The 67,733-nt window shown below is 38.7% G+C and overlaps 3 protein-coding genes across 3 annotated transcripts; 2 read left to right on the top strand and 1 right to left on the bottom strand.

The window, feature by feature from the left end:
- Nucleotides 1-11,261: 11,261 nt before the first annotated feature.
- Nucleotides 11,262-12,657, top strand: LOC109216384. The gene is made up of 3 exons (XM_019380534.1): nucleotides 11,262-12,146; nucleotides 12,210-12,260; nucleotides 12,349-12,657. The coding sequence occupies exons 1-3, from the start codon at nucleotides 11,262-11,264 to the stop codon at nucleotides 12,655-12,657; spliced, it is 1,245 nt and encodes a 414-aa protein (XP_019236079.1).
- Nucleotides 12,658-37,940: 25,283 nt separating this feature from the next.
- Nucleotides 37,941-39,599, top strand: LOC109216386 (alpha-monoglucosyldiacylglycerol synthase). Its single transcript, XM_019380536.1, has one exon. It carries the CDS (start codon nucleotides 38,071-38,073, stop codon nucleotides 39,508-39,510), a length of 1,440 nt encoding a protein of 479 aa, XP_019236081.1. The 5' UTR covers nucleotides 37,941-38,070; the 3' UTR covers nucleotides 39,511-39,599.
- A 9,932-nt stretch (nucleotides 39,600-49,531) lies between these two features.
- LOC109216385 (protein NUCLEAR FUSION DEFECTIVE 4-like) lies at nucleotides 49,532-55,104 on the bottom strand. The gene is made up of 3 exons (XM_019380535.1): nucleotides 54,620-55,104; nucleotides 50,484-51,421; nucleotides 49,532-50,212 (listed from the first exon to the last, which is right to left on the bottom strand). Exons 1-3 carry the CDS (start codon nucleotides 54,926-54,928, stop codon nucleotides 49,735-49,737), a joined length of 1,725 nt encoding a protein of 574 aa, XP_019236080.1. The 5' UTR covers nucleotides 54,929-55,104; the 3' UTR covers nucleotides 49,532-49,734.
- Nucleotides 55,105-67,733: the final 12,629 nt, after the last annotated feature.

Below are 67,733 nucleotides of genomic sequence, written 5' to 3'. Positions count from 1 at the left end.
CAACAACCACACTTCTGCTATAAACAATAAGATGAAGGAGAAGAAGTAAGAGGCTCGTGATGATTTCTTTAATTTATGGCCAAACCAAGTTACTAAAATAGTAGATGGATTTACAGAAACCCAACTTAAGAATAAAATGTTCACTATTCCTTAACCACTCGATATATAATCAAATTGGTATATAACATAATCTATGAAATATTGAGCACAATTTAATAAAGAAGTAAGATGTTAATGAATTCTAAGCATACCATGAGAAGATAGAATATTTTAACTAACACTATGCATTCGTTGCGCTTGTGGTACTCGTTCATAGTCACTGTTGGCATCAGGGACCTGATTAATGTTAGCAAGTTATATAACATTAATTCATAAGATCAAAATTTGTGAAAAATATCTTAATTTTTGGAAGTTGAGTTACCTGTTCAGTGGAGAACCGATTGATATTCTGCGATGATAACTCATTAGGAGCAATTTTGCACATGAACTGTTTAGTTGGTCTGCTTTATGAACTGTTACGTTTAAGTAGAAGTACTGAGAAGCTACTAATAGCTGCCACCTTTTTATCATTTGTTAGCTCCGTACGATCAAATATAATGGGGAATATAGGTAATGTTACTAAATATGTGTATGTCTAGAAAAGGACAAATTGCAAGTAGCGCCGCAAGGTGCCGTGCGCATGGGGCGAAGCTCAGTACATGTCGATTGCCATCGGTTGTTGCGGGCAACATCGGGAGGCGACATCGCTCGTGGCGGCTGATGGCTTTTGGCAACAGAACGGCAAAGCACCGTGCAAGTAGCGCCGCAAGGTGCCATGCGCATGGGGCGAAGCTTAGTAAGTTGCCGATTGCCATCGGTTGTTGCGGGTTGTGTCTGGCACCGCTCGTGGCAGCTGATGGCTTTTGACAACGAACGGCGGAGCGTCGTGCAAGTAGCGCCGCAAGGTGCCGTGCGCATGGGGCGAAGCTCAGTACATGTCGATTGCCATCGGTTGTTGCGGGCAACATCGGGAGGCGACATCGCTCGTGGCGGCTGATGGCTTTTGGCAACAGAACAGCAAAGCACCGTGCAAGTAGCGCCGCAAGGTGCCATGCGCATGGGGCGAAGCTTAGTAAGTTGCCGATTGCCATCGGTTGTTGCGGGTTGTGTCTGGCACCGCTCGTGGCAGCTGATGGCTTTTGACAACGAACGGCAGAGCGTCGTGCAAGTAGCGCCGCAAGGTGCCGTGCGCATGGGGCGAAGCTCAGTACATGTCGATTGCCATCGGTTGTTGCGGGCAACATCGGGAGGCGACATCGCTCGTGGCGGCTGATGGCTTTTGGCAACAGAACGGCAAAGCACCGTGCAAGTAGCGCCGCAAGGTGCCATGCGCATGGGGCGAAGCTCGGTAAATTGGCCTATTGCCGATTCGGTTGTTGTGGGTTGTGTCTAGGCGACTTGGCTCGAACCCCTTAGTCGTGCTTTAGCGGGTCTGTCTTCGGCTTGCACGTTGCGATNAAGTAGCGCCGCAAGGTGCCCAGTGCGCAGTGGGCGAAGCTTAGTATTACCGATTGCCATCGGTTGTTGCGGGTTGTGTCTGGCACCGCTCGTGGCAGCTGATGGCTTTTGACAACGAACGGCGGAGCGTCGTGCATACGTACATACTGTAGAAGTCATATTAAAAGTGATACCATTAACAGGTAACGAACGAAATATTGGATTGCTATACAAGTTGAAGGGCAATAGAAGATAATAGATAGCCAGCATAATAATATTTAAAAAAATTATATTCTGGAACCCAGTAATGTAAAGACTAAAGTATAAGACAACTTGGTCCATAGAGTAACCATCGATCTAATTATTATTTACAAATTTTCCAACTTTCAGAATCTTCTTTTGAAGTTCTGTTCTCAATCAATTAATTTCGTCAACCTATTTTTGACACAATGAAGAAAGATTTACACCCAAACCAAATATAGCAATTTCTAACTATAATTACTGTCCCTTATAAAAGGGCCCTTTTTAAAAGGGTGTGTCGACCAAAGCTACTCTGCAGGGACGAAGATTGAAGCAAAGTTCACCACTACTAAAATTGATGAACAAAAATTCAATTCACAAGGTGTAAAAACAACCATTAACTAACAATTTCTAACCACAACCAAAACATATCAAATTTGTATATTTCTCCGCACCAAACTATGATATTTATTTGGAGCAAGAAGAGACATAGAAGAAATAGAACAATGATTTAAAAAAGTATTTTTTGAAATATATTACCTGGGGTTGGTGGCGCTATGGTGAGGATCGGCGATAGGCGGCGACTCCGCGATAGGGCAGCAACACTGAAAATTTTACAGGGGATGAGAGATTTTAATTGTTTGAAGTATTTCTTTTTTAAGTTTCTCCAACTTAGACGGAAACAATTGAAGGGAATGGGTTATTTTAGTCTAAAATTTTGGAGGGGAATAATAAAGTAATAAAAGTCTACTTTTAATTGTGGCTATTTTATTTTTATTGCCACTAAAAAGGTATGTAATAGCGTCTGATGCTTATTTGCCGCTAATATTTTTGTTTACAAAACTATTTAGCGGCCATTCTTTTATTGCCGCTAATTAAATGCCACTAAAAGGCTCTTTTGTAGTAGTGATTTAGGCAGCTGTCATGAGGTATTACGAAACATGGGGATAATGGAGACCAATGAGGTTGACTTTGCGGCATTTCATTTGTCAGGTTCCACCAAGAGATGGTGGAGGGATTATATGTTGACCAGACCAGCTGAGTCGCCTGCTCTTACTTGGGACCAGTTCTCTCAGTTATTTCTTGAGAAGTTCTGTCTTATCACCCAGAGAGAGGACTATCAGAGGCAGTTCGAGCGCCTGCAGCAGGATTCTATGACTGTCACTCAGTACGAGACTCGATTTGTGGATCTGGCCTGTCATGCAGTTCTTCTGCTTCCTACCGAGAGAGAGAGAGGGCAGGGAGGTTTATTGAGGGACTTGCTCAACCTATCAGATTGTAGATGGTTAAGGAGACTGGGAGTGAGATTTCTTTTCAGGCGGCTGCCAATGTCGCCAGGTGAGTCGAGATGGTTCTATCCCAAGGAGGAGGTCAGGGATCTGACAAGGGACCTCGTCATTCAGGTGGTCTTAGTGGTGCCTCGTCTGGAGGCAACGGTACCTTTGGTAGGGGCCATCCTCCCAGACCGTATCATTCAACGCTTCAGACATCCCATAGTGCTTCAGGGAGTCGTGGTCATTATATGCCTCATTTATACTGCCAGCTCCTATCAGTGCACCTCCTATTCAAAGTTATTACCGTGGTCAGCCAGCCCGTTTGGGTCAGTCTTAGTTCCAGCAGCCACAGTACCAGGATGGATGTCTTGAGTGTGGTGGTTATGGGTATATTAGGAGGACTTTTCGGGCGGCATGCCACAGCAGAGTTCTCGTGCCATGATACCGGCACTGGTTGCATCACCGCCGGCTCAGCTAGCCAGAGGTAGGGGTCAGAGAGCCAGAGGTAGAGGTCAGGCCGCTAGAGGTGGAGGTTAGGCCATTAGAGGTGGAGGCCAGGCCGCTAGAGGTGGAGGCCAGCCAGCAGGAGGTCGTCTTAGAGATATGGTTCAGAGTGGTGGGGCCCAGTTCCGTGTTATTCTTTTCCAGCCAGGCTGGAGGCTGATTCGTCTGATGCGGCTATCACAGGTACGATTTCAGTTTGCAGTAGAGATGCCTCAGTTTTATTTGATCCGGGTTCTACATATTCATACGTGTCATCCTATTTTGCTTCATATTTGGTTGTACCTCGTGATTCTTTGAGTGCTCCTGTATATGTGTCCACCCTTGTAGGTGATTCTATTGTAATAGATCGTGTCTATCGTTCGTGTGTGGTTACTATTGGAGGTCTTGAGACTAGTGTAGATCTTCTGCTTCTTGATACGGTTGACTTCGATATCATTTTGGGTATGGATTGGTTATCACCTTATCATGCTATATTGGACTGTCACGCCAAGACAGTGACCTTAGCCTTGCCGGGGTTGCCTCGATTAGAGTAGAGGGGGCCCCCTGGCCATTCTACCAGCAGGATTATCTCTTATATGAAGGCTCGATACATGGTCGAGAAGGGGTATCTAGCTTATTTGGCTTATGTCCGTGATTCTAGTGCGGAGGTTCCTTCTATGAATTTTGTCACAATCCAAAGCGATGGGCTGCGACGGGTGCCCGAGTCCTACCTGTTGAACACCCATAAGCATGCGTCTAAGATATAAACCTGAATAACATCTGCTGGGTTACGAGAATAACATGCATGAAGGAAACCTGCCCAAAAGGCATATGTACATATACATGCGAAATATATAAGGCGAGCCGATAAGGCTGCTATAGACAACTACCCAACTATACATGACTGTCTACAGACCTCTAATAGAAATACAACTGTACAAAGATGGGAATGAGCCACGTCATACCCATATATATACAAGCATATCATACAAAACTCAAAACGCAGCTCCCGACTCAAGTGGAGCNTCGCTGATCAAGGATCCTAAGAAGGGGGACCGTCGGATTGCCTACCTGCACCAGCGGGCATAAAATGCAGGCCCCGGGAAATAGGGAGTCAATACAAATAATGTAATGAGTATGTAAGGCATGAAAATCAATACATAAAAGACATAGATGAAACATGGAATAAAGAAATCCATCTGTAAGTCTGAATAACTTTATAAATTTTGAAACATTTATAATGTCATGCACATGCATATGAATGTCGTGTCATGCATAGGTATAGGTTTACATAACATCATCAAGCCTCTGAGGGCATCCCATCATATCGTCTCAGCCACTTTGGGCAACATCATCAACATATACCAATTGATCAGGTGGTGGTCGTATATAACGTCGTAACCTTTTTCCATATCCCATATACATACATACATACATACATACATACATATATATATATATATATATATATATATATATATATATATATATATATATATATATATATATATATATATATATATATATATATATATATTGTATATATATATATATACAATATGCATATATAACGCCATCTGTCATGGGTCAATGTACATGTATAAATAAATGAAATGCATGAATATATGTTAATAATTTCAACATTTCTTTCGGATAAACTTTATCAACTGCGTATTATTTTGAGACCCATGAACAGAAGATATAATGATACGTCACATGGGGAATCAAGAACATAGAGACCCCTAGTATTTCTATGAATAGAGTCGTTTATGAAAGCAGTGCATTTGCTCGTTTCTTTTGTATCATTTGGATCATGCCAAAACGAAAGAAGGGATAGCCTTAACATACCTAGAGTAAGAAAAAATCCGTATGATATTCTTGGAAAAGGTTGCACACTTGCACCGCACTCCTTTAGAACTGCAAATTTTTACGTTGTTAAGCTTCTAATAATTCTCGTTGGATTTTGGTTGAAGAAATCTCGTTGTTAATGAAGTGTTTAGAATCTGAAATTTGTTGAAATTTTTATAAGAATGGCTAACGTTCTATTTTGTAGTTCTTTTTAATTATCAATTCATGGCTAAGTTCTAATTGTAGGAATGACTAATATATTCTGACTGTAGGGATTGTATACCAAATATAAGGAATGAAGTGTCCTTTAATTATTAACTTGGTTGCCACCTAATCAAAATGACTAAGGAGTCATTTGCTTAAGGCGTGGCTTGCTTCCACGTGGGGGTGGGGGTGAGAAATTTTAATCTTTATCCACTTATTCGGTAATTAGGTAATGTCCCGTTACCCGATAATTAACCAATTACCCGCATAATTAAGAATTGTCTCAAATTACTTAAAATTCTACTCATTTTTAATATACTTTATATATTATAATATCACAGTCATATGGTACCTTGTATGGTACTAGTCCATAAATATCGGGTATTATAGCTCGGAACGTATTTTATCCCAAATCGACAACCTTCAACGAAACTCATTTTCTTTAATTCGTGTACCCTTTATCCTTCATGGCACTTACTTATCGCTTGTTATAAATAGCATAAATATGCTAACCTCAAGATAATCTCATCCCCGAGTCTATGTCAATTAATTGAAGACGAAACTTTAACGTACGAAAACGCGAGATGTAACAGATTTTGTGTCCGTTGTTCTTGAGTTTCCCGAGGTGTTTACTGCAAACCTGCCGGGGATGCCACCCGACAGAGATATTGACTTTTGTATTGATTTTGGCTCGGGCACTCAGCCCATTTATATTCCGCCATACCGCTTGGCCCCGCCAGAGTTGAAAGAATTGAATGAGCAGTTGCAAGACTTGCTTGATAAGGGCTTTATTAGACCTAGTGTCTTGCCCTGGTGTGCGCCTGTGTTGTTTGTGAAGAAAAAAGATGGATCGACGAGGAAGTGCCTAGATTATCAGCAGTTGATCAAAGTCAAGTATCCATTGCCGAGGATTGATGACTTATTTGACCAGCTTCAGGGTGCCAAGGTGTTTTCAAAGATCGACTTGAGGTCTGGCTACCATCAGTTGAGGATTAGGGCATCCGATTTCCCTAAGACAGCTTTTCAAACTCGTTATGGGCATTATGAGTTTCTAGTGATGTCATTTGGGCTGACAAATGCCCCAACAACATTCATGGATTTGATGAACCGGGTGTTCAAAGCCTATCTGGATTCCTTTGTGATTGTTTTTATTAATGATATCTTGATCTACTCCCGCAGTCGAGAGGATCATGAGCAACATCTTCGGATAGTTCTCCACACTCTATGAGACGGCCAATTATATGCTAAGTTTTCTAAATACGAGTTTTGGTTGAGTTCAGTTGCTTTCTTGGGTCACGTTGTATCAGCAGAGGGTATTCAGCTGGATCCTAAGAAGATTGAGGCAGTCAAGGACTAGCCTAGACCCACATCAGCTATAGAAATTCGGAGTTTCTTGGGATTGGCGGGTTATTACCGTAGGTTTGTGGAGGGGTTCTCATCTATAGTAGCCTCAATGAATAGATTTACCCAAAAGGGTGCCCCGTTTAGATGGTCGGACGAGTGTGAGGCGAGCTTTCAGAAGCTCAAGACTGCTTTGACTACGGCGCCAGTGTTGGGTCCACAGGATCAGGGCCTTATACAGTATATTATGATGCATCTCGTATTGAACTTGGTGCGATATTGATGCAGGGTGGCAAGGTTATTTCATATGCTTCGCGGCAGCTGAAGGTTCACGAGAAGAATTACCATGTTCACGACTTGGAGTTGGAAACCATTGTTCATGCGCTGAAGATTTGGAGGCACTATCTTTATGGCGTGTCGTGTGAGGTGTTCACGGATCATTAGAGTTTTATGTATTTGTTCAAGAAAAAGGAGCTCAATTTGAGGCAGAGGAGGTGGTTAGAGCTATTGAAAGACTATGATACACCATCTCGTATCATCCGGGGAAGGCCAATATGGTGGCCGATGCTTTGAGTAGGAAGTCAGCTAGTATGGATAGCCTTGCGTACATTCTAGTCGGTGAGAGACCACTTGCATTAGATGTTTAGGCTTTGGCCAATCAGTTCATGAGGTTGGATGTTTCTGAGGCCAGTCGTGTTCTAGCTTGTACGGTTGCTCGGTCTTCATTGTTTGAGCGCATCAGGGAGCGGCAGTATGATGACCCTCATTTGCTTGTCCTTAGGGACACAGTGCGACACGGAGATGACAAGAAGGTTACGGTTGGAGATGATGGAGTTTTGAGGATGCAGGGTCGTGTTTGTGTGCCTAATGTAGATGGACTTTGTGAGTTGATTCTAGAGGAGGCCCACAGTTCCCGGTATTCTATTCATTCGGGTGACGCCAAGATGTATCAGGACTTGCAGCAACATTACTGGTGGAGGATAATGAAGAAAGATATAGTGGCATATGTGGCTCAATGTCTAAATTGTCCGCAAGTAAAGTACGAGCATCAGAGACCTGGTGGTTTGCTTCAGAAGATAGAGATTCTTGAGCGCAAGTGGGAGCTTATCACTATGGATTTCGTTGTTGGACTCCTACGGACTCAAAGGAAGTTCGATGCAGTTTGGGTTGTTGTGGATAGACTGACCAAGTTAGTGCATTTCATTCCTGTGGCAGTTTCCTATTCTTCAGAGCAGTTGGCAGATATTTATATCCGCGAGATGGTTCGTCTTCATGGTGTGCCCGTCTATCATTTCTGATTGAGGTACGCAATTTACCTCGCATTTCTGGAGGGTAGTACATCGTGAGTTGGGCATGCAGGTTGAGTTGAGCACAACATTTCACCCTCAGACGGACGGACAGTCTGAGCGCACTATTCAGATATTGGAGGACATGCTTCACACGTGTGTTATTGACTTTGGAGGCTCTTGGGATCAGTTCTTGCCACTTGCAGAGTTTGCCTACAACAACAGCTACCAGTCGAGCATTCAGATGCCCCCTATGAGACATTATATGGTAGACGGTGTCGATCACCTATTGGATGGTTTGAGCCGGAGGAGGCTCGGTTATTGGGTACAGATTCGGTACAAAATGCCTTGGATAAGGTTAACACAGCTCATTCCACGTAGAAGAGTTATGCCGACCGTAAGGTCCGTGATGTTGCATTCATGGTCGGAGAGAGAGTGTTGCTCCGTGTATCACCCATGAAGGGTGTAATGAGATTTGGAAAGAAGGGCAAGTTGAGCCCTAGATACATCGGGCCTTTTGAGATTATTGATCGAGTGGGAGAGGTGGCTTACAGACTTGCGTTGCCACCTGGTTTATCAACTGTCCACCCAGTATTCCATGTGTCCATGCTTCAGAAGTATCATGGCAATCCATCTCATGTGTTAGACTTCAACACTGTCCAGTTGGACAAGGATTCGACCTACTAGGAGGAGCCGGTATGTATTCTAGACCCGCAGGTTCGTCAGTTGAGATTGAAGAGTTATCCTTCAGTTCGAGTGCAGTGGATAGGTCAGCCTGTTGAGGCAGCTACATGGGAGTCCGAGTCCTATATGCGGAGTAGATACCCCCAACTTTTTCCCAGCTCAGGAAATTTTTCTATGTCCGTTCGAGGACGAACGATTGTTTTAGAGTGGAGAATGTGATGACCCGATAGGTCATCTTAATATATAAAACAAAATTTTATGTTCGGAGGCCTTTAAAACCTCATTTCATCCCTCCTCAATTTGTGTGTGCAGTCCGGGCGTGTTTCCGGCAAGCTTTTGTGTTGAATGTTGATAAAAATGCGAATTTTTGATTAAAAACTTTATTTTAGTTTACTTTGGTCAACATGTTTAGGTAAACGGACACATATTTGTGTTTTGATAGTCCCGGTGGGTCCGTATCAAAATATGGGACCTGGGCGTATGCCCGAAATCGGAATCGAAATCGGAGGTCCCTAGCTCGAGTTATGAATTTTTGATGAAAATTGTAAGTCTAAAATTTAAAGGTTTCTAAGAAATTGTTAATGTTTGATCTTGTTGGTATCCGGTCCGTATTTTGGTACCGGAGCCCGCTACAGGTTCAATATAATTTTGGCGAAATGGCCTCCTGGCCACTCAAACTTGTAGCGCTTTTAAAAGCCGATACATAAACTTTTCTCTTTCCCATTTAAACACTCAAACTCCTGAAACCTATAACTAATAAACACAATTTGTCCTTGACCCTAAGCGCGTGTATTACACATTCGCTAACGTGTCCATCCAGTCAGCAAATGACCAATGAGACCGGTACACGTCAATGGCGCCAAATTAAACCCAATCGATTGGGGTCCCCCTCTTATAATCAGTACACCGACATACCCTTCCCCACTTTTCGTCTCTTTTCCTCTCTCTAACCATCCCTCCCCTCTTAAACCTAGGTTTAGCAATGGCTGATTAACCTGGTCATGTCCTTCCAAAATAATCTTAATCACTCCAAAACCTAACGATTGGGGTCCCCCCTCTTTTAATGAAAAGCTGATCGAGATTCGTTTGAGCTTTCGATTTCAGTCACGTTAGTCTCTGAAGGTTAGTTTGTTTCTTTTGATGTCGTTCTCATCTTTCTCTTCTAATTTGTTGTGAAATAATGTGGGTAATGTTTGATAGTGAAAGCTATCTATGTCTGCATGCATAATTTTTCATCTGATATAGTGGAAGCCATTTCGCCTTTTGGGATTTTATATTTGGGGAAACACTGGAATATTCACTCTTTTAGGATTTTTTTGTCTTTTTCATGACTGATCTGACATTTGGGGTTAAAAAATTAGGGCTTTTGTCTGCATGCACAAATGATGGGATTTTATATTAGGGTTTTGGGGAAAACAGTCGTATGTTCACTTTATTTTAGGGGTTTGTCTTTTTCATGAGTGATATGGCATTTAGGGTTAAAAAATTAGGTCTTTTTTGAATATCAAAATATCCTTGTCTCCCATTTTGTTAAAGTTTATGTCTTTTTAGGGCTAAAGTGTATCTGACTTGTCCCCCCTTTTTATAGGTTTCAATGGTTGTCTATGTGAAATTATAGTTTCATCATCTAGGGTGGTTAGTAGCTAACCCAATTGTGAGGTATGTAAATGGTCAAACTTGGCCAGTTTTTCTTCAAGCTGACATTGATGAATTACATATAATTCAATTTCATGATTGGGCTAAGGATATGGGGTACTTAACAGTAGATAAATATGCATGTAAAATTAACCAAAAAGGAGAATTTAGATTTCTGGAATGTGATGCTGATGTGTTAGCTTTCTGTCAAGACCTTAAGGATGGGGATATTGATTTCTGTGTATATATGTCACACAATTAATACACCATGTATTGATTTGGACCTAGATGAAATGTTAAGTAGTGGTGGTTTAAATGTGGATCCCACTAATGTTCAGCCACATGGGCAAACAAGTGATGTTAATGCTAGGGCAACACACTCACCTAACAATGATATAAATAGGGGTGATAACACTCATGGGAAGGGTAAAGAGAGGGCTGCTGAAAGTTCTGAAAGTTCTTCTGAAACAGAAGAGTCTAGTGAAAATGAAGGTGACTTCTATACCTTTCATTTAGCAACTGATTTTGAGGGTGATGCTGAGGGTGATGAGCTAAGTACTGAGAGTGATAAAGATTATAAGGCTTTTTCTGTAGATGATGATGATGATACAGATGAGTCATTATATGGTTCGATGAGGATATTGTTGGAGAGACAAGTGACCTAGAACCTGAAGTTGTTGCTGCTAGACAAGCTAAAGTGAATGCAAAGAGTAGTAAATTAAGATCTTCTAAAGTTAATACTGATGAGATACCTAGTGGACCTTTAGGTATAGACCCTAGTTTTGAAGACATGTATAAAGATAGGGGATCCAAATATGCTGGAAAGTTGGGAGGGGATGAACAATATCTGGACAGTTCAGATCCAGGTAGTGAGGATACAGATAATGAAGTAGATGAAGAAGATGGGGTGCATAACCCTCAACCAAGAAGATACAGCAGTAGGGTATACTTTGATCCTGCTTGTAAGAAAATTTGTTTCCAGTTGGAAATGGTGTTTGAAAATGTGAAACAGTTCAAATCTGCTTTGCAAGATTATGCTGTACAAAGAAGAGTTCAAATTAAGTTGAGGCCTAATGAGCAACATAGAGTTAGGGCAACATGTGTGAACTCAACAAGATGTAGATGGCATATTTTGGGAAGCTTGGAGGGACACACAGGGAATTTCATTGTCAAGAGCTACTATCCTGTTCATAAGTGTTTTAGAGCAACCAGAAACAAGATGGCTAATACAGCATGGGTAGCTAAACATTTCAAGGACAAGATTATCAACCAACTTGACATTAAGCTTAGGCAGTTGCAGGATTTGATTAGGATAAAGTATGGTGTGTATGTGGGAAAATCCATATGTGCTAGGGCTAAACATCAGGTCATGGGTCAGTATCTTGGTGATTACAAGAAGGAGTTTGCTAGAATATATGATTATGCTGACCAGTTGAGGTCTACAAATCCTGGCAGCACTGTTATTGTGAAGACCTCCAAGGAGACAATACCTGGTAAGGAGGTGTTTGTGGGTATCTATATTTGTCTACATGCTTGCAAAGTTGGTTGGTTGGAAGGGTGTAGAAATGTTATTGGCTTTGATGGAGCATTTCTGAAGGGTGTGTGTAAGGGTGAGCTACTATCATGCATTGCTAAAGATGGTAACAACCAAATGTACCCTGTTGCCTGGGCAGTGGTGGAAAAGGAGACAAAGCACACATGGTAATGGTTTTTTAGGTGCCTGATGCATGATCTGCAGCTTACTGAATCCCAAGGTGAGGGGGTGACCATCATTTCTGATATGCAGAAGGTATATACTACACCCTTGTTCTTCCATTAATTACTTGGATACTTTATATATGTTTCTGATATTCTAATTGTTTTTTTTGTTGCTTAAGGGACTTGTTGCATCTGTTTCTGAGTTGTTACCAAATGTTGAGCACAGAATGTGTGCAAGACACATATGGAGCAACTGGAAACAAAAGTGGAAAGGAGAGGAAAGAAGGAAGAAGTTTTGGGCCTGTGCAAGGGCTTCATTTGAAGCATATTTGAAGGCTAAGATAGATGAGCTGGCAGAATTAGGTGATAGTAAGATCATTGAGGAGTTGCTGAGATACCCAAAACAATGTTGGTGTAGAGCATTATTCAAAGATTGGAGTAAATATGATTCTGTGGAGAAAAACATGTGTGAGACCTTTAACAGTTAGATCTTGTCTGCTAGGCACAAGTCTATCATAACCATGTTAGAAGAGATTAGAGTGAAGGTGATGGAGAGGATGACTACCATGAGAGAATTTGCAACAAGGTGGATTTCTGATGTATCTCCTATGGCAATGGGGTACATAGAGGAACAATCTGAATATGCTGTTAAGCATGAATTTAAATGGAATGGGGATACTGGGTATGAGATACAACATGGGGTTTACAAACATATTGTTGACTTCTCCAACAATACATGCACATGTAGATCATGGCAGCTCAAAGGAATACCATGCTCCCATGCAATATGTGCAATGTTTTTTAAGAAATTTGAGGCTGCTGACTATGTAGCCCACTGGTACAAGAAAGAAACATACCTGAAGGCTTTTAGTTGTTACATACAGCCAGTAACCAACATAGAGATATGGCCATCAGCACAGAATCCAACTGTTGAGCCTCCTATGATTACCAAGATGCCTGGTAGACCTAAGAAAAACAGAAAAAGAGCTCAAGATGAACCTAAGAAGAAGTTTGGTAAGAGATCAAGGAAAGGGACACCAATGACATGCTCTAATTGTAAGACAGTAGGCATAACAAGAAGGGGTGTCCTATCCTGGTAATGTATCGAATTTGTGTCTGATTTTGGAAATTTCTATATGTCATTTTCTATATCTCATTTTTAATTTTGGAAATTTTAGAAAGGACAAGGATCTGGAACAACAGGAACCGGTAATGCTGGTGCTACTCAACCATCACAGGCTGCTCAAACAACAACTCAACAATCAGGTCCTACAAGTGATTTTGGAACTACCAGGGCCACAAATACTCAACCATCAGCTGTTGCAAGTGCATCTGTAAGTATTCATTTTAGTTAATTTAGTTAATCTGTATTAGGACCAAATTTTTTAAAATTACAAGATAATACTTTATCTTACATCAGGATACTGGAAGTGTGAGATCAAGAACTTCTGAGGATATTATAGCTAGTGTTAGAGGAAGCCAAGAGGTAGTGGACTTCGAGGAAGACCAAGAACTATTGGATTTGGTATATTGTTTAGTGAAACAGGAACAGTGATAGAAAGGGTAAGATCATTAAGGATTTGAATTTTTATTTATATATTAGTAGTTTGGGTACTAATTTGGCTTCCTATGCAGTGTGGATCAAGAGATAGGGTACATTCTTCTCCTACAAATGTAGTGGATGCTGGGCAGACCAATATCGATCTTGGATACAGTGCACCTGGACTAAGGTGGCAAGGAAGAAATGCTATATCACAAAGGCAACTTCAATAACAGTTGAGGAGAAGACAAACTCAAGCAAGCCTTAGCCAACCTCAAGCCCATTCTTCATCTCAGCCAAGCCAGACTCATGTCCAAACTTGAGCCACTCTCAGCAAAACATCAACCAATCTCAACCTTGAAGATGACTGAATATTTGTTTTTGTGATAACTTAAGTCTGTTAGTTGCAGAACTTAATTTGTAGGTTAACTTAAGTCTGTTTAAGTATGACTTTTCTTTTCGAACAATGTTCAAACTATTTCTGCTACTAGACAGCAATTCGTGCTAATTTTGTCAACCAAGAAGGCTGATCGAACTTGGTTGTTTATATATGTGTGCTTGTTTATGTTAAAATTGCTTTTTATTCCACAAAAAAGACATCATTCATTCTGTCATTATCATTGTACATAGGGTTATGAAGTTAGTGCTAACTACACTAAGAAGAAAATTACAATTATTAGTGCTACTACAACAACTAAAGTTACAATGATCTTGACCCTCTTCCTATGCTGTAGTCGATCTCTCTCTTTAATTCTTGATAACAACCCTGAAATCACCTGTTTATAGTGATCTGGATGAGGTGGGTCATACCACCTAAAAAAGTTACAAGAATTGACTCGACCATAGTTTGAGCACCCATAAAACCTCCTTCCTGGATTTGTTGGCTTCCAAGTGATGCAAATATGAGCTTCAACTCCACAATGACAAAATACAGGACTTTGATACGTTATCACAATCTGGAAAAAGAAAAAAAAAACTAAAGAAAGCTTCAGATTTTAAGAAATAGGCGAAATGAAGCTTCAAATGCATATAATAGAGGGATAATGTGTATCCAATTGAAAGAATAAGACCCCACTTAAATAGGCCCTATTTTTGACCGTTGGGCGTTGGGAAGGGGGTCTCACACGCTCCTAAAAGTCGTGACATTCACGCAGGGGGCTGACTAGGACCAACTGACGCCATATGGGATGGGTCAGCGGTCAATTGTGTTTATTAGTTAAAGGTTTCAGGAGTTTGAGTGTTTAAATGGGAAAGAGAAAAGTTTATGTATCGGCTTTTAAAAGCGCTACAAGTTTGAGTGGCCAGGAAGCCATTTCGCCTATAATTTTTAAGACATGTTTGTGAAATTTGGTAAGAAACGGAGTTGGTTTGACGTGATTCGGACATTCGATTGAGAAAATAGAAATTTCAGAGTGTTCTTAAGAATTTCATTTGATTTGGTGCTAAATTCGTAGTTCTAGGTGTTATTTTTGCGATTTGATCGTGCGAGCAAGTTCGTATGATGTTTTTAGACTTGTGTGCATGTTTGGTTTGAAGCCTCGAGGGCTCGGGCAAGTTTCAGATAGTCTATGGAGTGATTTGAACTTGGAAAATTTGCTGGTGTAACTGAGGGTGTTGCAGGCCTCTGCGAGATGAGGCATCGCAATTGCAACCTCTGTGGGGTTCGCATTTGCGAGCTTCTCATCGCAAATGCGAAGAGAATCTGGGCCATACAGTCTTCGCAATTGCGAAGAATTCTTCGCATTTGCGAATAAAGCCGGGAGGGGCAGTGATTGCAAACGCGATCTTTTTGTCGCATTTGCGGAGATTCACGTTCGCAATTGCGAACTTATCTTCGCAATTGCGAAGGCAACAGAGATGTGAAGGACCTCGCATTTGCGATGGTCCCCTTGCATTTGTGAGCTTCGCAATTGCGAAGCTCAGGTCGCAAATGTGTCATCTACAGCTGTGTAAAACCTAACTTAGACGGGATTTTCGCTCCTTTCTCGAAATTTTTAAAACAAGAAACCCTCTAGGCAATTGTGATTCTTAACTAGTTTCTTTCAATATTTCACTTCATTTTACAAGATCTCAACCTAGAATCTAAGGTTTTCATGGTGGAATTGGGGATTTTTGGGTAGAAACTAGGGATTTGATAAATTGGGGATTCAGACCTCAAATTGAGGTCAGATTCCAAAACCAATCGTATATCCGGGCTCGGGGGTGAATGGGTATTCGGGTTTTGGTCTGAATTTCGGATTTGGCTCAAGCCGACCCGGGTGTTGACTTTTTCAATAATGGCCTAAACTAAATTCTTATCGATTGTGGGTGATTCCTAAGGTTTATTTTGAAACGTTTGGTTGGTAATTTGCTAGATATTGTTGGTTCGGAGGCGTGTTTGAAAGGCGAAGTTGTGATTGAGCTTTAAGTGTCCTTGGAACGAGGTAAGTGTTGTGTCTAACCTTGACTTGAGGGAATTAGGAACCCTTGGAATTTGTGTTATGTGAATTCCATGTGAGCGGCTTATATGCAAGGTGACAAGTGCTTATACGTCGCCAAATTTCCTATTTTCCCTGATTTATCGATTTTCCTTAATTGTTTTCTCTCCTATATTAAATATTACATGCTCTAAATGCTTTACATGCTTAATTGCTACGTGTTAATCAATATTTTCTTCTGTAAATCATGTTAGCTCTTCTCATATTTCCCCTAATCCCTCCTATTTGCTTAATTTGACTTGGTTGTACTTTTATACTGTGGATTGCTGTTTCGGTCTTGTTGTGTAGTATTATTTATGTATATTCTACATTTAACAAAGTTCCTTTTCTTGGTTTAGTTTGGTATTTATTTATCGTAAAGGCCTTGTGATTTTGCCTGTTGATTTGACTATGTACATTGACTGTTTGGAACTGCAATAGTGGGATCAGGCTGCATGCCGCAACAGGTCTAATAAGGGAGGATTGATATGGTGGAATAAGGGTGAATATGTGTATATGGTGGGATCGGGTTGCACCCCGCAACAGGTGGAATAAGGGTAGATTGATATGGTGAAACAAGGGTGAATCACGATATTGATATTGATATATGGTGGGATCGGGCTGCGCGCCGTAATATATATATATATATATATATATATATATATATATATATATATATATATATTATTTATTGTTATTGTTATTGTGTTGGTGGAATAAGGGAGGATTATGTGTTGTCTGGTGGGATCGAGTTTCGCGCCGCAATAACCTATATGTTTCTATTTCTTGAGCTGCGTTGTTTTTACAGTATTTTTATTTGAGCTGGTAGATATTGGTAATCTTGCACGGCACTCGTTTATTTCGAGGCTGTGGTTATCATTTCCTGTTGGCTGTTGAATTTTGTACTGTATTTCAATTATTCTGTCATTATTATAGATTGCATACAGGTTTTAGCGTAGGTGACCCGCATTAGCCTCGTCACTAATTCGTCGAGGTTAGGCTCGGCACTTACCAGTACATGGGGTCGGTTGTACTGATACTGCACTCTGCACACTGTGCAGATTTTGGAGACGGTCCTGACAGCGGCTACTAGAGATATCGGATTGGAGACTCGGGGAGACTTGAGGTACGACTGTTCAGCGCTCGCAGCCCCTGGAGTCCCCATCCTATGTTTATTTAGCTGTGAACTTTCATATGAACAACTTGTTATTTACTTCAGACCCTTATGTGTATTACTCTAGTAGTTCGTGCACTCGTGACACCAAGTTCAGGGAAATTGTAATAGATATTTGGCTAGTTCAACTTCCACACTGTTACTTTAAATTTATTCAGTTATCTCAGTTCTTCTTTAATATCTATTTTAACTGTTAAAAAGGAGTAGATTGTTCTAACATTGGCTTGCCTAGCAACTGAAAATGTTAGGCGCCATCATGGTCCCGATGGTGGGAGTTCCAGGTCGTGATAGGTTTTAATCAAGCATTGTAAGGTGAGTAATTTTTACCTAATCTAAGTTAAATACATAGAATGTGGGTAGGTTTTAACGGGTAAAATGTGAAAATTTTAGGAGTTTGTTGAAAAATCTAGATTTTGATAAAAATGAGATTTGACCACGAAATTGATTATGGAATTGGGAATAAATTATATATTTGAGTTTGTGAAGACATGGGTAACATTTATCTTCAAAAAATTTCAGAATTCGTGCATGTGGGCCCGGAGGTGATTTTATGGACTTCCCGAATTTGGTTTGGGAATTAGTTAATAGCTAAATTATGAACTTTTGAGCACTTATTGATTAGCTTCGAATTGCTCAGCTTCGTTTGGGGAATTCTAGTGAGGTTAAAGAGCCGGTTAGTAGCCTTGAAAGCGAGGTAAATCCCTTGCCTAATCTTGCAACAAGGAACTTATCCCCTTAGGCGTATTAATTGTTCTGTGCTACTTGTTGTGGAGAGCTACGTACACACGCGGTGACGAGAGTCCGTACGTAGCTATATTCATGATATGTCCGGGCAGACTTAGATTCACATGCCTTTAGTTGTGTTATTTATACCTATCTTGTGTATTAATTATTTTAATTATGACTGGGATTCAAGATTTTAATAAGCATACCGACTTAGTCTCTTACTTTTGAAAAAATGGGAAATATCTGATAAATTATAGATCCGTGTCTTCTCGTGTCGCATGTGCTTCCGCGAGCGAGGTAAATTTCTCTACTCTTATGGGATCAGGTCGTTTGCTCCGGCAGTTAAATAAATTACTCCTATGGAATCGGGTCGTGTGCCTCGACAGCATGGTAACACTACTTTTATGGGATCGGATGGTTCGCCTCGGCAGTATGGTAACACTATTCTTATGAGATCAGGTTGTTCGCCTCAGCTATACTGAGTACCACTATTCCTACGGGATCGGGTCGTTCGCCTGGGCAACTTCATGCTTAATAATTGAGACTAAAATTGGTTTGGTAACAGTTGAGTTAGCGCCTTCAAGGCCGGTTATGACATGTTTAGTGATTTGATATTGACTTATGTGTGAAATTACTATAATTACTTTTACTTGCTTCATTGCTACTTGTTGTGCACTCACCATGTCTACTTTATGTATTTCTATCCCTCTTTGACCTTTAGTAAGTGTCAAGTCGATCCCTCATCACTACTTTTTCGAGGTTAGACTAGATACTTACTAGGTACGTGTTGTTTTCCGTACTCACTCTACACTTTTGCACTGAATGTGCAGGTACTGAGACATGCACTGCCAGTGGTCGCATGAGCGCATAGCCGTATTCCCACAGAGACTTGGTGGTGAGCTGTTTGCCTTGCTACGATCTGCAGCACCGGAGTCTCCCACCTCGTTTATTATTTCTGTCTATTACCTTTCAGACATTAGTGTTCTAGTTTTATATATTCTCTAGATTTTTCATGCACCTGTGGCACTGGGTTTTGAGGACTTTTTAGCATTTATGTACTGTTGTAGTTATCATTAGTGTTACTATAGTGGATGTATTTATCACGCTGGTATTTTGTTGAGAAAAGAGTATGTACGGTTGCATGAGATCTTACTTCTTTCGTTCTTTTCAGAAGGAAATTTTGTTTTAAATGTTAACAAGGGGTAATTAAACTGTAGTTTCACTTGTGGGCTTGCTTAGCGGCGGCGTTATGTTCCATCACAATCTATTATGGGTTTTGGGTCGTGACAGTTTGGTATCATAGTTTTAGGTTCACATAGGTCTCTCGAGTTATGAACAGGCCTAGTAGAGTCTTGCGGATCGGTGCAGAGACGTCTGTACTTATCTTCGAGAAGCTATAGGGTGTTAGGTCTCTTTCTTCATCTCCTATCGTGCAGGTTATATTGTGCTAAGTAATACTGATCTCTCACAGATGGTGAGAACATGCGCAGCAGATGTATCAGGCGGTAGAGGAGCTGCTCCCCCCGTTGTTAGAGGCCGAGGCAGAAGCCGAGGAAGGGCTCCAACTCCTATCAGAGGACGAGGGCATCCTAGAGTTGCTCCCGTTTTACCTCCAGTAGAGGATCCTGTTATTGAGGAGCAGAATGAGACGCCTGCAACTGAGCCAGCCCTAGCAAATTTTATGACTGCACCGGGATTTCAGGAGGTTATGAGCCGTATGTTGCGATTCATCGACTCTATCATGCAGGTTGGTTTATTTCCAGTGGACCCAACCACATCTCAGGTGGAAGGGGGAGCACAGACCTCTACCGCTCAGGCTCCAGGGCATGCTGCTTCCGTTCATCAGATCCCAGGTGCACTACCTGCGGGCGGTCCCCATCCAGTTGTAGGGGTTGTGCTAGAGTCTATAATAGTCGCGACCGTTGATCAGCAGAAGCGACTAGACAGATGGACTAGACTTCGCTCCCCTAACTTTTCGGGTGAGCGGTCAGAGGAGCCCCAGGATTTCATTGGCCGGTGCAAGGATAGGCTACGAAACATGGGGATATTGGAGTTCAACGGGGTGGACTTCACCACCTTTCAGCTTGAGGTCAAGGCCCGCGGATGGTGGCAGACTTACATCTTTAGTAGGCTAGCAGGTTCACCTCCCTTAACTTGGGATCAGTTTACACATCTGTTCTTGGAGAAGTACATGCCACCTTCGGGGGAGAGGAGCTTCGAGGTCAGTTTGAGCGACTCCGTTAAGGTCATATGTGTATGACCGACTATGAGGCGAGATTCATTGACTTGTCTCGTCGTGCAACTATTATACTCCCCACAGACGCAGAGAGGGGTGCGGAGGTTCATGGCAGGTCTGCACCCTGAGATTCAGGTTTCTATGGCACGTGAAGTAGAGATGGGGACTCCCTTTGATCAGGTTAGGGATATAGCTTGGAGGATCGAGCATATTTGCAACCGTAGCGGAGAGTTTGTGCCGAGGGACAAGCGGCCCCGCTAGTTTGGAGGATTCAGTGGCACCCCACCTGGGGAGGAAGAGGTTATTTCACGAGGGGTCAGTCTAGCAGGCCCATGCAGTCAGCACCATTGCCTACTTGGAGTGCTCCAGCACGACCCTACTTCAGCGCCATTCCAGATAGTACTTACCGTCTGCCAGCTATTCAGGATTCCTCCAATGGGTATTCATGCCATCAGGGTTAGACTTCAGGTCAACAGTCCACTGCTCCGAGGTTTATTTCGAGTGCGGGGATCTTGGCCATGTGAAGCGGTTTTGTCCTAGACTTCGGGGTAAGGCCGAGCAGCATGACCATCGGCCCATGATTACCGCACCAGCTACCACAACGCCTGCTACACCGTCCGAAGGCAGAGAGAAGGTGGGTAGGGGTTACCCTAGAGGCGGAGGCCAGTCAGGTGGCACTCGGCTAAATTCTATGCTTTCTCCGCTAGGCCAGAGGTAGTCGACTCTGATGTAGTGATCACATGTACTATTTCTGTCTGCCATAGGGTTTACTTATTCCTATGTTTCCTCTCTATTTGCTCCTTATCTGGATGTATATCGCCAGTCCTTAGGCGTTTTCGTATATGTGTCCATGCTAATAGGTGATTCTGTTGTTGTGGATCAGGTTTACCGGTCCTGTATGGTGACCTTCTTTGGTTATGATACCAGAGCGGATCTTCTATTGCTTGATATGGGTGATTTTGAGGTTATTTTGGGCATAGCCTGGTTGTCCCATACCATGCCATTCTTGATTCCTATGCCAAGACTGTTACCTTGGCGATGCTTGAGTTGCCCAAATTAGGGTGAAGGGGTTCGTCTGTTGGTACTTCCAGGCGGATTATTTCTTTCTTAAAGGCTCGGCATATGGTCGAGAAGGGTTGTGTGGCCTATTTGGCCTTTGTTCAGGATACTACTACAGAGACTCCCGCGTTAGATTCACTACTGGTGGTACGAGAGTTTTCCGATGTACTTCCTGCTGATCTACCAAGTATGCTGCTGGATCGGGATATCGATTTTGGCAATGATTTGGTGCTAGGCACCCAGCCTATTTCTACATAGCCTTATCGTATGGATCCTAAGGAGGCGAGAGTGTTAAAGGAGCAGCTTCAGGAGTTGCTTGAAAAGGGGTTAATTAGACCCAGTGTGTCGCCTTGGGGCGCACCATGTTGTTTGTGAATAAGAAGGATAGGAGTATGCGGATGTGCATTGATTACCGCCAGTTGAACAAAGTCACCATCAAGAATAAGTACCCGTTGTCGCAGATTGATGACTTGTCTGACCAGTTGCAGGGTGCCAAGGTGTTCTCTAAGATCGACTTGAGATCCAAATATCACCAGCTGAAGATTTGTTCTTCGAATGTACCAAAGATGGCTTTCCAGATCAGGTATTGGCACTATGAGTTGTTAGTGATGTCCTTTGGCTTGACTAATGCCCTGACGGCGTTTATGGATTTGATGAATCGGGTGTTCAGGCCGTATCTTGACTCATTTGTCATTGTCTTCATTGATGACATATTTCTCTACTCGCATAGTATGGAGGAGCACGACCAACATTTGAGGTTAGTGCTTTAGACCTTGCGGGAACAGAAGCTATACGCCAAGTTCTCCAAGTGTGAGTTCTGGTTGGATTTCGTGGCTTTCTTGGGGCATGTTGTATCAGGTGAGGGTACTAAGGTGGATCCTAGGAAGATCGAGCCAGTCCAGAGTTGGCCTCGTCCTACCATAGCGACCGAGATTAGGAGTTTCTTAGGGTTAGCAGGTTATTATTGTCGGTTCATGGAAGGCTTCTTGTCTATTGCAGCACCTTTGACTAGATTGAACCAGATGGGTGCTCCGTTCAGATGGTCTACTCATTGCGAGGTGAGCTTTCAAAAGCTCAAGTCCGCTTTAACTAAAGCACCGGTGTTAGTGTTGCCCTCCGGTTCATGGATGTATACCGTGTATTGCGATGCTTTGCGCATTGGCTTGGATTGTGTATTGATGCAGGAAGGGTGAGTTATTTCATATGCTTCACGCCAGCTGAAGCCTCACGAGAAGAATTACCCCGGTCATGACTTGGAGTTGGCCATGATAGTTTCTGCTCTCAAAATCTGGAGGCATTATCTTTATAGGGTGTCATGTGAGGTTTACACCGATCATTGCAGCTTGCAGCATTTGTTTAAGTAGAGGGACCTTAATTTGAGGCAGTGCAGGTGGATTGAGTTATGGAAGGACTATGATATTACCATCTAGGCAAGGCGAATGTGGTTGCAGACGCCTTGAGCAGGAAGGCCGAGAGTATGGGTAGTTTGGCATTCATTTCAGCATAGAAGAGGACATTGGCTTTGGACATTCAGTCCTTAGCTAACAGACTTTTGAGGTTGGATATTTCAGAGTCCAGTTAAGTTCTTGCATATGTTGTGGCTCAATCTTCATTACTTGAGCGGATCAAGGGTCGTCTGTATGATGATCCGCACTTGTTAGTTCTCAGAGAGACGGTACTACAGGGTGGTGCCAAGGAGGTTACTATCGGTGAGGATGGTGTTCTATGACTCCAGGGGTCGCCTATGTGTTCCTAATGTTGATGGATTGAGGGAGAAGATTCTAAAAGAGGCAAATAGTTCTTGGTATTCCATTCATCCAGGTGCTACGAAGATGTATCGCTACCTGAGACAGCATTATTGGTGGCGGCAGATGAAGAAGAACATAATTTAGTATGTAACGAGATGTCTAAATTGCCAGTTGGTTAAGTACGAGCACAAGAGGCCAGGTGGCCTACTCCAGAAGATGGTTATACCGAAGTGGAGGTGGGAGCACATCACTATAGACTTCGTAGTTGGTTTACCGCGGACGTTGAGGAAGTTTGATGATGTTTGGGTCATTGTTGACCGACTGACCAAGTCGGCACACTTTATTCCGGTGGTGACTACTTAGTCATTAGAGAGGTTGGCCCAGATTTACATTCAGGAGATTGTTCGGTTGCATGGTGTGCCTGTTTCCATCATATCAGATCGAGGTTGTCACGACCCAATTGCCACTATAGGCCGTGATGGTACTCAACATCACCGCTAGGCAAACCAACGGTGAAGTATCCACATAACTGTTTATTTTAATATTTTTAAAGTCATTAATTTTATTTATTAAGAGAACGATTAATAGGTGACGGTAATAATGTAAAGCATGAAATAAACAAAAGAGTGAAGTGGTGAATTTAATAATCAAAACCATAAAAATGTAGCAAACTAGTAGAATATACAAAACCTCCTATACTATTGTTTGGAGTAAGATAGACAGAAAAATAAATACAACAAGAAGATACCCCGGGCGCTGTAGAACGGGCATAGAGAGAAGCTCACCATTAATTCTCCGAGTAGTGGGGTACGCGTCTGTTTGGCCGCCAGATGTACCTGCCTCAGATCCTGCACGATTAGTGCAGAAGTGTAGCATGAGTACATAAATAACATGGACCCAGTAAGTATCTAGTCTAACCTCGAAAAAGTAGTGACGAGGGCTCGACATCGACACTTACTAAGGGTCAATAAATAAAGTGCAGAAATTATAAATAGGCATGGAATGCATCAATAATAACGCAATAAGGAACAATAAATAAGTGGTTATTTCACTAGATGTAAATTAGAATCTCCAATTATCACATACTAATTTCACCAAATAAGAGTCATCAAGTAATTATAAATTTTCAAGTCATGGAAGAAATATCAACTAATTTCAACTTACACTTAGACTACTCGAAAAGAAACCAAATTTGCGTACAAGTCATAAATCACCATACGGAACTATTCCCGAGCTCAGAATCCCAAACAGACCCCGATAACACCAAAGTCTACTCCAAACCAAATTTAAAGAACTTAAAAACCTTCAATGCGTCAACTTTCAACATTAAGCGCTGAAACGTTCCGGGATTATCCGAAACTCATCCAAACATACGCCCAAGTCCAAAAATATCATACGAACCTATTGGAACCATCAACTCCCAGTTCCAAGATCGTTTACTAAAAACGTTGACTCAATTCAAACTTGGCCATATTAGGCCACTATTAAGGAACCAAGTGTTTCAATTTGAACCCGAACCCTTCCAAACTCAAGTCAACCATCCCCGCAAGCCATAATATAGCAAGGCACCTACAGGGAGTCTTAATTAGGGGAACAGGGATCTAGAAAGCAAAATGACTGGTCGGGTCGTCACAGAGGCCCTCAATATTGGTACGATTGGTCGGGGTCCCGGGTGGCTCGGGTAAATTTCAGATCGCTTGGAGTTAAGTTTGAAAATCTGATATTGTTGGTTATGGTTTCCTTCTACGCGAACACGTAGGTGGAGTCGCGTTCGCGGAGAAGTAATTGGGGGAATGGCCATTTTCCCCTTCACGTTCGCGCTCATGGGGCCGCGTTCACGAAGGTCTGGGACTGGTAGCCTTCGCGTTCGTGTATACGGGCTCGTGTTCGCGTAGAATAAAAGGCCTGGGGTGGGTCAGCCACCTTTGCTCTTTGCGTTCGCGAAGGGCTGACCGCGTTCGCGAAGCTCAAGCTGGGCAAGCCTTCGCGATTGCGAGACTGTGTCTCGTGTTCGCGAAGAAGGTATTCACGTCCTGATCCAGCTATGTATTCGTGCTCGCGAGGCTTCTTCCGCGATTGCAAAGAAAGGTCAGTTGGGCAGTGTTTTGATTTAAAGAAAGGACTTAGGCTACTTTTCTGATTTCTCTTTTGTGTGGTCCGAATTTGGAGCTTCTTGGAGGGGAGTTTTCATCAAGCATTATAAGGTGAGTAATTTTTACATAATGTAAGTTAAATACATAGATTGTGGGTAGATTTTAACGGGTAAAATATTGAAATTTTAGGAGTTTGTTAAAAAATCTAGGTTTTGATAAAAATGATATTTGACCACGAGATTGATTAAATTGAGAATAAATTATATATTTGAGTTCGTGAAGTCATCGGTAACATTTATCTTCAAAAATTTTCGAAATCCGGGCATGTGGGCCCGGAGGGTGATTTTATGGACTTCCCGGATTTGGTTTGAGAAATTAGTTTAATAGCTAAATTTGGAACTTTTGAGCACTTATTGATTAGTTTATACGAATTTTGATTATCTTCGGATTGCTCGGCTTCGTTTTGGGGAATTCTAGTGAGGTTAAAGAGCGGGTTAGTAGACTTGAAAGCGAGGTAAGTCACTTGCCTAATCTTGTAACAGGGAACATATCCCCTTAGGCGTATTAATTGTTATGTGCTACTTGTTGTGGGGAGCTACGTACGCACGAGGTGACGAGAATCCGTACATAGCTATATTCATGATATGTCCGGGTAGACTTAGATTCACAGTATGCCTTTAATTGTGTTAGTGATACCTATTTTGTGTATTAATTTTCTTGATTATGAGTGGGATTGAGGATTAACAAAGATACCGACTTAGCCTCTTACTTTGAAAAAAATGGGAAATATTTGATAAATTATAGATCAGTGTCTTCTTGTCTGGCATGTGCTTCTGCGAGTGAGGTAATTTTCTCTACTCTTATGGGATATGGTCGTTCGCCTCGGTAGTGAAATAAATACTCTTATGGGATAGGACCGTTCGCCTCGGCAGCATGGTAACACTACTATTATCGGATCGGGTCGTTCGCCTCCGCAGTACTAATTACCACTATTCCTATGGAATCGAGCCGTTCGCCTCGGCAGCTTCGTGCTTAAGAATTGAAATTGGAATTGGTTTGGTGACAGTTGAGTTAGCGCCTTCAAGGCCGGTTATGACATGTTCAGTGATTTGATATAGACTCATGTGTGGAATTACTGTAATTACTTTTACTTGCTTTGTTGCTAGTTGTTGTACACTCACCATGTCTACTTTATGTATTTTTATTCCCGTTTGACCTCTAGTAAGCGTCAAGTTGATCCCTCGTCACTACTTCTTCGAGGTTAGACTAGATACTTACTAGGAGCGCGTTGTTTTCCATACTCACGCTATACTTCTGCACTGAATGTGCAGGTACTGAGACATGTACTACTAGTGATCACACGGGAACGTAGCCGCATTCCTATGGAGACTTAGTGGTGAGCTGCTTGCCTTGCTACGATCTGCAGCACTGGAGTCTCCCTCTGCCTTGTTTATTATTTCTATCTATTACCTTACAGTAGTGTATTAGTTTTGTATATTCTCTAGATTGCTCAAGCACTTGTGGCATCGGGTTTTGGTTTTTTTTTTTGCATTTACGTACTGTTGTACTTATCATTACTGTCACTATAGTGGCTGTATTTATCACGCTGTATTTTGTTGAGAAAATAATATGTACGGTTGCATGAGATCTTACTTGTTTCGTTCTTTTAAAAAGTAAACTTTTGTTTTAAATATTAAAAGAGGTAATTAAACTGTAGTCTCACTTGTGGGCTTGCCTAACAGCGGCGTTAGGTGCCATCTCGACATATTATGAGTTTTGGATCGTGACATACTCCATCTCACTTATTATCTTTCGCCAATCCAGGGGCGGATCCACGTGAAGCTCTATGGGTGCTCCAGCACCCAATCGCTTTTCACGTAGTATTTTGTATAGACAAATGTTATAATTATGTTAAGTTTGTGAAATCAGCACCCAGGGGCAGAATGGCGAGTGAGTGTTGTGGTTTGATACCGGAGAACAGAGCGCATAAATCATCTCTTGGTGTGCCTAGGGTCGAAACTTTACACATTCAAATTTTCATTTTCAGCTAAAGTTTTATTCATTTTCCTTTCTTTTAACTTTAATTGTTTAATTGCTTTTACTTAACCTTCTCCATTTGTACTTTCTTTTCCAATTTCTTGATACATTCTTCTCCAAATAGACTTATTATTATTTGTTTATTTTTATACTTGTATTTGCTTTTTACTTTCTTACCCTCCAAACTCCATCAAGCTAGAGCAAGCGGAACTGGCCCCTTCCACAAAACATGAAAATTGCGAAGGATAATTGTGAATAAGTGGCCATTTTTAACTATATCAGTAGTTTACTTGTTTAATATTTTTACTTTCAAAATTTGCGTTACCGGATTCGTTTGAATCCAATATTTTTGACGTAAAACATAAATTTATATATAAAAAGTATATTAAATAGTAGATATCAAATCATAATTTTAAAATAGGCAAATAGATTCTATCCGTTTTGGTTCATCAGCTACCTTATGTGAAACAGAACTTAGTCTTTTCAGTTTTAGGAAATCTTTTCATGGTCTTTCCCTAACGTTTGATCCATTTTTATTTTTTTTACCAAATCCCTTATACCACTTTTTAAAAGAACTGTATGTTTAGAAGGTCACAATTTCATCTTCTTTCTAGAATCTAACAACAAGACCATAACAATCAATTTTCTTTGACACGTGGGAAGAAATAATTAATTATTAATTGTGGTTAAAGTGAAAAGATTAAATTGGGTAGGGCTAAGGACCTACTATCATTTCTTTCGCCGAAACTCAAAAAAAAAAAAAAAGACTTTTCCTTCATAGATAGTGATAACAAATTACTTCATTCAACTGTGTATTCAAACCAGAATACACCATACATTGCTTTGATATCATTGTTAGATATAAACTAGGGGCGAGAACAACGAGTTGTATACCTTATTGACGCAGCGGAAACCGTTGAACTAACCACCAAAAGAATTGCCCCAAATCAACCTTTAAATCACTAGGAAACAAAGTTAATCTTTCACCAATTAAATACCTTAATTTGTATGTGTTTATCGTGTTAAAAGTATTAGTCAGAGAGAACATTCCTACACTTGAAAGTTCTGTATTTCTCTTTAACATAAATATGCAGAGTAAGAGCGGTTAAGGAAGATAACTCACCACTCCCTTTTGCACGTTTATTTTAGTGGGAGTTTGTGATTTAGTGGTAACTTCTCTTAACCTTTCTTACTTATCTCTCCTAACTGGGTCGGGTCAGCCCACATGGAGCGACCCACAACCCATAATCCAACAGGTTGACTTTCATAAATAAATTAAAACTTAATTATACATCTCTCTTTCTCTCTAGCTTTCTGTAAAGCAAAACAATATCCTTCTGTGCATTTGTGCCTTTGGCAAGTTATTGACGCAAATAACTCTTCAAAGTCCGGAACTATATATATGAATAACATTATTGGTGTTAGCAGAATTAGGATTTGAGTTTTATGGGAGTCCGATTCTACGTTGACTCTTTCCTGAACCAAAACCAGGGTAGGATGAGAGGAAATGGGGATCAAAATGTCCGGAAGTGACCTTCAATGTTAGTAACTGAATTTTTATTTAACTGTACATATCTATTGAATCAGACCAATATTGTACGGATTTTTAAAACTTATTTTCATGCTACATATATATTTTTAGGCATGTTACACCGAATATAATAGTCTACTTACATCATGATTAAACATAACAAATCAAATTCTTCTTCAGACAGTTTTCCCTATATCTATTTAGAGAACTTTATAATCTCCTTCTATAAGAACAGAAAAATTAAATGGTGGTCGCTGAGTACAGATTGGAAGTTTAAGTATAGGTTACTTGTGAAGATGTTTACGAAAACGAATTTAGACCTTACATGTGGCAACAGCATCGCGACTCTGGTCATTTTACAAGACTTACGTAAATACTAATAGTAGTATTCAACGTAATCGTGGAAAAATGCCAAAAGGTAAAGAACAAACTAAAACTTTGATTTTACGAAATAACCTCATTCTTCAGCTAGTAAACTACCCCTTTCACACTTTCTATCTTTCTTCAAACTCATTAAGAAAATCATCTTATATAGTATAGTATTAATTATTAATCATAAGGAGTATTTGATTGAATACCGTTATTTATTTTCAAACTAGAAAATTTGCCCGCGCTTCGCGCAGTCATAAAGAACCTTATTGAACATACGAAATAATCTTTTCTAGCGCATAAACAAAGAAATAAATTCTTGTAAAACCTCAAATATTAAGAATACTTCACACATAAATTAAATGAAAGGACCATAACACCTAAAATGTGGAAGGAAATTGGGATAAGATGGAAGCATATTCATCTAATAGAAATTTCCGTCTAAAAAGTGAAACATCTAGTGGCGTGAATATGTGTGTGAATATATGTATACTATATATTTAAGATATAAATATAAAGTACACAAGATCTGACAAAGCAAAATATGAATTGCCTTCTCAAATGTAAATGCCTTTTCAATGTTGATTTATCTTTTATAATAATCTAGCATTAGTTTATTCTATTTTTCTCTATTAAAACTATAAAACCTTCAACTTCACGAAGTGACGGACTTCGAATTCGCGTTCTCAAGAACTTCATTGATACGAAGTTCTCCTAAAACCAAATCCAATTCAAATTAATGGTGAGTATATATAAGCAGGAGATCTAAACTTGTAAATGACTGTCATTTAACTCATTTTTTAATATTTACATATCTATTTCACCATAATTTACAAGTGAGGATATTAAAGCTTAAATTTTTTCAAGCACTAAATCTCCCCATCAAAACAAAGATAATATTGTTCAAGAAAAAACATAAAGATTGAGAGATAAAATTACATATACTTCATGCATGCTTACAAATTATGAATGTTCTGCTAATCTATTTGTTAATTCTTAGTAGTGTTAGGTGTTTGCTACAATTTTTTTACCATATTTGGTTTTCCTATCTCATGAAGGAAAGGACAATATATTTACCATAATCGATTTTTTTCTTTTCCTAGAAGGAAAATATAATTCTTTCATATTTGGCTAGTCTCTTTTCGTGTAGGATCCACAATGTAGTCATAGGGCGATTGAGAGTTTTTTTTTAGGGGGAGAACTTTACGGGACAAGTGTTAGTGTGTCACTTGTGTTTGCCTCTTCGTGAGGTTGTTCTCTCGATATTTTGTACTCTCTTTTTATTATAGTGGATTGCTCTTCTCTTCCGTGAACGTAGGTAAGTTGACCGAACCACGTTAGTGTCTCTTTTGGTATATTTCTCCTTTGTTGTATGATTTATCGTCGTTCAAGGTTTGCTTTACTAGTTTCCGCAGGACACCTGATTTTGTCGGTCCTAACAAGTAGTAGAATTACACGTCAACAAAAATTCGCCGTCATATTCCGATTAATTTTTGTAGCCTTTTAAATACATTACCGGATAATATTTATACGATAAGCGAAGCTCTTCAATAAACTAAAACACTAAGGTAGATTATAAGGAAAAAGAAGACAAACAAATCCGCATATTTTTTTCAAAATCTCATCACTCCAAAATGCCTAAAATCAAATAGATAGTCATCAGTTAGTCAATTATTTTTGAAAAGAAATGCTAATAGTTCACAGATTCAACAATAAATTAGGAAATACACTTGAACAATTTTAACACTAAAGCTTGTAAAATATAGAACCAAACCAAAAAACAAAAGAAAGTAAAGTAAATAGATAGAGTTATTGAAATCCCCAATCGCTCCTACCCACTCCTACCTACGGCTCACAGATGTAATCCTTTGTGTGCTCCTACCAATAAGTGGAGAGAGCGTGCATCATTGTTAATCTTTTGTTAATAAGAATGCCCAAAAACACTCTCCAAGATGTTTCACACATTTCCGCATCATATAATGTTTATATATAACTAATAGGATATAACACACGTTGATGAACCTAATAGTAGAAGAAAAATGAGGAAAAGAGAGAGATTTTATAGGGAAAGAAACTAAATTATAACACAACAATATGGATGAATATGTAGGGTATATTTGATCTTCTGTAGTCTTTATATGTTATTTGTGGCTTGAATTAATTCCTTGTATTTTTAGCAAATCCATAGTCCCTATAGGTTTAGGAAAACACATTGTCCTAATAGATTTGGGAAAGGAAAACCTATAGTCCTTGTCAAATTGGGAAACCTTTCTCATATATGTTTGGGACCTTTTGGGATTTATATATAGGGGTTGTAGTTGGGGATTCTATAGATGGTATTGTGCTTTTCTTCTCATTCATAGTGGAAAACTCTCTCTGCTTTTGCCCGGAGGATTAGGCTTAGCCGAACCTCGTTAAATCCTTGTGTTGATTTTTTCTTCTCTATTTGCTTTGTGTGTGATTGTGTGCTAGTTAACCCACGATATTCCGCAACAATTGGTATCAGAGCAAGGTTCGGGTTTCTACACATAATTTAGGGTTAATATGTCTTCATCATCTTCAACAAAGTACGAAGTAGAGAAATTTGACGGAGGTTCTAGTTTTAGTCTATGGAAGATTAGGATGAAATCGTCCCTGATGTTACAAGGATTATGGAAAGCAATTGATGAGGATTTTCCTGAAGATATGAAAGAGACAAAGAAGGAAGACCTGAAGGAGAGGGCTTTGAATGCGATCTTCATGAGCGTTACAAATAGCGTTCTTCGGGAAATTGCTGAAGAAACTTTTGCAGCAACGGCATGGAAGAAGCTGGAAGATCTGCATTCTAAGAAATCGCTGACAAACCGCCTCTACCTGAAAAAGAGGTTATACAATCTCCGTATGAACGAAGGTACACCTATTAAAACTCACCTTAATGAGTTTAATTCAATTATAATGGACCTGAAGAATGTGGATATCAAAATTGAGAGTGAGGATCAGGCCTTGATTGTGTTATGTTCTTTACCACGGTCTTATGATACTTTTGCCGATACACTGCTATATGGGAAAGACATCATTTCACTAGAAGATGTTAGTAATGCACTAAAATCTAAAGAGTTGAAAAAGAGCTTTCCAGACAGCAGAATTGAGGGTGAGGGTCTTGTTATTAGAGGAAGAACACAACAAAAGGACTTTAACAGTAAAAAGTCAACCACAAGATCAAAGTTTAGAGCAAGGAAGCAACATTGTTATGAGTGCGGGGAGCAAGGTCACTACAAGAGAGATTGTCCTAAGTTGAAGGAGAAAAGAGGGAAGCAGAAAATAGATAACTCGGCAAATATTGTTGACACTGGCAATAATTCTGATGATAGCGACTATGTAGGGGAAGTTTGTGCTGTGAGTTCTAGTCATGGGCAAAATTCTTGGGTTCTTGATTCTGGTGCTACTTTTCACATGTGTCCACACAAGAATTGGTTTGTAACTTACAAAAAAATGAGTGGGACTGTCTATATAGGAGATGATAATCCATTACCAGTATAGTGGGTTGGTAACATCAAATTGAGAATGTTCGACGGAATTATAAAAAATATTGAGTGTTGGCATGTTCCTCGGATAAAGAGAAATTTGATTTCTCTTTCGACTTTGGATGATCAAGGGTATAAATTTCACTCCGAGAATGGAATACTTAAAGTGTGTAAAGGCTCCATGGTACTCATGAAGGGTAAACTACATTCTAAATTGTATCATCTTCAGGCCAGTGTAGTTGAATGGGAAGCTGCTGTAGCTTCTGGGAAAAATGATCTGAATCAGTCTCAGTTGTGCCACTTGTGACTTGGCCATATGAATGATAATGGATTGTCTTTGTTGAGTAAGCAGAATTTGCTGAATGGGTACAAAAATCAAGTTTTGAATTTTTGTCAACATTGTGTGTTTGGTAAACAGACAAGGGTAAAGTTCATCAAGAAGGCTGAGCACAAGACAAGAGACAAGTTAGATTATATACACTCTGACTTGTGGGGTCCAAACAGAGTTCCCTCTGAGTGGTGCCAGGTATTTTATGACTTTGATTGATGATTACTCAAGGATGGTGTGGGTGTATTTTCTGAAAACAAAAGATGAGGCATTTTCGACATTTGTTAATTGGAAGATGATGGTTGAGAGGCAAACGGAAAGAAAAGTTAAGCGTCTTCAAACTGACAATGGGATGGAATTTTGCAATTCTGAGTTCGATAATTTCTGCAGCAGGGAGGGCATAGTGAGACACCGTACTTGTGTCGGAACACCACAACAAAATGGTATTGCAGAACTGTCACACCCCAAAACCGAGGGGCGCGACCGGCGCTCAACCGAGCAAGCCCGACTGAGCAAGCCTATTAGGTTTCATTCTACCCAAAATTAAATTATGCATAACAAGGAGATGAACTTCATAAATCCTACTTCATGAGCATTACATGAACAATTTTTATCTTTGTCTTTCATTAACAAGTCAACCATACTAACCAAACTATTACAATTAATAGATACGAAGGTAACATTCTGCCGAATAACAACATATCTAGTTCAAATTTTTAATACCCAACACCACCCACAATCTGTCTACGGAGCCTCTAAATACAATTGAAGAGTAATATGGAAATGCCGGCAACAAGGTTCCGGCTATACCTCAAAATACAAAGTAGATGATAAACAATGATACAGGACCCCGAAATAAAGTGGGGCTCACCAAGTCCGCTGAAAGGAAGATGCATCACTAGCTGCGACCAACACTGCCTGCTATGGAAACACCTACATCCATTTAAAGATGTAGCGCCCCCGGTAAAAGGGACGTTAGTGCCGTCGAATAGCACTAGTATGTATAACTAAACACCATCTCATTAGAAAGAACAACCATACAAGAACAAAGAAATCATAAGGATTCAACAAAAGCTTTACACAATCACTACATCATCAAATAAAAGGAATCACATAGCTTTCACATAATTTCCATAGCTTTAGTTTGGGGCATTTAATACTGTTCATCATCATTCACAATACCACCGCTTTATTGCGCGGAGTCAGATCACGGCCCGATCCGCTAAGCTGCCTCATTTGAGACATATACCTCAATCACTATTCCATTGTCACTTCCCGGGTTCACTATCAACAAATTACCACCATATGTGTAGCATGGCGTCTGATCATGGCCCGATCGGCTAAGCCGCCTTACCAAGGCGTTGTTCCTTTCTCATCAATCATCTCATTTCAATCTTTATTTCACATATATCAATTCATAGGCACTTAGGGCCACAATTATCATATCATACTTGGCGCTAGGCCACATTTCACAACTCACATTCCACATCACTTTCACTTTCAACATCAAACTTACAATTTAAGATAATGGGCACATACAAGAGCAATTCAAGTTGTAAGCATAGAGAGAGATTCACATGATTTGGCATAATAATCACGATTTAAACTTCACTTGAAATCTAGGCAATTTAGCATATAGTCCACATTCTTCACATATCACCAATTTATCAAGAATAGCATATTGAACATATTTGGGACACACTTTTCACATATATTCTTGCAACACTAATCCCTTTAAAATAACAAATACTACGTCAATCAAATTCCGGACTTACAATTTTACATGGACACCATGGGAGCTCAATTTCTAAGAAGAGGGGGTTTTATCCATACATACCTTGTTTAAGCTTTCCTTAAGTTACTACAACGTTCCGGAAATTCTAGCAATCCCACTCTACTTTGAGACATAGCAAAATTGAACACAAATTAGGAAGGTATTCATGGTTTCAGCTCATTTGAGCATTTTATCAAATACTAGTTGTGCATCTTGATTTCAAAGCTCTTTTACAAGATTTCCTTCATTCCCCAACCCAATCTTTACTTATTTATGTTCAACAATCTTCCCACAAACCCAATTTGTAAATGCATGTATACATAATACCATTGCACCCAAGAATCATACCTCAATAATTCCATCTTATACCCAAAACTCGAAAATAAAGTCTAGTGTATAGAACCTTACCTCTTAGATGAAGATCTTGTGATTGGTTTCCTTTTGAAGATTGATGGAAGATGGAATGGTTAGAATGTTAGGCTCCCTCCTTCTCTCTATAAAATTCTCTTAACTCTATCTAAAATCATTAGAATATCGTCCCAAATGAAACCCCAAAGCCTATATATTAAAATGGGGTCGGGTCATGAAAATAGGAAGATTAACCCTCCGAATTCGGGTCTGCGCTCGTATAATGGACCGCAGAATAGTATGCTGGCCGCAGACGCGTCGCAAAACCCGGTGCCCAAAACCGGTCTACACCGGTCCAGTTTACGACCAGATTTGCGATCGCAGATCAATTATGCGGACCGTATAGTGGTTTTGCAATCGCAGAACTGACACAGGATCGTATTTTTCCAGCCTTTGGTAATTTGATCATAACTTTGTGTAGGAATATCCAAATAACGAACGGTTTGAAGCGTTGGAAAGTAGACTCGAAGAACTTTCATATGATAGGTTGTTCATCATATAAAACCTTATACATATTTATATATACTCGTTCAAATTGTGTACTTGTGCAAACTCATTTGGAATTTTAGCCCATTAAGAAATTTTCTAACGTGACTTAGACTTAGGCCTCCCATTAGACCCCACATTACTTATTATATGACTTATCCACTTCTTACCAAATTCAATTGATTCCCATCATGATAATAGCACATAAAACATTATAATTGGCCTACATAGCACCACGAAATCCTAATTTACTTAGCTAAAATTTTCGGGGCCTTCCAAGAACGTATGAATAGAACACTTTGTGATAGGGCACGAAGCATGATTTCACACTCATGTGTTAGCTAAGTTTTTTGGGCTGAAGCAATCGATACAGCTTGTTACTTGGTCAATAGATCTCCATCCACAACTATTGAGTTCAAAACTCCTTTTGAGGTATGGTCCGGTTCGCCTGTTGATTATTAAAATTTAAGTATATCTGGTTGTCCTGCTTATGCTCATGTAAGGGATGGAAAACTTGATCCGAGGGCAAAGAAGTGCATATTTCTAGGTTATGCAACTGGAGTGAAAGGTTATAGGTTGTGGTGCACAGATCAAAAGACTCCAGGGCTAATTATCAGTAGGGATGTAACATTCAATGAATCTGCCTCACTGGACATCAGAGGGAGAAGGCAATAGCAGAAACAGATCGTGGTGTCAGTGACCGCATAGAGCTAGAAATTGAATCTCCACTAGCTCAGCCCAGTAGTTCTAAAGTAGAGGAAGTGGAGGAGGTGCAAAATATTGATCAAGATGATAATGTTGATGCATATGCGCAACAACAACCATATAGCATTGCAACAGGCAGAGAGAAGAGAGTGATCAACCGACCGCAAAGGTTTGCAAACGTAGTTGATGGGAATCTTCTTGGATATACGAATCCTGTGGGATTTGCTTTGGCAGTTGCAGAAACTTGATGCATTTGAGTGTTATAGCTACTCAGAAGCTATTCAGAGTACAGAACCAAATCGACGGATTAGTGTTATGGCTAAAGAGATTGAGTCTCTTAACAAGTTTAGGCGTTGCCTAGACTTGGTTGATGTGTGCGGCAATGGATAGAGACCTTGCGGGGGCTGAGGGCAAGGTAGAGAGACGTTGTTCCTGTTGATGAAGAGAAGTCAAGCCAAGGGGAAGATTTGTTATTTGTGGCTTGAATTTATTCCTTGTATTTTTAGGAAACCCATAGTCCCGTTTAGGAAAACCCATTGTCCTAATAGATTTGGGAAAGGAAAACCTATAGTCCTTGTCAAATTGGGAAACTTTTCTCATATATGTTTGGTACCTTTTGGGATCTATATATAGGGGTTGTAGTTGGGGATTCTATAGATGGTATTGTGCTTTTCTTCTCATTCATAGTGGAAAACTCTCTCTGCTTTTGCCCCGAGGATTAGGCTTAGCTGAACCTCGTTAAATCCTTGTGTTGATTTTTTCTTCTCTATTTGCTTTGTGTGTGATTGTGTGCTAGTTAACCCACGATATTCCGCAACATTATAGACCTGAAATAAGGAAAAAGTGTAATTAATTAGGATGAACACATCCATGCCCCACGTAGTAGAAGGAAACATAAGAGAAATTTTAAGAAAAGAAACAAATAAAGATAAGGAATAAGGATTGGTATAAGACGGTTGTTTTTGGAGATTTGTGAAACGGTGCATCATCTGTTTCCTTATGTATTAAAGAGATGCAGTTAAAGCTTTAATTGTTTGACATGGTGCTTAAGCTGTAATTAAACCTTAATTTTTTAAATTTAATAATTAAGTATTGTATTAAAATGAGAGAAAAAATCTAAAAAATTGAGAAATTAGATAAATACATTTTCTAGTTGATGAGAGGTGCCAAGTCAACACTCTTTGACCCTCTGTTATCTATATATATATAGAGATGAGCAAGTTTTTACCAACAGTTTCAAGTAGTAAGGATGGAATTATTAAAAAAAATATATTATTGTCTTCTTTATTTTTTAAGATGACAAAAAGTTTCGATTAATTTTTTTTTCGGTAAAGTGATAGATGGCAAGAGTCGGATGGAGTAATTATATTTTAATTTTATCTTATTCTTTTGTAATATCGCCAATACAGTCCGTATAGGCTGCTTTATACCTAAAATTATATTCATTCAGAAGTCAGAACCATCTTTTAGTGCCTTTCACATGAAACTTCATTCACTATAATGTCCAACTTTTTAATTTTTCAGAAGAAGCGTGAGGAACGCACTAAAAGACTGGATGCCAATCCAACAGTCCAAGTGCACTTGCTTAAGTGCGTGGATTTTTGCCAAACTTTCCCACCACCACTTTCCTTAGTATTTCAACTTTGAAAAATCCTGCAGCCTTAGCTTCATTACACAAACTCATAGCTATAATTCCATACCCTCTTAGTTTCTCAAACCTCAAACACAATGGCCTTCAACAAGCCTAAAAAACCCCTTCTTTCTCTTAATTCCAGACTTTGCACCACCTTATTTTTCATTGTTCTTTTCACCATCCCTATCCTTCGCCTCCTCCATACCCCTACTAACTCTATTTGCACCACCTCTTCTTCGAATATTGAGTCTTGGTCCGGTGATCTACGTGATGCTGAATTTTCATGGAATCGTTTGAAGTTTATTGATAAAAATCCCCCATTAGAAACTCTAAAAATCGCGGTCTTTTCTAGGAAATGGCCTACGAGTGCCACCCCAGGTGGCATGGAACGTCATGCCCATACGTTGCACATGGCTATGGCGCATCGTGGCCACAAGGTGCATGTCTTCACATCACCACCAATTATGGATGACTCTGCCCTAAGTCCATTTCTTTCACCAACTATTCATTGGCACGAGGGAAAACCAGGGAAATGGCGTTACAATAAGGCTTGGGAACAATATGAAGAGGAAAATGAAAGAGAAAAATTTGATGTAATTCACTCGGAAAGCGTGGCATTGCCTAATCACGTAGCTCTTGGCCTTTCGAATCTCGTGGTATCCTGGCATGGAATAGCTCTAGAGAGCGTACATTCAAGCATCTTCCAAGATTTAGCAAGAAATCCAATTGAGCCTATGACACCTGCTTTTAATCAAAGCCTACAGGGCATGATTCCAAAGGTGTTGAATGAAATTCGATTTTTTCAAAACTATGCACACCATGTTGCCATAAGTGATAGTTGTGGAGAAATGCTTAGAGATGTCTATCAAATTCCTAGAAGAAGAGTCCATGTGATTGTTAATGGAGTGGATGAAGAAGAATTTTGTGAAGATTCAAGACTAGGCCATGACTTTGGGTCCAAAATAGGTGTGCCCCAAAATGCAAGCATAGTACTAGGTGTAGCTGGACGATTGGTAAAGGATAAAGGGCACCCTTTACTTTTTGAAGCATTTTCACAACTCAAACAAAAATACCCTAATGTTTATTTAATAGTAGCAGGGTCCGGACCTTGGTTACAAAGGTACAAAGATTTGGGGCCTCAAGTTATAACCTTAGGTTCAATGAACCCATCTGAGTTAAGAGGATTCTATAACTCAATAGATATTTTTGTGAACCCTACACTTAGACCACAAGGGCTTGATCTTACATTAATGGAGGCAATGATGAGTGGGAAACCAGTTATGGCTTCAAGGTTTCCTAGTATAAAGGGCACAATTATTGTGGATGATGAATTTGGGTTTATGTTTTCTCCAAATGTGGAGTCTTTGGTAGAAGCACTTGAAAAAGTGGTCGAAGAAGGAAGAGAGAAATTAGCACGAAGAGGAAATGCTTGCAGGGAATATGCAATTTCTATGTTCACTGCAAAGAAGATGGCTTTGGCTTATGAGAGATTGTTCCTCTGCATCAAGAATGAAACATTTTGTAGCTACACTTAGTATTTTCTTGGAAAATATTTGATGTTATTGATTACTTTAGGCATGGAAATTTTCTTGAGGGGTATATATATAGAAATTGTTTCATTCTCTCTCGTAATTTCCGCTCAATGTTAATTATATTTGGTTTTATTTACGAAGAAAATGCATATAATTCCGTCCTAACCAAAAAGTTATCTCTGGCATATTAAGTCTCTGCTCGATTATTCTATTAAATTGTACTCCCTTCGGTCCAAAATAAGTGATTTTTTGGTCTTTTTCTTGTAGTCCAAAATAAGTGATTTTTCCAGATTTCAAGAGTGAATTAATTTTTTTTTCCTACATTGTCCTTGGAGTAAATAGTATTGGAATATGTGTTAGGAGTGTTTATGTGAGATAGTAAAGGTTAATATGGTCAATTCCATTGCTAATTATGATAAAAGGTGAATTTCTTAATCTGTGTGAAAACATCCAAAAAATCACTTATTTTGGACCGGAGGGAGTATTAAATTGGGTCTTCTTCTGCATATCAATTGGTGTAAAAGTCTTGGGGAATAAGCCATCAGCTACAATTTTGAAGCACATAGATCAGAATTTTAGGAAGCGATTTTGACAATCGTCAAAATTTTGAAGCACCAGAAATATAGCCATAATACTAAAAAAACTGACAATCTGTCAGGATTTGTGGCAAAATTCTGTTGATCACTAAAATTCTTTAACAACGTAGCTGAAAATTCTAGTGATCATCAAGATTTTGTCATAAATCCTGACAATCACTATAACTTGTTGAAATTCTAGCGAGCGTGCTTTAAAATCTTGCGAGGGGCTATTTTCTCAAAACTTTGTTACCGGGATTAGCCTCATTTGCAATTACTAATTAAAAATTATCCATAGATTTAAAATTAATCAAAATTAGCGATGTTTTCATGCGAAAATAAAATTTTGACAAAATTACCCTTAGTTAAAATCCGATATTTTTAGCGTAATATGCTAGAGTTCAAATTTTTTACATATGAAATTCCAGCATAATATGCTGAAGTTCCAACATATGCTGGAGTTTTATACGTAGGGGGTTTCATAATCTAGCATATTATGATGAATTTTCGTGTTTCAACTAAGGGTATTTTTGTCTAGATTTTATCTCCGCATTAAATAGTGATTCGGTTACTTTGCAAACACTAACTATTTTTCAATTAGCAGTCTAAAAACGGGCCAATCCACGCTATTTAACACTAACACAAACGCGTCATGTTTGTATGTAACACTCTGTAAATTTAGACTAGGTGTGGACATGTTAAATGAATATTAATGTGATATTTTAGACATGTGTAGTCCCACCGAGATGAATATGGGTGAAAATAGTTGTTTTAGAATCAAGGCGGAGAGTGTGATACATAAGATTTGATAAAATCGACTAAGTTTATGAAATGACTGTCTTATATCAGGATTTCGTGAAACTCTGTTGCGAATTTGGGATAACTTAAAACATAATAGTTGTAGCCCTTTGAAATATCTTTCCAACGATATATTATGGAACTCGAACGTATCTCTGTGCAAAAAGTTATGCGTGTCTTAGTGGATAATACATAGTATGTGCGCCCAGGTGCGCGCCTAGATGGTCCCGTGCGCGGCCAGGCACTTGTGGTAGTGCTACTGACCTGGTGCACGTTTGGGCCTTCAGTTGCACGGGAGCGCACCCGTCGGGTCATTTTAAAAGCCCTACTTCGTCCCCCACACCCCAAAACACAAAAACTTGCTCTAGAAAGAGAATCTCTCAAGAACCTAACTCCTCAAAGGTCCCTCCACCATCCACGGTAAGTTCTAATTGTTATGCTAAGTAAATTTCAGTTCTCCAAAATTTTATTAACATGGGTAAACCTTTCAAATCATTTGAGACATCAATTTTGAGAGACGGAACCCTAGAACTCGAATTCAAAAGGATTGAACGTCAAAAAGGTAATATCTTCACCCTCTACTTGATTATAGTATTGAATTAATAATTATAGACTCTAGTTCATGAGATATGAGTTAACGGTATGATAGAAAAGCATGAACGGTTATGGATTTGGGTTGTTCATTATTGATTATTGGTTAAGGGTGTTGTTTATCTTATTATTGATGAAGAATGATATTGATTGTAAGAAATTTGAGATTTTAGAATTTATCTAGGAGCAAGAGAATGGGTTGTTGAGTGGAGAAACATCATTAATGAGGGTTATGAGGCTTTACGCCCATAAAGTATCTGATGAAATGTCTAAGTGACCAAAACATGAGTATTATTGCTAACGGAAAAGGGCCAAAACTACCCTTATCATCTGCTAAATGGTTTATAAATACCCTCCGCCCATCTATCCGTTCAAAATAGCATACAACATTAATTCTATAAACAAAAATACCCCCGCGACTAATAGCTAAATTGGTGGGTCTTTCATTTAATGACATGGCAATTTTTAACTAGGCCACGTGGCATTATTGACCAAGAATCAAATAGGGGTCTTATTTTTAACCATTTGACTGGTCCGACCCTATTTATTTGACCCGCTTAATTATTGTTTTTCTTTTTCTTTGCTTTTTTTTTCTTTCTCATTTTTCTTATCACCCAGCACACCAATTCTGACCCACTCTCATCTCACAAAGAACTTTTAACGTTTCTTTGCTGAAACAAATCTTTCTTTGTGTGTGAAATTATGGCTTTGGCTTCACTTCGTCATATGCAATTCATGGCTCTTTGGCCTCTTCTTCTTCTTCTTATGAACATCCTAAAGGTAACCCTTTAATTTTTTTTACCTTTTATAGATTCAATCTTTATCCTAAAATGTGATAATTTCAAGCTTTTTAGCACCTGGGTTTCAATTTTCTTGTGTGCTTGTATCAGTTTTATGTAGTTATTTTTTCTCTGTTATTTCGTGGCTCTTTTATCTTCTTATGAACAATCCAAAGGTTCCTATTACTTGTCCCTTTCAAAGTTTCAATATTTTTCCTAGATTTGATTGATATATTTGGACAATTTTAGCATCTGGGCTCATTTTTTTTTGTTTCAGATTTTTTGTTTGTTTTGATCCTTGTCTTCTTACTTATCAACCCAAATGTATCTGTTGATTTTCTGTTTAAGAGTTTCAATACTTATCCTGGGTTTTATTGGAGAAATTTCAGAATATTTATTATTGTGTGTATGTAGTGTCCCAATTGGAGAAGAAGAAAGGGGGAGGTCAGATGAGTAGGAATGGGTGTGATATATTCCATCCATTTTTGTAAATGGGCCGGATAAGGTAAATGGGTTGAAATAATATCCATTTTTTGTTCCTGTCAAAGATTGTCATGTGGCCCAGTTAAAAATTACCACATCATTAAATGAAAGAACCCACCAATTCTGCAGTTATCCGCGGGGGTATTTTTATTAGTAGAATTAACATTGTGGGTTTTTTTGGACGGATAGATGGACGGAAGGTATTTATAAAACATTTAGCAAACAATAGGGGTAGTTTAGGCCCTTTTCCGTATTACTAATATGGAATCTCTTTGACTAGTATTAATATAGATTAAAGTTGAAAGGGCTGGCGAATATTAGATTACGCTCAAGAGCAGGAACTTAATGTATATGTGGCTAACTCTCTATGTTTGGGAATGTTAATGATTTTTCCTATACTATATTTCTTTTACAACGTTACTAATTGCCTCAGAAATGTGGTTAAACCTAGTTCCATGAATAGTTGTAGAACTTCTATTTTTTAGCTTCGTAACTTGTTCATGACTTTCATTCTGAACGTTGTGAGCTCAGCGCGTAATCGATATAGACTTGTGTGTGATGCCCATGAGTCTCAGTAGATTACTCAGCATGTCATAAACAGTTGAAGCTTCAGTTCTCATAATCAGTTAATGAATACATGTCTCAGTATGGTTCAATATTTCAGTATCATGTATTGCAGTATGATTCTCAGTTCCTGCTTTTAAATCCCTGAATGTTGAACACCTGTATTCGGGCTGGAGGCCGCTGTTAATGCTTTATGCATCTTTGGGCCTGAGGCTGCAGTTTATGCTTTATGCTTCTTTGGGCCTGAGGCCGCAATTATCTATATGTATACTTGGGCTCGTGGCCGCAGTTTGTGCACATATATATTGGGCCTAAGGCTGCAGTTTACTTATTTAGATAAACATACGGTTCATCATTCATAAGAGAAATTATTCATATCCTTACTTCCTTTGTTACGTTTAGTTATCATTTTAGTTCTCAGTTATTAATTATCATTTCAGTTATCAGTTACCAGTTATCATTTCAGTTTCAGTTTTAGTAGTTATCATTTCAGTTATCAGTTATAAGCTCATTTTTAGTTTCAGCATCTATAGTTCTTTCGTTTAGTTGTTTTACATACCAGTACAATTCAAATATACTAACATCCCTTTTGTCTGGGGCCTACATCTCACGATGCAGGTAATGATTTACAGGTTGACGATTCAGAGCGCTAGGATTCTCGTACCAGCTATTTGGTTATTCCTAATTCTTTCGGGGCTTTATCATTACTTTACAGTCTTTTAGAATTTACAGATAGTCGATGTTTTCAGTACTTCATTAGAGTCTTCATAGACTAGCATAATAGTTAGGTAGAGTCACAGGCTTTTCATGATAAGCAATGTTGGCTACAGATATGTTTCAAAATTATTTTAGTATTTCCAAACTTGATTTATGTCATTCATACTTTCAGTATATCACTATGTGTTAGTTTATCTTCCGCATTCAATATGTTATGGTATCACATGTTGATTCAGCCATCCAGTTGGTTCGCTCGGTCACATGTAGTCACACACCGGGTGTCGTGTTACATCCAGGCCCAGGTTCGGGGCATGAAAAAGTTTGATATGAGAGCACTAGGTTTGAGTGTCCTAAGGAGTCTATGAAGTCGTGTCCAGTGGAGTTTCCTTTATATGTGTGTGCCGGCCATGCATATGAACGGTTAAGTACCAAGACATTTAGGATTGTCTCATTTCTTTATACTCTAGATCGTGTCATGAAGCTTAGAGCAATAGGTAACCTTCTCTTCCTATCGAATTCCAGACGTATTGAATGACCAAGCGACGGGCAGGAAAAATCCAAGGTCCTAGAGAAGATGATTGCCCATTGGGGTATATTTATGAAGTACATGTTGGTAACAAACGAGAATTAAGAGGATGTTGAGAGTGGGATGCAATGGATAGTACTACATGTTAGAGCATAACCTTATCAGAAAGTACAAAAGCAATTATCATATTTTATGGTTATCAGTTCTTAGTTACCAGTTATACGGTCTTTCACCTAGCAAGTTTATGGTTATTCCGTATGCAAGTATTCAGTTATATGTTTACCAGATATCTAATTTTCATTGTATCAAATTTTATGGTGACTTGTAAGTATACGGTGATGCATATGGGTGCTCAAAGAAATGTAAGTAACGGTGATAATAGCAAAATCTTCGCATGTTTTAGGTTCGGATTAAGACCTAACACCCGCTGGATGGTGTAGGAAGTAATTTATCATATGATGATATACTCCGAAGGACAAGTTTGTGGTAGTGTATTTGTATGTGTTTAACCTCATAGAACAATTTTATTTTTAATTCTTGAAAATGGAGCCACAGGTTGGATGATGATAGTTCAGATATCAGACCCCATAGTGTAATATGTTAAGAATTTAACCACAGCGGGCATATAGTTTTGGAAAGAAAAGGGCCTAAGGGAAAAATACCTAGGAGCCAGAAACATTGGTCATTACCAACGATCTGTTTTTTTGTATGACTCATGCATATGACTAAGAAGATATGATGTACGAAATGAGAACCAAGAGAAGCCGATATTGAATTTCGGGGAATGATTTTAAGTTGTTTAAATTTATTCAAATCAGAATTAGAAAGTACCACGTTAGTCAATTACTATAAGAAGTCGCTATTATTGTGAGATAAAAGATATGACAGTTTCCCCGTAGGTTATGTGACAAAGTGTTTACCCTAGATGTTTATAGTCTCAAATGAATTTGAAGTGTATTGAAAGTTTGGGGGTTTGATATTCTAATTTCGTTTAAGGCAGATGAACTTTCCTTAAGTGTGATCCATGTACATAGTTAAAAAAATAGTATACGACCATAGAATAGGGTCGGATGGTGAGGGAAGCTAGAAATAACCTTATTCTTCAATTTAGTTATTCAAAGCGGAACAAGAAAACATGATGCTAGCAGGTGGTTAGTAAAAGAATAGCAAGTTAGTTTTGAGTAGATTATCATTTTGAGCAGAGCAAGTAAATGTACTATTTGATTTGCTTAGCCAGGTTAACTCTAATGAGTGAATGACAATTTGAAATACTAAACGCGTGTTACAACGCAAAGAGTTTAAGTTAATCCCAAAGTACAGTGATAGGAAAAGAATCAGCTAGGCAGTAAGAGAACAAAATACAGAAGAATAACCTTTAAGAGTTATCGGAAAAGGGGTTTTTCCCAAGATTGACAGGGTGAGCTGAGTTAAATCATTAAGATTATGTTTGATAGTTGCGAATACATTAGCCTTCCATTTATATAAGTAATTTAGTTTTTCCTAGTTAGTAAGATTGCTTAGAAGAAAGTCGGAAGATGAGTCGTCATTGACATACAGTGCAAAGAATTACAGAAGATAAGGGAAGTTGTTCGGATCCCAACAAAAGAGAAGGATCTGCAAGTACAAGACCTTAACCTTTGGTCTAAGGGGGAGATACGAAAATCGTCAGTAAGTCCAGTTAGAGATTTAAAACCTGCATAGATAGCATGGGTTATAAAAACTACAAAATTATGCACAATTATGTATCACGAAGGTAGCGCCATTGCACGAGACTCTAATTTTCGGAGTTTTGGTCAAAGACTTAGCCCACAACAGTATTATAAGTGTTTCAGGAAGTACCTTAATAACATAAACAATTATGGGAAGTACAGCTCATGGTTGAGGCAGACAAAAGAACTATGGTGAAAGAAGTTCACCACTTAGCCAAGCTAGGAGTTCAACTTTCCAACTCCGAAGATGGTGGAGTTGTTGTCCAGAATAGGACTTGTTCCTCCTTGGTAGACGAAGTGAAGGAGAAACGGTTTGATGATCCCTATTTGTTGCAGCTGAAAGAGGGGATGCACCAGCATAAGACGATGGCTTTTCAACAAGGGGAGATGATGGTACTTTGAGGTACCAAGACGGATTGTGTGTTCCAGACATAGATGGACTTAAAGAGAGAAGATAATGTTAGAAGCCCATAATTCTAGATATTCTATCCTTCCAGGTTCCCCAAATATTTATCATACTCAAGAAGATTTATTAGTTGAACGACATGAAAAAGAACGTCGCAGACTTTGTGGCCAAGCGATCGAATTGTCAGCCAGTGAAAGTTGAGCAGCATAAAACCCAGTGTTTTACCACAGAATACGCATATTTTTGAGTAGAGATGGAAATATGAAATTTAAAACAGGATTATCTTGCTCATTTTGAAATCTTGATTTGATTGGGTAATTGTAAATCAATTACCAAGTTAGCGCACTTCTTGCAGTAAATACCGCATATTCAGCAGAAGATTATGCCAAGTTGTACATACAGGAAATCATCTGATTGCATGGGACTCCGTTGTCCGTCATTTTGTACTGTGGTGCTCAGTTTAAAACGAACTTTTAGAAGTTCTTTTAGAAAGGATTAGGCACAAGTTTTTATCCTCAGAAGGATGGCCAGGCAACGCATTATTCAGACACTTGAGGGTATGTCCTCGATGTTAAAGGTAATTGGGATGATCAAATACCTCTCATTGAGTTTTCTTATAATAACATCTTCCATTCTAGTATCAAGATGGCACCGCACGAAGCTCTGTATAAGCGAAGGTATAGATCGCTAATAGGTTGGTCAAAAGTTGGTGAAGCAGAGAAAGGTGTAGATCGCTACATTCTCAAAACATTGTTACCGGGATTAACATGATTTGCAAATGCTAATTGAAAATTAGCCATAATTTTAAAATTGATCAAAATTTAGCCGTTTTTCATACGAAAATAAAATTTGGACAAAATTACCTTTAGTTAAAATTCGAAATATGCTAGAGTTCAAAATTTTTACGTATGAAATTCCACCATAATGTGCTGGAACTCCAATATAATATGCTGGAGTTTTTACGTAGGAGTTTTTTCGTGTTTCAACTAAGGGTATTTTTGTTCAGATTTTACCTCCGCATTAAATAGTAATCCATTTACTTTGCAACATTAATTATTTTCAATTAGCAGTCTAAAATTGGCCAATCCATGCTATTTGATACTAACACAAAAGCTTCATGTTTGTATCATTCTCCTTTGATGGGCCCGTTGATCTGAACGGCACGTGGCATTAAAAGATAGGAAATTACCAGTTATATTCACCTATTCGTACAAAAGTTATCAATTCATAAAATATCATTAATATTAGCCAAATACTATTAATATAAGCCAATTAGCTATTGTAGCAACAAAAAAGGTCAAATTTTTGCTTTATTTTGAGTGGATATTATTGGATTAGATTTGGACATCTTAAGGAGTTTGAATCTCAATTTCGGGATGATTTGATAGAGTTTTGTGGTGGTTTGAATTGAAAATTCATAGTAGAAGATGAACATAAAAAAAGATGATGTGTGTATAACATTTGGTATCATTTGTGTATCACGTATGTATCATATGTGTATCAAATGTGTATTGCATGTATATCCATGTATACTTGTTGTAGGGCTGTTCATTTGGATTGGATATCCGAAATCCGAACCGATTCGCTCAATTTCGGATATCGGATATTTGGATCGTATTTCGGATTGTGTTTATTAAAATTTCGGATATTCAAATCGAATTCGGATTGGTATAATTGTAACCCGATCCGATCCGAAATCCGAAATTATTAGGGCATGTATAAATATTAAACTTTAATTTTGGATAGTCAGTACCTCTTTACATCTTTCTCCAAGTTATTACCTTTACAATTGCTGGATTTAGCTATATGTTCCATAGTACTCTCATAATTGCAGACACATGAATATTTCTTACTGTATTGCCTCTAAAGAAAATATACATATGAGTTTGCAACTTTGAGGCATAATAACCCGATCCGAAATCCAAAAATCCGATCCGATCCAAACTTTAAGATCCCATCCGATCCGATATTAATTCGGATTGCATTTTGTAGAATCCGAAATTCGAACCCGAAATGTGCTAAATCTGATCCGATCCGATCCATGCACGGGCTTATCTGTGTATGAGATACATGCGTGACACATGTTTGATACAAGTGTCACAGAAGAATTTTTTTAAACTCGATTTTATCTATGAATTCTGATACCAAACTAGTCCAAATCACCTCAAATCTTGCTCAAATTTGTATATTGCCTCATCTATAAGTTTTCAACGAATTCCAACCATACCCATTTAAGAAAAAACAACTTTTTTACCTAATTTTTTTAAAAACATTTTATATCATTAATAATGAATTTATCATCCAAACTAGCCTAACTTGCCTTCAAACTTTGTCAAGTTTTGTATGTAGCCACATCTATGTATAGTGACGGCAAAATGGATAAAAGAAAAAGTTATCCACCCATATTATCCATTAAAAAATGGGTCGGATAATAAATTTTTTTAAAAACGGGTCAGATATGGACAAGAATCATATTATCCACTTAGCAAATGGATAACCAATGAATTCTTTTACATTTGTAAAGGCTCAAATTGGGGGTTCCTTAAGTTTGAGAGACTAGGAATTCTTCCAAAAATGATCTTATTCAAGAAGCCATAAATAATATGGATATCCATATTATCTGCCGGTTAACCCATTTATTATTCGTATTAAATATGGGTCGAGTCGGATAATTTATTCGTTTTGCATTACCCGTTTTTCAACCCATTCATACCCGACCCGACCTGCCTGTTTGCTAGTCCTTTCTATGTATTTTCAATGAATTAAAACAATACCCATTGAAGAAAACAATCTTCTTTGCCTATGTTTTTTAAATGTTGTATATCATTGGTAAATTTTTTGGCTATTTTTGATAGCATGAATAAAATGGCTAGATGTTGGTATATAAATTTTTTGGTACATTCCCGTAAGATTCCCGTAAAAGAGTAGAGTCCATGATGTTCCAATGATGCAACTAGCCCTTCAAAATAATTTGTACACATGTTCTAATGGAGGTCAAGAGAACCCAAAAGAAAATCTTCTAGCCCAACTGTTGATAGGCCCACTTAAAACTCTTCGAAAATTATTGTTGGCTACCACATCAATCCAACAAATTTGCTGTTCTATTTTGCTCGAATCGATCATAAGCAGGCCGAGTTCTTAAGAACAACAACACACTCGAGACAAGTCCTAAAAGAGCAAGACAACCCCACCAGAGAAAAGTTGACAAGTAGCATTTCCTCCCCATACAAACCACTGTATCAGTCATCGTGTGTTGTGCAAAAGTAGCACCAACAGCATTATTGTCATAAATGAGAGCAGCAAGAAAGCCATAGACAAGTGATCCAATAGGGATGTTTGTGATGAGAATGTTGTGGTTCACTCCAACACTATTTGGTCCAAATAGTTCTGATGTAATTGACACTGCTGCAGCAAATATGAATCCTGAACTCAATCCAATTAGAGCTGTTCCTGCTTGGATTGCTGCCTCATTTCCTGTTGCTGCTAGCAAAAAGAATGCTATTGGTGTCGGAACTAATGCAACGGCTAGCCAACCTGTCCTTGCAAAATACAGTTTCCTGCAAAATTCATTTAATTCCCATCTCAATTCAAATCATCTAAAGTCAGTGAGTTTAGAATGAGTGTAATGGCATTATATGTATACATTTTTAATTTATAGAAAGTAATGGGTTCAGTGGAACAGTAAAACCTGCCCTAAATACGCCTCTACGCCTCATAAAACCAAAGTCAGTATGCGGAGTGTTATGACCCATTCCCTTCTTCCACATCCACCCCTTCATACGACCAATAGAAAATAAGGGAACAGAGGAAAAGTGAGCTTTAACTTACGATCTGATGAAATCTGGAGCTGCAGAGAGCAAGCGGCCAAAGAAGGAGAAGGATGAGTACAGTGTGATAAGAGTAGAAGTCATTGAACTATGTCCAAGTGACTGTGCTATTTGGCCAAGATTGTTACTGTAAACAAGCCCAATTGTTCCTCCACAAAAGTATGCAAGATAGTATAGCCAAAAATCCAATCTTTTAACCAGCAACCCTGCCTTGTGTTCTTCTCCAAGCATGTATAACTGATCCTTCCCAATTATTGTTTCACAACATCCTTGATCACTAGCTCCACCGGTGCCTATAATCCTCGCAAGGCTTAGTGTAAGAGTCGGTCCATCACCATTTACGCCGTAGGACATTACATTGATCTGGCTATTCTCGCGACTAAGTAGCTCTTTATGAAATTCAAGATCATCAGCATCAACGAGTAGTAAGCCGGATCCTTGAAGGGAAAAGCTTGAAGAAATTTTCTTTTTAAACCATTTCCTTGCATAGATGATGCCTGGAATTCCCAATGGAATGACAAGAAGTAAAATTGCACCAGCAAAAATTACACGAGTCGTTGATGAATCTGTCGAATGGACAAAGAGAAGATAGAGGCCAGTGATTGCAGCTAGGAAATTTAGTACAACGAATATGAGCTGTTCGTGTTTGATGGCATCAGATGGCAGGGAATCGATAGGGGGTTGTCGGAGGATGGGGACAATGGCTGCAATTGAAGTGATTAAGGGAATGAAGGCATTGAGAAGTAGGTAAATATGAGTAGAAGAAGGATTTATAGCCATCGCAGCGAGGTTGTATAAGGCTGCACTAACTCCATTGAAACTCACAGTGAGTGCAAGTGCTAATGGTCTGTTAGAAGGGAAGTTTTTTATGCAGAGAACAAAGCAAACTGTGTTGAACCAAGTGATGCTGCATCCAGCTAACAAGCAAAGGAAAAATACCTGCAACAATTAGTCAATTAGTCAAAAGGAGCTGACATATTTACAAGCACTAAAGAAGTGCAACATGAAACCAATAAGAATATACTTTTATATTCTTCCGTTATCTTAGAAATAATTTGATTGATTTCTCCCAAGATGGAAGAAAATAAAATGTAGGTGATACTAATTGGTTGAGATTAAGTCTTAGGGTGTGTTTGGTACGGAGGAAAATATTTTCCGTGGAATATGTTTCTTGGAAAATATTTTCTTGAAAANAGAGTGCACGCAAACGTTGGTGGAGATGGAAAATAGAATGCGAAAGGTTAAAAAAGAGTTTTGAAAAATATTGTCGCTTCTCTTGATAGGGAAAACATTTGTCTCTAATTGGAGGAAAATGAGTTCATGAAAAGAACATTTGGGCCCATTGCATTATGGGAGCGCTAGCTTTTTAGTCCAGATTTATATGCCGAAACTATGATTCATATAGCTAACCTCAATTTAATAGGGATTGAGGTATAGTTTTGTTGTTATTGTATTTTTTCTCTAGAAGAAAATGATTTTAGTTGTTAGGAGATTTGTAACTAAGGATTGAAATGGACGATGAAAGGTAAGTTCACGGACAAAAGGAATAGGGAAGGTATATTGTAAGAGACCATACCCCAGAATGCAGTTCAAAGAGAGCTTTCACAGGAACGACCAAAATGAGAGGAGGACAAGTGTCTCTTTGATGCCCCTTTTGTGTTAAGCTACAACGAAAAACTTTCCCTCTAAGAATATCCTTTACTTGACTAAAACCAAATATTCTTTTTTATTTTCCCTTCATATTTTACATCTCCAAATGTTGATAAGAACTATTCTCGAAAAAAAGCATGCTCTAAAAAGAGAGAGAACCGAAAAAACAATGGAAAAAGAAGAACTTGGAGTATTCAGCTTTCTTCTCTAACTTTTTTTATTTGTAGAATAATGTGGACCATTTCGGAACGGATGTTCCAAGGATATTATATTTTTAGCCCGTGTTCCGCTATTATTTTGACAGCGGCTATACAATATCTTTTCCCCATGTTTTAACGTTGGTGTACTGCATACCAGATGTTTAGCGAATTTACGCCGCATGCGGTCTTCAAAATCTGTAATTTTATGCTGTGTTAAATTTTTCCTAATGTTTTCAACTAAATCATACTCCATCCCGAAACTATGTTCTTTTTTTACCATTCAAAAAAAGAATTGACTTCTTTTAAATTTGAAACAGTTTAACTTTAGAGAAACTTTTATAGCCACACAAATAATCTAGCATGTTTAACACTACAAGTTCCAAAAGAATTATAGAAATATAAATGATTTAGGACATTAAATCTACATTTATTTTTCTCTAAAATTTTGTGCCCAGTTAATAAGCTCACATAAATTGGAATGTAGGAAGTATATTTTATGCTGAACAAGTAATATTTCAATACATACTCCACACATAGACTTTGGAACAAAAAAAGGAATTTACATACAAGCTCAGCAAGAAGGAAGTGAAAGATTATAATAATTAAATACCCAAGAAAACCGCTGGATTTTAAATTATTTTCTTAAACTATTAACATATGAAGTTAAAAATATCACAAATAAGATTATATAGATGCCCTCCATGAGAAAATTCAAGGTAGGGTACAAGAAATTAAAGGAGGATGGTATATATTTGGGAAGGTCGTTGCTTCAGGAACCTTCCCAAAGGTACGAGGAAAGAGGGTAATCAAATGCATGGAGTTACTTGGATAAGAATAAATGTACTTTTCTTGGAAACTAATCAAAGAATATTTTGAATTTTGTGGTTCATGGCGCATGGCAAAATTCATTCTTTTTAGCCACAAATAACAGAAAGTACATGCATTAAATAAATTGATGATGCAAGCAATACGTATGTTATATGTGGGAAATCTTAGAATTTTCTAGCCTTTTGAGTAAATTCATAATAGGATAACAAGAAAGGAAGAAGATTTATGATCTTGGACCAAAAATATGATGGGTTATTGGGAAAACTTGACGTTTTCGAACTTATGAGTAACTTCAATTTTTATTGTTGGATGAAAATAAATTTCAACTCCCGAACAAAACAACTACTTCATCTGTTCCACTTTATGTGAGTATTCTCAATTTTCGAAATTTAAACTAAGTGATTTTTTATCAATATTTCAAGATGTATTTTTCTTTATATTGACATGAGAAAAATTGCAACTTATAAGTAGTATTTTTTTGTATATATTTTGAATATCTAAAGTTTAATTTTAAAATATTGAATTAACCTAAGCAAATTAACTTTAAAAATTAGTCAAACTGATTCTTAATAAACACAAAATGCCACATAAATTGGGATGAAGGAAGTATATCAAACATAAAATGAATGATACTGTTTTTGGAAATAATTATGTGATTAAGATAGCTTGATTAGACGACAAATTAAAGAGACAAATTAAACGTATATTTACGACCCTTGCAGGTAACTAAAGCACAAATGAAAAAAGAGGCAACAAATTAAAAAATGATAGCACGGGTTATTCACTGTTTTTTGGACTGCTTTTAAAAAATTGTGTTATTCACTGTTTTTTGGACCTTTTCGAATTACAATAATATCAAATTCCTTAATTCTGACACTGCATAAACTATTTTAAATCAGAAAAAGACAACAAAGAGATTTCAAATTTTTTGGTTATGCACTGTTTTTTGGACCTTTTCGGATTACAATTATATCAAATTCCTGAATTCTGACACTACATGAACTTTTTAAATAAAAAAGCCAACGAAATCGATATATTTGAAAAATATTAACATAAGTATAGATTGAATTACGAATTTAAGAATTAAAAGTCTGATTAGACAATTAAAAAGATAGCATTACCAATACAAACACAAAACTATACCAATATAAAAGAAAGAAAAGCAGAAGATGAAATTTAGATGCAAGATTCATTTTCACTCGCACTTTACTACCCTTTTCACTATGCCATGCCTCCCTCAAATAAAATGAAAAGAAAAAAGATTTAGAACACAAGAATTAAAGATTTAACTTATATGGAGTAAATAATTATTCTGTCTGCCTTATTTTGCAACTTATTAATCTCATTCTTTATGGAATGAGAGTTAGTTAACTATACTTATCTTTTCAATTTAAAACTCAAGAACTAATTCTAATAGGGTAAATTAAAAAGAAAGAAAAAAGAGAGAAATAATACTAACCACAAAATAAGGCAAGGAAATGAGGTCAAGAATGATGAGCCACTGAATCCCGTAACCAAAGAATCCCATGAAAGCAGCGACGAACATGACGAACCACAACGGAAAATACATCAAAGCCAATCCAGAGGACCATCCCAGAGCTTTTCCAAGATCCGACGCCGTCGCCAGGTAGTTCAACTGCACCTGTGAAATTCCTAAAACAGCCTTCAGCTCCGACGAGTAAGCTGAGAAATCGAAGTTGGTTCCAGTGAATGCTTGAATCCATATGGTCGCCACTAAAATCATCCATTTTCTTGATTGTCCTCCCATTCAATTTTAACTAATTATAACAGGAGAGTACCTCTGGCAGTTGGCGTCTGGAAAGAATTTTCGAGAGAATTTGCGTTGTGTACAGACTTTACGTGGCCTAATTTATATGCGTTCGTTTCCTCTAAAAGAGTAAATACTCCGACTGTTTTTTTTGATTGTGACATAAAGTGAAGACATCGACCTAGCTTTCCTGTTGTTCTCCACACCCTCAAAACACAATAAATAATATGGTTATTTTATTATATTACTCTTCAATTATTATTATTGAAAAATTAACTTTGATTATTATAAATTCAAAATATTAAGTAACGATAAGGGTAAAATAAGTATAAACCTGGTAAAGTATTCATCGATTTTCCGATCTGAACAAGTAAGAGTGAACATCTATTTTAGTATAGTTGACAAGTAAACTTAGACGGAGGGGGTATTTATTAGTTTTGGTTTACTTATATTCTAGAATCACCACGGGACATTGTAGTAATAATGAGAGTTGGAATACTTAGAATGAGAACTTATTAATACTTTTCTCGTTCCCATTTAGTAAACTTAGAGTTGGAATACTTAGAATGAGAACTTATTAATACTTTTCTCGTTCCCATTTAGTTATCATGTATATTAAAAATAGTTGTTCGGAAATATTAATTATCTCATAAAATCAGAAGAGAATTAATTAATAATATTTTTCAACTTGGCCCTTACAATAATTGTTCTAAAATTAAGAGGAACCTAATAGACAAACGTTAAAAAATTAATTCAGGATAAATTAGTCAAATAGTCCAGAATATTAAATGGTTAATCTGATTGAAAAATTATTTTATAACTTAAACAGCTTTTATTGACCAATACCATCTTAATTTTCCATTTAGTATGCTTTAAAATTTGTGGCTAGTCCCAAAAATAAGTAGAAACAAGTGGTTAGTAGTTTTCTTCATATGCAGTTTCTTAACAACATTCCCACTGGAGTGCGTAGTCGAAAAAACTTTTTAAATTTCCATAGCACTAAGTCAAACTAAATACAACGTAAATACTTTTTTTATTGAGAAAACTCCAAAATTGCTTATTATTAATTATGACAGAAACACTACGTATTCTAGAATAGTAATAATTGAATACTAAACATCTAATACGTTATGGACCCCTGATCAATTGTACCCTTATCTTGTGGTTATTAAAAGATCAGGTCAAGGGAAGCAATATTGACCTTTAAGCACTACTTAGGTTTTGAAAAGTTTTTGGAAAAATTTAAATATTGAAAAATTATTGTGTCAGGAACCAAAGCAAACATGGGCGGATCGGGGTTAATCTTTTTTTATGTAAATCTCCTTATCTTTTTCGTATATATAATTCTTTATATTTTAGATCTTCTTAGCAAAAATTTGAGCTTCCGCCACTGATAATAAATAATTTAGCTTGTATACGATCAAAATCGGACTTGCCCGATTTTACTATTTAATCGAGACCAGGGGATCACGTCGAGGGCCAGCCTCGTAATCGATCAGGCCAGAGCACAAAGACGAGGTGTCGAGTTCGAGTATCAAAGTGCCCGTCGAGATCGAGGCCAACGACGATCGAGACCAAATATGACCGACTTCGAGCAAAGTGCAATAACGGAAAGGTGAGATATCCGTAACCGGTCGAAGATCACGGCGGAAATCCTGGAACAGATCAAATCAAGGGCGATAGTTTAGGCTAATCATGAGATTTATTTCTATAATTAGAGTTATACCATAAATAGGACTCCTCTACTATATAAAGAGGAGTCCCCATCATTTGTAGACACCTTTTTCACGAATATCAAAGCAATATAATATTTCTCAGCTTACTTTCTTGTTCTTCAGCTTATTGTACCTTTAACTATTCTTGCATAACTAAATCGAGGGTGTCCGATGATGTTTTATACCTCAATACCACACAAGAGGGGGGGGGGGGGGAGGAGGGGGTGATTTGTGTGGTACCCAATTTTTCGTTTAACCTGATTATAGAAGGACCTGGTTCTTCTATGTGTTCCAACTACTACTGTTGCAGAATAATAAATACAGAAATTAAAGAACACAGAGATTTTACGTGGAAAACACCTGGCTCAGAAGGTGAAAAAATCACGACCTACTTTTGCAGTAGTATTTTTCCAAACACTCCACTAAAATCACTGAGCCAAAAACTCTTTTGTAAACCTAGGATTAACTCTAATCCTGTTGTGGCACACAGCCTCAACTGTTGCGACAACTTCAAGTTAACTCTAATTTAAAAACTCTAAGTACCTAATACAATTGCTTCTAGATAAGCTGAAAGGTACAATGTAAAATCGCCTACTACAATTGAACTAGAATAAAAGATAGACACTAGGAACTGGTTCTTCTATCTGGTTCAAGTAGCTTCAGGTTTGCAAGCTTGAATCACACACAAATTGCTTGCAAAAATTTCCTTGCTATTTTGCTCTCAATTTACGTTTAACTTCTGCTTGTGTGCGTTACCTGTAAAAGAGAACAACAGTGATATTTATGGAGTTAGTAAAAAGAGATTGACTAGAATACAGATGCTACTCTTCCTTGGTGAAAGAGTTCTAGTTGGTCTCATCCTCTAACTCTATCCATTTCTTAAACCGTGTTTCTCTTTGTGTAAGGAGTCTTTCTCCTTATCCAATATGCAACCTTTTCGATCATGATCAGGATATATCACTTCTAATAAGTTAGGTTTATCTCCTTCACGTGCATCTCACATGTTTGAGTTGATCATAACTGTTCTTCACAAGATGGACCTGGTCCATGTTTGAGTTCCTTTGTCAGTCTTCAAAACTTCACCTTTACTTGGGCCAACAAATTCCCCCTTTTTGATGACGACAAACTCTGTGCTTTTAACTCACTTAGGCCCTGTCAGAACTCGGCTTATTCATCAATATAAAGTTAGAAAAATTTACTTATCATCAAGGACCAGGTTCATTAGGTTATAAACATCACTTATTCATAATATATAAAGCACACTATCCCTTCCCCCTTTTGGCATCATCGAAAAGTTGCATAAACAAAGTGTAATTCCCAGAATTTTAACAATTACTCATGGCCACTGGGGCAACTGCAAGTGCAATCATGGGTTAATCATCAGTAATCAAGCAAACACATTCAAACTATCAAGGAAATATTAATAGTCAAAAAGAGCAAAAATAGTAGATTTCATTGATAGGAGATATGTTGCTACCACAATCCACAAAAAGAAAGCAAAAATATTCAAAACATGAGCAAAAGAAAGAGAAATCCCTAATCTGGGTCACTGGTGGTACTAGACAGGTTCAGGTGAGAAAGGCTAGAAATCCTAAGGCTTGGAAGAGCTAGAGGGTTGGTTTTGGGCTTGGAGAAGGTTCAACATATTTTGAAGAATGCCCTCATTCTTCTCCTTTTCCTTGGTAAGCTCAGTTCTGAGAGCATCCCTCTCAGATTCAACCTCTGCTAAGTGAGCCTTCAGCCTAGCTATCTCAGCATCCTTTGCCCCACTCTCCTGTACTAGAGCTCTGACTTTCCTATTTATAGGTGTCTTCTTGGATGACCAGGTTCATTAGGAATGACAGTGACTTCATAGTCACAAGCAATCAAAGTGTTAATTCCAAAGCGATCCTTGCTTGTTTCCATTTCCCACTTCTTTAGTGGCACCTTACAACGACCAAGCACAGTAGTCAGAATAAACCCATAAGGAGTAGCAATGGCGTTGGAGCCACTGATAACTCTGTCCAGTAGCTTGATGATGAATGCAGGCCAGTTGATTTGCCTTGCACTTTCGAGACATTCCATCAGAACTAAGTCCAAATAGTTAGCAATGTGCCTTCTTTCCTGCCTAGGATGTAAGCACTTGTTGACAAATTCAAACAAGATTTTGTGTTGTGGCTTCATAATCTTGTGCACAAACTTGGGCTCATTCACTTATTCAACATCACAGAATCTCCTAGTAATTTCGAGGGCAGGAGGAAGGGAATCCAGACTTGGCCATCTTTTCCTAGTATAGTCATCATATCCCTCAGCAGGAATGTCAAGAATCTCACCCTGTTTCTCTGCATCGAAGGTCACTTGAACCCCTTTCACTTGGCTAGTAACTCTGCCATTCTTGACCTCTGCATTGGCCATGAATTCAATGATTTCATTCCTGGCTAGCCTTCCATCCATCTGAAGGACCATGTCCTTCCAGCCCTGAGCAGCTAGTGCATCAACCAATCGAACCATTCCTGGTTCCACCAAGTCTTTCAGCAATCTACCCTTCAAAATTTTTCTTTTGCCAAATTTGGCGAGCTTGTCTTGTTCACCATCAAACTCACTCTCGTCTTCACCACTCCATTCTTCATCTTCAGCAACTCTAACTGGTTTATTTTTCACTGCAAACCTTGCTCTCTCGGCCAATGAAGGTTCAGCAGCCTTAGACCCTGATGAAGACTTCTTGGAAGAAGTCCTGGTCTTTTTAGGCTTGGGGGTCTGAACCTCCACATTTGTATGTTCTTCCTGATGTACCTGTTCTATCTCCTCAACATCAACAGCCTCAGAAGGCTCTGGAACCTTAGCTTTTCCTTTATCCATCCTCTTCTTCTTGTTTTTAGCCAAAGCTTTTTGTAATTCACTCTCACTCTATTTCACATACTTCTTGTGGATCTCCCCTTTGGCAAGGGAATTTTAGCAGTTGTTGGAGAAGAGGCCTTTCTTTTCTTGGAAGGTTTAGCAGTGTTGGGGGCTTTTGGTGTTGGAGTTCTCATTTTCTTCAGATCATAGCTAGCACCCACTTTCTTCAGAAGGTCTGCTAGGGTCTCCTAAATAGATGAACCAGGTTCATCTGCCTGTGAACTAAGATTAACCAACCCTTCAGCAGCCTCCCCTGAGCCACTTCCCCCTGTCTTCTTGCTACTTTCTCCCACAGTTGCATGTTCAACCCCACAGATAGCTGATACCACCAATTCAGAAGTGGGTGAAGAACCAGCCACCTCTTTCCCTTTTCCCCTCACATTACTACGCACACCCTCACCTCTCCTTTTCTTTTTTACCTTTATTTTTACCACCTCTCCTTCTTAACCCAGACACTCCTCCACAACCTAACCCCTCTGATTCATCCACCCCTCCTCCACCCAGCACAACCCCTCAACCCAGGCGAAGGGTTTATGTTTTGAACATTGGTAGGACTCTGCTCATGATTTAAATATTTATATTTTTAATTGTGCAGAGTATAGAAAACATACGTCGTTATTCAGATGAACCAATACTGATGAACCAGGTTCTTCATTTAGAATACTCTTGATCATGCCTCTATTTACCAAAGTAGAGAAATCAATTAGAGATCAGTGAACCATATCAACACATGTCACAGGAGTGTACTATTCATAGTATGAAACTGAGTAAAAATTAATCTAGATATTTACACAAGTTCCAGATTTCCTAGCCAAAAAAAATTTTATTTTTTATTTTTTTTCATTGTCCATTCTGAGCTGGTCCCATTAAGTGATCTTAATCATCCCTAATTCTAACCAGTTCTTTTCAAAGCTTTCTACACTCAGTGCTTTAGTAAAGATGTCAGCAATCTGCTTATCAGTAGCACAAAATTCTATAGTAATCAATCCTTTCTCATAGTTGTTCCTTAAGAAGTGATGTCTAACATCTATGTGCTTAGTCCTCTTATGATGAACTAGGTTCTTAGTCATACTAATAACACTAGTGTTATCACAAAAAATAGGGATGCAACCAACTTCAATGCCAAAATCCATCAGCTGCTGTTTGATCCACAGCAGTTGAGCACAACAAGAGGCAGCAACAACATACTCAGCCTCAACAGTGGATAAGGCCACTGAATTCTGCTTTTTAGTGGCCCATGATACCAGACATGAACCAAGAAAATGAGCCATATCTGAGGTGCTTTTCCTATCCACAAGGAAACCTGCATAGTCAGCATCAGCATATCCTACTAGATTAAAGATACTACCTTTAGGGTACCAAAGGCAAAGGTCAGTAGTGCCTTTTAAATATCTCATTATCCTCTTGACAACAGTCAAGTGGGATTCCATAGGATTTACTTGAAAACGAGCACAAAGCCCTACACTGAAGACAATGTCAGGTCTGCTAGCAGTAAGATACAAAAGTGAACCAATCATACCCCTATACAACTTCTGATCAACAGATGAACCAGGTTCATCTATGTCTAATTTAGTAGCTGTTGTAATGGGTGTGTCTATTTCCTTTGATTCATCCATTTTAAACTTCTTAATCAACTCTTTTGCATATTTCTACTGATGGATCATGGTTCCATTTGGGTTTTGTTTGATTTGTAAGCCTAAGAAGAAGTTAAGCTCACCCATCATACTCATTCCAAATTCACTCCCCACTAATTTAGCAAATTCCTTACTAAGTTTTTCAGTGGTTGCCCCAAAAATTATGTCATCAACATATGTTTGTACTACTAGTAGATCCTTACCTTTTTCCCTCAAGAATAGAGTGTTGTCAATCTTACCTCTTCTGTATCCATGTTCAAGCCGGAATTTGGATAGGCATTCATACCATGCTCTAGGAGCCTACTTGAGTCCATATAGGGCCTTGTCCAGTTTGTATACATGATCTGGACACTCCTTACTTTCAAAGCCTGGAGGTTGTTTGACAAAGACTTCTTCCTTTAAGTAGCCATTCGGGAAGGCACTCTTCACATCCATTTGGTGAAGGGTAAATTCCATGTGTGCTGCAAAGGCTATGAGGAGTCTTATTGCCTCCAGTCTTGCAACTGGAGCAAAGGTCTCATCATAGTCTATGCCCTCCTCTTGGCTATAACCTTGGACCACCAACCTTGCCTTGTTCCTTGTAACCATTCCATCTTCATCAAGTTTGTTTCTGAAGATCCATTTAGTGCCAATTACTGATTTATCCTTGGGTCTTATGACCAGATGCCACACTTGACTTCTTTCAAACCGATTGAGTTCATCTTGTATTGCATTCACCCAGTCTGCATCCTGCAAAGCCTTAGCAACATTTTTAGGTTCAATAAGAGATGAGAATGCATCAAAAGCACACAAATTGTTTAATTGAGATCTAGTTTTAACTCCAGAAGTTGGGTCAGTAAGGATGTTCTCAACGGGAAAAGAAATTTTGATACTTTTAAGGTTTCACAACCAATTGATTTCTGTTTGGATTTTCTCCCATGTTCTGTTGCTGAGGAACAACCTCATGGACAGGTTCCATTTGGGAATTAGATTCACTTCTTCTTTGTTCAGTTCCTCCTGTCAGGTTGCCCTGGATGGAAAAACCTATTCCGTCACCTGTTCCTTCTTTTGGTGCAGCTTCACTCAATTCTTTTACCAGCCCAATAGCTTCATCTTCATGTTCCTGTCTCTTAGAAAGAATGTTAGTTTCATCAAGAACTACATGTACACTTCCTTCTACACACAAAGTTCTTTTGTTGTACACTTTATAAGCTTTGCTATGTGAAGAATATCCCAAGAATACTCCCTCATCACTTCTGGGATCAAACTTACCTAGGGAGTCCTTTCCATTATTGTGCACAAAGCACTTGCATCTAAATGCCCTAAGATGGGATATATTTGGTTTTCTCCCTTTAAGTAACTCACGGGGAGTCTTCTCTACAAGAGATCTAGTCATGCACCTATTAATGATGTAACATGCAGTATTTACAGCCTCTGCCCAGAAGCTATGGGGCAGTTTACTAGAAAGAAGCATAGTCCTAGCCATATCTTCAAGAGTCCTATTCTTTCTTTCAACTACTCCATTTTGTTGAGGAGTCCTAGGGGTAGAAAAATTATGACCTATACCACGCTCATCACAAAATTCAGGAAACTTAGCATTTTCAAATTCAGTTCCATGATCAGACCTAATTGATGCAAGTGGATTACCTAGTTGTTTCTGAGTTTTTCTAACAAAGGCAGTAAACATGTCAAATGCTTCATCCTTAGATGTTAAAAACAATGTCCAAGTAAACCTAGAGTAATCATCAACAAGCACCATCACATATTTCTTACCACCTTTACTCAATGTTCTCATTGGACCGCAGAGATCCATATGAACCAGTTCCATCGACCTGGTCGTGCTTACCACTTTCTTGATTTTATAAGAGGATCTTACCTGCTTCCCCCTTACACAAGCCTCACAAACTTTGTCTTCCTTAAACTTGATGTTAGGCAGCCCTATCACCAGGTCCTTGGAGACTAATTTGTTGAGTTGACTTAGACTTGCATTTCAAAGTCTTTTGTGCCAAAGGAGGGGATCATTGTCCAACACACTTAGACAAGTGAGTTCATTTTCTGAAAGAGTGGATAGATCTATAATGTATCTATTGTTCACTCTTTTCCCTACAAAACAATCTTGTTAGCGGTAAGATTTATCACAAAATATTTGGTAGAGGTGAATGCTACCAAGTTACCTCTACCATACAGTTGTGATACACTGATTAGGCTATATTTCAAGCCATCTATCAGGTAGACAATTTCAATGGAATGTGAGTCTGTCTTACCTACCTTTCCAACCCACATGATCTCACCTTTCTTACCATTTCTAAAGGAGACATTTTCTCCTTTGAGGTCCTCAAGTGAAAGGAACTGGTTCTTGCTACCAGTCATATGCTTTGAGCAGCCACTATCCATGTACCATATTTGGCTGCTCCCCCCCCCCCCACTTTGACCTGCAAAAGAAAATCAGGGGTTAGTCTTAGGAACCCAAACTAGTTTGGGTCCCTTTCTATAGGCAAAAGGGTGAATTAAATTCTTTTTAGCCTATCCTAGCAACCTATTTTTTCCCTTGAACAAAGGTTTTGTTCTTTTGACTGGCCTTTTCTTTTACATTACATTCACTTTTAAAGTGACCAGTCTTACCACAGTGTGTGCAGATTTTGTTCTCAGGAAGTGTGATTTACTTGATTTTGGGATCCCACTTAGGTGCAAGGGTCCCATAGCCAAGTCCTCTCTTATTGTTAATGTGATGTTCTTATAGCCCAGATAGTGCATCAGAGGACGTATTCCATTTGCAAGTTTTGTCTAGTTCATGCTTAACCTTGCCTAGATCTTCTTTTAGGACTCTTATCTGCTCATCCTTTTTGTACAACTCATCCTTCATTTTTCTTAAATTTTCTTCTAAGGTGAGGTATGTGTGATCAGCTTTCTTTTTACCTGTTCCTAATTTTAGTTTTAGATTTTCAAATCTAAGTTCTAAGACAGTGTTGTCAAGTTCAAGAACCTGTTCTTCAACTCAGTATTTTTACTATCACTTTTGACTAGCCCTGAGTTCCAGATTTTTGCACTTAGCTTTTTGGATCACACATTCCCTAGACAGCTGTTCCTTCTTATTGTTTATGACCTCAGACTTATCAATGAAGTCTAGCAGTAATTCAGATAGCTTTTCTTTAGACAAAAATTTAATCTTGTCTTTGAGATGAATCACACTTACCTCTTGTTCATCATCTGATTCTCCAATGGCCATACGTGCTTGTTCATCTCCAGCTTCATCTTCTGAATCCTCATCTGAGCTTTCTGCCCAAGCAGCAACTATAGCCTTTGTTGATCCTTTGCTCTTCTTGGGTTGAACCTGTTCCTTCTCTCTGTTTCTTCATTCAGCCCTTTCTTACATGCATTCAATTTCCCACTGAAGACAATTCTTGATCATGTGGTCAGTCTTGCCACATTTGTAGCAGCCCTCGTTGGTCTGTTTTTCAGGGGCCCTTGGTTTGTTGAAGGTTGCACCTCTTGAAGAACCCTTTCCTTTCATTAGGTACTTCTTAAAATCCCTTGTGATCATAGCCATTTCATCATCCTCTAAGTCTGCACCTTCAGCTATTCTAAGAGCCAGACTTCTTTCCTTCTTGGGTGCATCCATCTTCATGGTTTGCCTTCTCAGTTCATAGGCAGTGAGATTTCCAATCAGCTCATACAACTTGAGAGTTGCAATGTTCTTTGATTCCTGAATAGCAGTGATTTTGCTTTCCTAAGTTACTGGCAAGACCCTTGTCAAGATTTTCTCAACCTTGTCTTCTTCAAGGATAATTCTTCCAAGAGATTTAAGTTCATTTGTTAGTGTTGTGAACCTTGTGTACATCTCTTGGATGGTTTCTCCTTCCTTCATGGTGAAATTCTCATATTGAGAATACAGTAGTGTTCCTTTTGATCTCTTTACTTGAGGAGTTCCTTCATGGAACACTTGTAAAGTGTCCCAGATCTCCTTAGCAGTAGTACAACTTTGAATTCTGTTGTACTCGTCTGGACCTAATCCACACACCAGCCATTTTTTGGCCTTGGCATTCTTTTCTCACTTCTTCAAATCTTCAGCAGTACAGTTAACTCTAGTCTTTGGCACATCTACTCCTTCACCATTCTTATTTGTAGTAGCCAGGGGACCATTAGTAACAATGTCCCAAAGTTCATGGTCTTCTCCTATGATGTGGTCTCTCATCCTGTTCTTCCACCAGGAATAGTACTGGCCATTAAAGAGTGGAGACCTAACAGTGGATTGTCCTTACCAGTTTCCAGGTGGTGCACTCATCATGATCTGTTCCTAAGGTGTTAACCTCTTCAAGGATAACCCGCTCATATACCAATTGATATTTTATACCTCAATACCATACAAGAGGGGAGGGTGATTTGTGTGGTACCCAATTTTTCGCTTAACCTGATTATAGAAGGACCTGGTTCTTCTATGTGTTCCAACTACTACTGTTGAGGAATAATAAATACAGAAATTAGAGAACACAGAGATTTTACGTGGAAAACACCTGGCTCAAAAGATGAAAAAACCACGACCTACTTTCCAGTAGGATTTTCCCAAACTCTCCACTAAAATCACTGAGCTAAAAACTGCATTTACAAAAAACTCTTTTGTAAACCTAGGATTATCTCTAATCCCCTTGTGGCACACATCCTCAACTGTTGTGACAACTTCAAGTTAACTCTAACTTGAAAACTCTAAGTACCTAATACAATTTCTTCTAAATAAGCTGAAAGGTACAATGTAAAATCACCTACTACAATTGAACTAGAATAAAAGATAGACACTAGGAACTGGTTCTTCTATCTGGTTCAAGTAGCTTCAGGTTTGCACGCTTGAATCACACACAAATTGCTTGCAAAATTGCCTTGCTATTTTGCTCTCAATTTACGTTTAACTTCTGCTTGTGTGCGTTACCTATAAAAGAGAACAACAGTGATATTTATGGAGTTAGTAAAAAGAGATTGACTAGAATACATATGCTACTCTTCCTTGGTGGAAGAGTTCTAGTTGGTCTCATCCTCTAACTCTATCCATTTCTTATGTCGTGTTTCTCTTTGTGTAAATAGTCTTTCTCCTTATACAATATGCAACCTTTTCGATCATTATCAGGAGATATCACTTCGGATAAGTTAGGTTTATCTCCTTCACGTGCATGTCACATGTTTGAGTTGATCATAACTGTGCTTCACAAGATGGACCTGGTCCATGTCTGAGTTCCTTTGTCAGTCTTCAAAACTTCACCTTTACTTGGGCCAACATCCGAGCTTGAGGGCTCTGTCCAATGCTGGTTTGCTTTATATTATTGTCAATTTGCATCACTTATCTTTACGTTAATCAATTGATATTAGGTGAAATCACATATCCTTGAAACCACATTAATGGTTTAATTGTTATCCAGTTTTTGGGGTAAACATTTAGCGCCCACCTGGGGCTAAGGATAATAGTGATTGCCAAGTATTAATCCTCATAACACACACTGTTTTTACGTTTGTTCTTGTAAGTGTCTTTGATTTCAGGAATCAACATGTCGAACTCTCAAGCAATGCCAACTCACACAGACACCGGCCTTGGTCTTCATGGCGAGAACGACCACATAGCCGCCCCGGAAAATAGAGTAGCTCTAATCAATCCCGATGGGCCACCGGGCGTAAATCCAGTCGATGTCAGCTCTCGTGTTGCAATTCATGGAAATTTAGGCGCCGACCCTGAAAATAGCATCTGCAGAGATGCCCGGGAAGCCGATCAGAACGCATAGAGTGGTGAAGATGGTAGGATTAGCCTTTGAATGATATTTGAAATGTTACAAATTGCGATAGCGCAACTCCAAAATCAGAATCAAACACCAAGCAGAATCGAACTCGATACATCATAGGAAGTTGTTCATAGGGTCGAACCTGTACAGGAGAAATTGAACGATAATGGATCGCGAACTGACACCGCCGTCATGAAGATGCTCGAGGAGCTCACTAAATGGATAGAACCAGGTGAAAAGAAAATTGAGGCTAATGACAAAAAAGGTAGAAACGTACAACTCACGAGTGGACCAAATACCGTGGGCACCCCTGATCCTAAAGGGTTTGCATTCGAAGATGTTCATTCTGAAGCCTTTTCCTCAAAGTGCGGCTCCAAAGCCCATTCTTAAGAAATTTCGTATGCCAGACATCCCCAAGTACAATGGGACCACCGATCCTAATGAGCACGTCACTTCATACACATGCAGAATAAATGGAAATGACTTAGAAGATGATGAGATTGATCTGTTCTATTGAAGAAATTTGGATAAACTTTATCGAAATGTGCCATGATATGGTATCATAATTTACCACCCAACTATATTGATTCGTTTGCTATGCTCGCAGATTCTTTTGTGAAAGCCCACGTCGGAGCCATTAAATTTGCAATGAGGAAACAGACCTCTTCAAAGTTAGACAAAAGGATAACGAGATGCTCAGGGAATTCGTATCTCGATTCCAAATGGAGCAAATGGATTTTCCTCCAATCATAGACGACTGGGCTATCCAAGCTTTTACACAAGGTTTCAACACTCGAAGCTCCATAGCTTCACAACAGTTAAAGCAAATTTGATCGAATAT

This window comes from Nicotiana attenuata, unplaced genomic scaffold (assembly GCF_001879085.1).
Source record: "Nicotiana attenuata strain UT unplaced genomic scaffold, NIATTr2, whole genome shotgun sequence".
NCBI lineage: Eukaryota > Viridiplantae > Streptophyta > Magnoliopsida > Solanales > Solanaceae > Nicotiana > Nicotiana attenuata.
This window is presented reverse-complemented; position numbering and strand designations above follow the sequence as displayed.

What these genes read in the sequence shown, in the direction of transcription:
- LOC109216386 (XM_019380536.1), top strand. Translation starts at nt 38,071, where the DNA reads ATGGCCTTCAACAAGCCTAAAAAACCCCTTCTTTCTCTTAATTCCAGA.
- LOC109216384 (XM_019380534.1), top strand. Translation starts at nt 11,262, where the DNA reads ATGTATAAAGATAGGGGATCCAAATATGCTGGAAAGTTGGGAGGGGAT. An exon ending in ACCCTGTTGCCTGGGCAGTG is followed by an intron (nt 12,147 to 12,209) that starts GTGGAAAAGGAG and finishes CATGATCTGCAG; the next exon opens with CTTACTGAATCCCAAGGTGA. An exon ending in TCATTTCTGATATGCAGAAG is followed by an intron (nt 12,261 to 12,348) that starts GTATATACTACA and finishes TTGTTGCTTAAG; the next exon opens with GGACTTGTTGCATCTGTTTC.
- LOC109216385 (XM_019380535.1), bottom strand. Translation starts at nt 54,928, where the DNA reads ATGGGAGGACAATCAAGAAAATGGATGATTTTAGTGGCGACCATATGG. An exon ending in TTTCCTTGCCTTATTTTGTG is followed by an intron (nt 51,422 to 54,619) that starts GTTAGTATTATT and finishes TAATTGTTGCAG; the next exon opens with GTATTTTTCCTTTGCTTGTT. An exon ending in GCTCCAGATTTCATCAGATC is followed by an intron (nt 50,213 to 50,483) that starts GTAAGTTAAAGC and finishes TGAATTTTGCAG; the next exon opens with GAAACTGTATTTTGCAAGGA.